This window comes from Carlito syrichta, unplaced genomic scaffold (assembly GCF_000164805.1).
Source record: "Carlito syrichta isolate Samal-C Ts95f unplaced genomic scaffold, Tarsius_syrichta-2.0.1 Scaffold304542, whole genome shotgun sequence".
NCBI classification, from domain to species: domain Eukaryota; kingdom Metazoa; phylum Chordata; class Mammalia; order Primates; family Tarsiidae; genus Carlito; species Carlito syrichta.
In genome coordinates this window covers 317,761-388,159 of record NW_007248638.1, presented here as the reverse complement: position 1 = coordinate 388,159, position 70,399 = coordinate 317,761, and the positions used below count along the sequence as shown (strand labels likewise).

Below are 70,399 nucleotides of genomic sequence, written 5' to 3'. Positions count from 1 at the left end.
TCCCGGTCACCGCAGCCTCGACATACTGGGCTCCAGCAATCTTTCCGCCTCAGCCTTCCAAGTAGCCGGAATTACAGGCGCGCGCTACCACGCCCGGCTAATTTTTTTGATTTATTGTAGAAATGAGGTCTCGCCTGCCCAGGCGGATCTCGAACCCACGGGCTCAGGCAATCCACTCACCTCAGCCTCCCAAAGGCGCGGGATTACAGGCTGAGCCACCGAGCCTGGCCAGAGGTTGTTGAAAGAGGTGTTCTCCCAGCAGCAGCCTACACAGGCTGCCTTCAGTGGTGTCTGCTGGTCCAGCGTTAAAGCCCTCAGCTCCCTGGAGTCAGCCACACTTCACACCCCTGGCAAACCCCTATTGGGCCCTTTATCAGCAAGACGACTCAGTATTCTAAACCTCTGTTTTCCCATCTATACAATGGAGTGGTGATAATTGTACCCATTTGGTAAAGAGCCTCGCAAAGCAATTGGTTGAAATGATGCATGAAAACTGTTTGGGCAAGGCTGGCACAGAGAAGACATTTGAAAAAGGTAGAGAAGGTGGAGGCAAGGTTGTTACCAGGGAAGACAGGAGCCGGACCTGAGGGGAAAACACTGAACAGGAAATATAACAAGGTAAGAGTAGGTGCTAGGAACAGCTAACAAGAGAAGGGAAGAAGAAAGGGGAGAAAAGTGTACCACAGAAATGCTACCCGTTTTACAGGTGGGAAAACTGAGCCACAGGGAAATAATATGCCCAGTTTAAAGCCAATTTATTCCCTGCTTCTTTATTGTTCGGAAATAAAATAACAGTAACAGAGGCATTTGGGTTTTTTAAGAAGTATCTATGAGTTTGCCAATTGCCATTTCTCTCTGATTCACTTTCTTTGTGTGTGTGTGTTTGGTGGTTATATAAGTTACATACATACACAGGGGAACACAAATCATATGTGCACAGCTCAGCGAATTTTCACAACGTGAACACACCTGTATAACCAGCTCCCTGATAAAAAACCAGAACAAGGTTGCACCTGAGAACCCCCCAAAGGGCTTCCTTCTAGCCACTGGTATCCCAGGGAACCACTGTCCTGACTTCTAACACCATTGGTTTAGTTTTGTCTCTATTTGTCTTTATAATAATAGAATCATGTCATATGTTCTTTTGTATTTGGCTTCCTTTGCTCAACATTATGTTGGTGAAATTCATCAGTGTTTTCGGGTGGAGTTGTAATTTGTTCATTCTCGTTTCTGTATAATATTTCATTCCATAAATATATATTTACATGTGTATTTTACTTATACATTCTACTGTAAATAATTTCCAGTGTGTTTGGGTCCCCCCTCATATATAGACAGTTTTCTTGACCAGACCTAATTAACCCAATGAAGTCATTAATGGCTATTTTGGCCTCGTCTCTTTTAAAGTTCACCCCATATATTTAGCAGGTCTGAAGAAGAATGAGAGAAACCAATTTCTAACATCCAAAGCAATCTGTGTTTGGGACCTGACTCTCGGAGATCTGTTTCTCTGTCCTCTCGGCCTTATCTGGTCCACCGAATAACTTTCGTCATGTTTGCATGACGTGCTATGTGCCATTTCATTCCTGCCTTCTCTCACCAGTTAGTCATCATCTGTCTTATTTCACCCTCATTAGGAGGGGAGGACCAAAAGAAAAAAAACAGTTATCTTTTGGAGAGCAGACCCCTTGTAGTACAAGGCTTCGTCCACTAGGTAAGTGTTCTAGGAACCCATCGGCATCAGTGTACCAGCTAGCATTGTTGTGAGGGCTGCATTCAGCTTCAGTGATTTTTTTTTGGGGGGGGGAGAGGGGTGTAAGTGGAATTCTTTGACCATTTCATGACAGGTAACTTACAAGTGCACTTGCCCACGCTGAGCTGAGTGTTCAGCAGTTTTGGACCCAAAACTGCATGACCCATGTGCCCCACCCTCCCTATTCACCCAGTCTTGCCCCTTTTTTGTTTGTTTTCGTGAATGAAAAAAGACCTCAAAGGGAAACGTTTTGCTGATGTGGAAGAGGTGACAAAAAGTGGCAGAAAGCGTTTAAGGCATCAAAATTGATGAGTTCAAAAACTGTTTGGGGCAGTGAAAAAATGTCTCAACAGATGTATCGCATCAACCAGGGAGTATTTTAAAGGTGACTGAAGTTTAAACACGAAAGAATAAATACACAGTCTTTTAATAAATACATTATGGGTTTTTGGGGGTCCCCCTCATAATTCAACAATTTTGTTGACCAGACCTAATTAATCCTATGAAGTCATCAGTCTGCACAAGTCAAGCAGTATTGGATTAGACTGCTATCTCGATGTAAGTTTTCTAAGAAAATCAGGCCAGGACTCCCCCTAACACACTAAGCGGGGGAGCAGAGTTGAGGATTCAGTCAACAGTGTGCTGTGGGTCAGTGTTCTTGAGCCAGTCCTGTGAGAACTGTTATGCTGAATGGAAGCGCATTTGAGGGAGGATGGGGAATTCAAAGTGGCTGCAGATTCTTGTTCTAGACAACACTCCCAGGGGAGAAATTAGGAGGCATGATGCAATGAAAGGACTAAGGGCTTTGGTCTTTACCATCTAGGGGCCTCTCAACCTTAGCTTCCTCACCTGTGGAATAGGGGTACTCATGTCTATCTCATATGGATGTCGTGAAGATCAGATTTAACATATAGAGCCTGGCATGGGTGGTAGCTGTTATTCTTCTCAAACATGTCCTATGTGCTTCAAATTTTCTGTTTACCTCTCTAAATCCATTTTCCACACTTCTTAATCTTATTGTATTTCTTGGGCACCTGCTCAGCATGTGCTCCATCAACAGACTCCCTTGTTCTCTGTCTTCTGACTGGGTTTGGCCAATGTTAACCATGGCAGGAGATGAAAGGAAGAGGAGAAGAAGGTTGCAATATTTGGTAAGCCTCCAATATCCCACCTCACTTCCAACCCCACAACTCTGTCTTTCCCTTTGAGTAATCTTAACCTCTCCCTTTCCGTGCATCTTCAAGCCTGGGAGCTTGAGATTTCCCTGTCTTTACTGGCCCTGGATGCTGGAGCATCCTTGGTGGTTTCTGGGCACTTGGCCCAGACACATGTAAATTATTCCTTTATTAAGCTCAGTTACTCAGTCTGAAAGTGCCATCCATTTCCCGCTCAGCCTCAGACTGATGCATCCTCATATCATGATGTTTATACTGGGAAGAATAGTAAATGTGTTCTTTGTTTATCCTATCCCTTATGACCTCCTCCCAAAAGCAAGCCTCTGAGAAACTTGTGGTCTCTTTTCTTAAACCTCGTCTATGAATGAGTTCTCATGGTAGAACTTTCTTCAGTAAGATCAAAATGGAGAGTTGCTTTGTCCTCTAGGATCTGAGTAGAAAATCATATGGGGGCAGAGGGGAAGTAAAATTGTTTGAAAGTAGGTTGGGTGCCATCTGTCAAGTATTTGCCCTTCTGTTCTTCCTCTAGGGTCCCTCATAAGAGGAGAAGCCCAAGGGAAGTCCAGCTCCCAAGTCATGATTCTCCATGACTGTTTCAGCTTGTTAGTGTATTAGATCAATATCCGGCTAGGAGTCTTTCAAAGAAGATAAAAAAAGCATAATATGGTGATGTTGAGAGTCTATAAATCATGAGTTTTGGTGTCATTAGTAGAAATCTGGATAATTTTATTTCTTTACATTGAAAGCTCTCACTCTTTTAGAAATTTCCACTTTCTACTTTGCATGTTATATGGGTTTAAGCATTTCTTAACTTCCCCTCTGGAATCTAAAACTGAAGACAAAAAGCTATTCAAATATAATTTTCATAATATTAAAAACATAAGTCTCATGCAAATTAACACAAACACGTGTCAAAGATTTGCTTAGCTCATTAATGAGGCAACAAGGAAAATGATAATGCTGTTTCAGAGCATTTGAGGAACAGACTCTTATGAAGTTAGTTGAGAAAATCATGTTGAAGTAAATATGTAACATAAACAAAACTGGTCAATGTACTATATAGGGCCATACAACAGTCAGCTTTGAATTATTGTTTCTACTGGACAAAAAAGATTTGCATTTCTACCATATGAAAAACTACAAGTTAGCATGTAATTTTAGTCTGGGCTCTAATCAATAGTAAATAATAGGCTCAGTAGATGCATGTTCCTAGATAATTAAATAATTTGGTGCACATCTGTCATACTGTGCCCCAGTATAAATTTACAGTCATTCTTTTGCTTCAATTTCAAGTTTTGAATAAATTGTCTCAACAAGCCATGAGCTGTTGGAATTATGTTACCCCAGCAGTACCTGGCAATAATATATACCCGGGAAGTGTTTGTTGAATGAATCAATGAATAGAGGAAATATCTCAGTTGTTTATAGAGAAAAATTTAGCCAACTAACTTGAGGGCCCACAATGGCATGAGCTGCCAGTTTTCTAAGCAAGGATGAAACCATTTCCCTAAAAGAGAACAGAAAATTAGTTCAAATAAGAACAATCTGTATAGGCAGGTGGGAGAGGGAATAGGTCATGGTGGCATACAGCTTTCTCTTCACCTCCGGCCATATTTGGTCTGATAGCTCTTTAACTGTTTTATAGTGTCAGTAGGGGTTCCCTAATAAATGAGCATTACTAGTTTCTGGCAGCTGTGCAAGTGCATCATGAAAGAGCAAGGGAGAATTGTTAAGTCTCAGCTCGGAATCTTTGAAAAACTGGCAATGGAGCTGTTAACAAAAAAGTCACATGTAAACGAAGAAAACAGTACGTAGGGGGTTGGAATTTTCCCAAAGATTTTATCCAGCTTTGAACTAGCAGGTAGAAGGATAGGGAGAAAGGAAGGGTTCTCATTGAAGATAGAATCACATTTTATGCATTTATAACCACTGAATTTTTGTTTAATCTCCCTACCTATAATTTAATGTGTTCAGCATTTGGAATATTTTTTTTTAATAATTTTGAAATAATTTCTCCAGAACAAGTGTCTCTTGAGGATTCCATTATGAGGAGGTCAGAACTGAATAGACAGAGGTTTTCTGGAGTTCTCATCCTACCTCATCATGGTCATTTTATAGAATAAATAATCAAGGTTACCTTTTGCTGTATCAGTTAGCTTTTGCTGTGTAACAAACTACTCTGAATCCACTCACTTAAAAACACAAACATCTGCTATTTCTCATGACTCTCTGGGTCAGCTGGATGACTCTCCTTGTCTAGTAGGCTCAGCCAGGGTTGGAAGGTCTAGGGTGGTCTCCATCTGAATGACTGGTCATTGGCAGGCTAGTGGGTCTGAAACAGAGTGTCTCTGATTTGAGTGTCTCTCACCATGTAATAGACTAGCTCAGCCATATTCACAGAGTGGTCTCAGATTTCCAAAGAGCAACAAAAATAGAGACCTAATGCACAGGTACTTTTCAAGTCTCTGCTAACGGTTGTCCCTTGGGCCACAGTAAGCAGCATGGCCATGATGAAAGATAGTGTGGTCAGGCACAGTGGCTCAAGCCTGTCATCTCAGCACTTTGGGAGTCCAAGGCTAGAAAATTGCCTGAGCCCAAGAGTTCAAGATCATCCTGGGCAACTTGGCAAGACCTTGTCTCTACAATAAATAAAAAATTTAGCCAAGCATGGTAGCATACCCCTGTAGTTCCAAACACTTGGAAGGCTGAGGCAGAAGGATCGCCTGAGCCCAGCAGGTCAAGGATGTGGTGACCATGAGCGTGCCACTGCACTCCAACTTGGGCGACAGAGTGAGACTCCAACTCAAAAAAAGAGAAAGACAGTGTGGAAAGCAAGGATATTTAGAGAAAGGACAAACTTGTGGACATTTTTTAAACCAATCTACTATAGATAAAAAGGTGAAATAACTTACCAAATCTCAAAAAACTAGGTGCTGTTACCCAGACTTAGGCCTCATAACTCCTGGCCTAGATCGTTTCCACATCATGAGCCTTTTCCCCAGATTCTAAGGTTAAGGTCTAGTTTCCTTTAAAACCTATTTTAGAGATACTTGGAGTAAAGAGATTTGTGGTAGATTTTTAATGAGAGGTCTTCGCTTTGGATGTTGAGAAGAATCCTTCTCCTTAATTAGAATAATAACTTAACAAGTTTCCCCAGGCCACCCCCACTCAGGCCTTAGTCTCTGAACTCTGCCATTCCATTCTCTAAAGCTTACCTTCCAGGTCCTCCCTCCCATCAGCAGAACACCAGCCTTGGCCTGGGCCTTGGGTTGCTGAAAGGGTCACCTGAGGCAAGGTGGGTGGGAGCCAGTGCCAGACCCCACTGTGGCAATAGTGCAAGATTGCAACCAAGTAAGAAAGTAGAAAGAAGTAAAGTTTATTATTCACCTTTCACAGATTGGAAAAGGGCTGTCATTCAAAGGCAAGTGTGGCCTTGAAGGGCTTTTGGATAGGGGGATCTTGGCCTGAAGGAGTGTCCAGGGCTGTTGGGTCTTTGATGTTGATTGTAATCACAAGAGTCTTAGGTCTTCAGGTCCCTGGATATTATCAACTCCTGCCCTCAGGTGGTGGGTTAGATGGGAGGAGACAAAGGGAGGAGGTTTTCCTGCAAGAGACTTGTTAGACATTTACAGTCCACAAACTCCTTGACCAAAAGGTGGTGGTCTTATCATTTCCATGGCTTCAGCAAGCCAAGGGGTTATCTTTGATCTTCCTTCTTGACAAGGAACCTGAAAGTTTACTAGAGGTTATTATGCCAAACCATGAATTGTAAGGTTGGATTGTCCTGGTCTTGCATCTGATGGAGATTTGCTGAGAGGGTGGGGTAGGCTGCCTCTTGGCCTGCAGTAGAATGTCTGAATGCTTCCTATAACCTGCCTGTCTAACCTTGATTCAAAGCATGTCAGGGATAAAGTCTAAGCAAAAATGGCAATGCTGAGGCAAAGAGACTACACTAAACTATTTATTATTTATTCTAGGTTTCTGTAGGTACCTCCTTTCAGTCCCCTCATTCCATGTGGTGAGACACAAAATCACTCTATGGGATGTTTACCTTTTGAGTCTCTTTGTCCGTCTGACACCCTCTCCCTCTGGTCAAAAGAACTTAGATAGTTGGGCCTGTAGGACACATTAACAATTTGGTGTCCTTCAAATTGGATTCTGGAAAACGGGTCCTAGACAATTACCACTCTGTTTTTGTTTGTTCGTTTGTGTTTTGCTTTTGTTTTTTGCCAGCAATGGAGAAAGCACAACTTGGAAAATCACCAATAATTCACAAGGCTGAGCTCACATTTGCGGCTGAAGAGCAGAAACTGAAGCCCCCTGGTGGCCATCTTTGGCCTATACTTTACAGTCAGGAGCGTGTTAACTGGTGGCCTTAAAATTCAACACTCAGGATAAAGCTACAGGCAAAGCCCTACCCTTAGCTTAATCCTGCTGAGGGCTTGCCTCACACCCTAAGGGATTTATCAGTGTTCCTTCTAGACAAGTCCACCATTCCTCCTGAGAAGGGTTCTGGAAAATGCAATTTCTCCATCTCCTTACATTTGCAGGGATGTTTTTAGATGATGGGTGAAGTCTCTTTGGTCAAATTGGCTTTCCACTCTTGTACTCTACTTCTTACACATTTTCTTGGACTTGAAAGAATAATTCCTGCTTCATTGCAGTTCATTCTTTAGCCTAACAGGACATAAAGGAAATGGGACCTGGAAAGTTACCACTCTGTTTTCTTTGCCAACAATGGAGAAAGCACAACTTGAAAAATCACCAATAATCCACACATTTTAAAGATCAAAGCAGTTTACAGAACTATTCGCAAGGAACCAGTGAAGTGTTGACTTCCATTTTGTCAGCCGGCACTGAGCGCTTCAATTAAGATGCATGGGAGTGGGTGGCCCTTTCCTCGGCCAAGCCAGTTCTCTCGGCCCAAGTGCAACGAGTTGGCCATTCTCTAGTTCTTCTAAAGCCTGGTCACTCCCAAACACTAAAGCCCCCCTTCTAAAGCGAGGTCACTCCCAAACACTAAAATAAACATCTTTATGGTACATTCTTCCACCAAAACTAGAGATTCCTCAGCTATTAGTCAGACTTCCAGCAATGGGCTCCATTCCCAACCAGGCCTGAGATGCTCCTGCATTCTTGAAACATGATGTGCCTGTGTTACTAGCTCCCAGGGCTGTCTTCAGGGTCCTCCAGCAAAGACCAAAGCACAATGTCTGACTGTCTCCCTTCTGCTGGGAATGCTTCCTAAAGGGACATTGCATTTTCACATTTACTGTAAAATAGGGCCACGGGCATTTGCTCTGCTCCTGGGGGCTGAAGGGAAATGATTGCCATCACCCACGTGGAGAGAGAGCAGAAACTGACCAACTTCGCCTTCTGTGTATTCACAGTGCATGGATTCTCCTTGATGGACACTGCTTGCTTCTTTTCAATACTGCAGAGCAAGCGTTCATCACCGCCTGCTTCTATTGCTAGGTTGATGGTCTCCATCCATCTTCCTGTGCACCAGGGATGAGTGTGCCCCCTCAAGAAATCACACTTTATGGACTAAAACTCATTGTATTTATTCTCCTGGTTTTCTCTTCTTGGGAGCACGTTCTCTTCAATCATGTGTAAAGATAATCAGCATGCCCTTTTATTATTTTATCTCCCCAAGCAGGAAGACTTTTGCTCCTCCTTTTGAAATACCACCAGTGGCATTCTTGAACTTATTTTTAGAAACCTGGAAGTATTCCAGACAAAATCGATGCCTGGCACAGATAAAGCCCCCCAAGTGTGTTTATCGTGGGTAGAAGAAAATGGAGTGTTTTTAATGTGGAAGGCTCACAGCCACATGCCTGGGTGCAGTATAGCTTCCTTTAATCTGGAAAAAGGAAACAAGCATTGTCGATAATAATATGCAGATGTCCAACCCCAAATAAGGACATATTGCTAATTAGCTATATTGTTAGTGTGTTTTAAGGAGACAGGCTGCAGTGACGTTAATTATAATCTCTGTTGTTTGTTGTTCAAAGTCTATGAGACCAAACGCATTGCTAATAATATCTTCTTTAATATCCTCAATAGAAGATTCCTGGATTTTTTTTTTAAGAATCCCACATAAAAGCCGCATTAGGGGTAATGAGGCCTGTAGACTGAGCCTAATTAAAACAAAATCCAACTAGGCCCTAGTTAGCCAATGATAACTATAGCCATCATTATCCTCAACTAGTACTTATTGGGTGCCTCCTGAGCCTGTGGAATTGGAGGGGAGGTGGGTTTTGGATATTACAAAAATGGCCTGTTCTTTGCCCTCCAGAAATTTACCGTCCAGTCTGCCTCCAGGAAGTCAGCCTGGTTGTGTTAATCTGGGAGGAGTTACCAGTTTTTGCCCTAAAAAGAATTAGCATTAACTGCTCTAGACAGCTATAACTTGTTACTAGTTTGTGACACTTCTAGAGGTCCTGCAAGTGGTCAGATCAGCCCTGTTTTTCAGATGCCAGTCTTTGGTTGGTGTTTGTAGTATAGGGCAGGTGGCTATTTACAGACTAGGACAAGGATGTTTTGCACATTTTTTCCAAAAGTAGACCTATTGCCCATTTCCGCAACTTGATCTACCCCCTCAAAGTGATCATCCTAATTTGCCCTGTGGCTTGGCTGTCCAAAGGACCTTATTCCCTCTCTCTTGAATTCATGTGCCTGTGCCAAACAACCAGCTGAGGGACTCTGGCTTTTCTGACCACTCTGACCCTTGATGTGGTCATGGCAATCCACCTTGGTCACGAGCACAGCCAAAATGAGCAGCTCCAGCCATGCAGTTGTTGGAGCAGTGGCTGAACATCCTTGGTCTTGGAGCAGTGATGTGCTCTGCCTAAAGGATACAAACGATTAAAGTGCGTGGGTTTGTCATCTTAGAAACTACACCCAGTCAACAGATGAGAGATTTGCTTTTCTCAATTCATCTCAGCAGATCTTTCCCAGGGACATTCTGATGAGAGCAAGGGGAAAGGAAGGAGGGTTCAGCAACAAACAGCTTCAGCAAACCACCAAATGTTCCAGAGAATGCCATCAGGGAAGTGGCAGCCTAGTGGAGACATCACAACATGGTATGATAGAAGGCTCTCGGACCAAAGGCTGGTGGGCCGAGACCTCTGTGTATTGGACCTGACGTGTTATAGTGTTTGATTCAATTGCCTCATATGAAGACAGCCAGATAGCTCTGATGGTACCACCCACTCCATTCCAGCTCTGGCATCCTTTGGATCTATAAACCAAGCTCTGTCTGGCCTCAGAGAGTCGTTTACAGGATTGCAGTGTTTTCAGAGCCCTCCCCAGCTCCCCTGCTCCCTCTACCTGCCTCACTGCTTACCTTTTACTTGCCTTTTCGATCTCAGCTCAAACATCGCTTCCTCAGAAAAACCGCTCTTTCATTTTAATACCAATTTTCAAAGTAAGGAGTTTTATAGTACCTACCTCAAGTGGTGACAAGTAGTTTTTCTGGCTTTCTCTTTTTTATGAGTGTCATCATAGGCTCATGGGTTTTCATAGATTCAATGTGCATCAGTCAAGTACTATCACTGTGAAGTTCGCTATTATGTTTCATTAAATGCCCTGTCATTACTTCTGTCAGTTTGGGATTGTGCCCAATTGCAAAGAACAGAAAGCCCAACATAGGATCACTTAGCTAAACAGGACTTTTCACGGTTTTTCCTGGTCGAAATGATAATGGTAAAAGATGTTCGGTCACCATTCCAGGACTGGCACATTAGCTCTACAATGTTGTCAGGGACCCACTATCCAGTCATCCATGCTTGGATCCCTGAAGAGCCCAGCCTCTTCATCCTGATGTCTGCCCAATCCCTCATTTGACTTCAAGCCTTATGTCTCATTTCAGGCAGGAGAAAGTGGAAGAGAGAAAGGCTAAACTGAATCTGACACCTTTTCAGCAGTTCTGTCCTGAACCTTCTTCCATTTACTCCTCATTGGGCAAGACTGTGTCACATGGTCATACCTGGCTGGGAAATGCTGTTTTAGCCAGGCATGGTGTCACCTGAAACAAACACTGAGTAAGAAAGAGGGAAATAGACATGAGGTCAGCAATTGCAATATCTGCCAAAAACTGCCAACTAAGATAAAATACTAGACTGCAAGCATATGATGTTTTTTATTACTGTTTCCATTTCAAAAAAGAATACGTTCTACAATAATGGGGGAACAAGAGCCGTGCACAAAGATGGGGAACAATAGCTAGACAATTTGGACCACAGAGATCACCTGCTTCAACAGCTAAGCAGTGTATGTGCAAAAGTCCTATAACAGCTTTAGTTCTGTTTTCCTTTCCATTGGTTATCACAGCTCTAAAATTACAGTCACACTGGGTGCATTGGATCATGCTTGTAATCCCAATATTTTGGGAGGCCAAAGCAGGAAGATTGCTTGAGCCAGGAGTTTGAGATTAGCCTGGGCAACACAGTGAGACCTCATCTCTACAAAAAATTAAAATTAAAAAATTAGCCAGGCATGATGGCACACACCTGAGGTCCCAGTGACTTAGGAGCCTGAGGCAGAAAGATCGCCTGAGCCCAGGAGGTGGATGCTGCAGTGAGCCCTGATCATGCCACTGCACTCCAGCCTGAGTGACAGAGTGAGACTCCAACTCAAAAATAAATAAATAAATAAAATTACAGTCACAAGAGGAAACATCACCATTAGTGCTACAGCATTGCCAAGGTTAACTCACAGATTGAAGATCAACTCGAAGACATATTGAGGGCAGAAAAAAATATTTTCCCAAACCGACCAGGCCCCCTTATGTCACTTTAATTCAGGAGAAATGAATCCTACAGCAGCTTGGAAAAAATGGTGATGTTTCTTTGTTATCAACTTCAGAGAAGAGTGTTTGCTTGTCTGAATAAAACACAAACGATTTAAATCTTCCCTCTGAGGGCCACCCCTTCTGGGAAACTTCACTCTGCGGAATACTCAGTGACTGAACTGAATGAGAGCTGGACTGATGTCCCCACACAAGGCCTCTGAGAGGGACTCAGCAAGGAAGATGGGCAATGTATCCCTGTGAAAAAAGTTAACAATAGGCCTTTTCTTGCATTTTTAGCAGATCTCATCCTGTCATCTCCTGCCCCAGATTTAAAATCTAGATGATGAAAACAATGGCTGCTCCCAAATCTTGTTATTGATTGAATAAGATGGAGTTTCCTTTCATATGGGCCATTCTTAGACATGCTTCTTCTCTCCTAGGCTCCCAGTTTCTGGACGGTTTGGGAAGGGGTGTTGTTGCAGGGAGCCAAGGCTTCCAGTGAAATATGTTTGGGAAGAGGAGCAAGAGTAACTCAGATATCCAGAGACTGTGATTAATGTTTCTTTATTACTTGTCATCTTTCAAATACTTTACAAACATTAAGCCTGTGTCTGGGGGGGGCAGGGCAGTTGAGGGAGATGGAAAAATGTCACAATTGTGTACATAGCTAAAACCAAAACATGCTTTCATCCCAGCAGTCTGACTATTCCCGGCAGAGGCACTTGTGACCTGAATTACCCAGCCAATAGTCCTCACTCGACGCTTCTCTCTCCATTTGTAGACAACCCAACCTGAGTTATCTCAGCCATCCTGCTGGGAAGGTACAAGGCTCTCCTTAGCACCTGCTCTGCTTTACATTCAGGGTCATTGAGCCATAGAGCATTTTAGGGATTTGCTTGGTCTGAGGCTAAGCCAGAATCATTCTGTGGTGGTAGATTTGCTACCAGTAGAAATTCAAGAGTCACATCAAGAAATCAGTCAGATTTGGTGTCTGTTTTTTCAGCTATCTAAGCACAATGTTAAATAGTAGCAAAAATAGTTGTCCTAGTTCTTCTTCTAAAATATTAAGTTTTAGTAGTAGAAAGAGTACTTTATCCCAAGGGAAAGGAAAGAGAACTCCATTTTAAACCCAGTGAAAATGTGTCTCAGTTGCTGCAATGAAGTTAGGGCTTGATTTACAGGGATCCCTAATGCAATTGAGAAGCATATTTTGAGCCCCTGCTGAGACATATATTTCTAAATCTTGTATAAGAAATTATCCATAAGAAGCCAGTTGTCCTCCCTAACACTATTGGAGAAGTTTTAGTGTTGGGGATTCAGGGAGAAAAGCAAGGAAACAATTGTGTTCAGTTGTCTCCACTTTGGGATGTGGTAGAAAAGTATTGTTTTGAGGAAAGACTTAGCATGCTCTCTCTCTCTCTCTCTCTCTCTCTCTCTGTCTCCTATCTCTCTTTCTCTCTTTCTCTCTCTCTCTCTCTCTGTGTGTGTGTGTGTGTGTGTGTGTGTGTGTGTATTGAACTCAATAATGCATTTGGCTTCTGTTGCATTGTGTAATGCCTCAAAATGTCAGGGCAACTCCCTCCACCAGGATGTGCCAGGAGACAAAAATCATGGAAGAGAGATGAACAGAGACACTGCCCCTGGCCACATCTCCTGAGCAAAAAGGAAGGGCAAGCAAATACATGCTGTGGAGCAGCCAGCTTTCCCTGTTTTAAAGAGAAAGCCGATGAGGTCCCTCTATCTCCACCGTCCCCTTGGCTTCTTTGAACATTTACAAAAGTGATCTCTGTACCAGTGAGTTTATTTCTCAGGTCTATTTCTGTTTAAAGAGATATATAAAAATCCATTCCCTCGGGTTAGCTTTCTAAGAAGATAAGTATCTGCTGCTGTGTGTGTTTCATCCTCGGGCCACTCTTGACCTTGGGTGCTCAGAGTCATGAATGTTTTGATACCAGATGTAACCCTCTGGCTGGGTCAGAGGCACTGCGGTGGGGGGTAGGGAGTGTGTGTGGAGACAATGTGCTGTAATATACACTCCCAAACCCCAAAACATGCCCAAGAATAACAAAAACATTAACCACTGACCCTAACGCTGCAGAAATTCTATCTCCTCCTCTCCCTTCACCAGTAAACATAAAAACACCATCCCTGAAGGCTGTAGAAACCTCCAATGAGAGGTCCAGAGAGCAGGAGAGGAGGAGAAAATGGGCTGGTTTGGGAAAGGAGTCCAGTAGCTTCCACATCACTAGAAAAACTTTCCCCCAGTGACAGTTAAATAGAGACGTTTTTCACTAGCTAGAAAAACAGTGTCCTTGCACTTTTCGGAATCAAGGCAAGTTTCAGAATGCCTTTTTGACACCTTTTCTTTGGCTCCCCATCTTTTCCTCATCTCATGCAGTTCTTCCCTTCTTTGCTCTACACCAGCTTCGCTGGCCATTCTGTTTCTCTAGTTAGCCAAATCTATTCCCTCCCTAGGACTTGGGTGTTTCCTTTGCTGTTCCTTTTGCTAGAATGTCCCTCCCTAGACCATTGCAGGGGGGCCTCCTTCTTTTATTCACATCTTGCCTCATATGTCACCCTCTCAGAGATGTTATTCCTGGTCACATATCTAAGGCCCTCCCTAGCCACTCTCTACCATCTTCTTTCCTTCTTCATGGTCACTACTTTCTGATCTGACCTTATTTATTTACCTCTGTATTTATTGTCTATCCCCTCCCACCTAGATGTATACTCCAAAATAATAGGTCCCATGTCTGTCTTGTTTGCTGTTGTATCTCCTGTGCTGAGCATGTGGCTGTTATTTGTTGATTGGATGAATAGATGGGTGGGTGGATAGAGGGATGGATGGATGAATGAACAGAAGGATGGATGAACGGATAGTTGAACTGACAGACGTGGGCGGGTAGGTAGATAGATGAATAGATAGATGGATTGGTGGATGTATAGACAGAAGGATGGATGGATGGATGCATGGATGGATGGACGGATGGATGGACGGATGGAGGGATATATGAATGAATGGATGAATTGGTGGACAAATGGACAGACAAATGGATGTATAAATATAATCAATGATCTGACTCAAGTATTTTATCCAGCTTGGTCAGATATTTTGCTCCATTAACCACTGACCCAAACACTGCAGAAATCAACTCTGTATATTAAGGATGTAACTAAAGCTAGGGTAGCACTTGAATCTGTGAGAAGGAAAACATAATTTTTACCTTTTCTTCTTCAAAATGGCATCTTCATTTCAATGTGCTTTGCTCCTTAATAAATAGTGCATATCTCATTAACCCTCAGAAAATTCCCAAGTTGCAGGATAAGAGAAGTTTTCTGATAAGTTGACTTTTAAAAGAGGGAGAAACTAAACCATGGGTAACAAAGTGAGTTGGGAATACCATGCTGGCTTAATTCCAGTCACTGGAATTGTCCTCACTCCTGAATTTAATGGACTGTGAAGGATAGCATTCTTAAATCATATCTTTCCTTAACATGTGTTTGTTGGATTGTCTGTTGTTTTAGAATAACCTCAACATGGAAAGTGACTCCATATCAGAAACCAGCTTTTCTCTCTCCAAAGAAGCACCAGGGGAGCATCTGGACCACCAGGCTGCACATCAACCCTTCCCCAGACAGCGATTCCGACAAGAGACTGGACACCCTTCATTGCAAAGAGATGGCCCCAGATCCTTTCTCCTTGATCTACCAAACTTCCCAGATCTTTCCAAAGCTGATATCAATGGGCAGAATCCAAATATACAGGTAATTCTTAGAAGCTGGATAGTGGAAGATAATGAAACAGTCCATCTTTTGTTTCCTGATCTGATTCCAGTGAAAACTACTGCTTTACCTCACTTTTCTTCCTAATCCCTTAATGATTCCTGCTTATGATCATGTGCTCTCCATTAGAACAATGTTGCATTTCATCTATGCAACACCCTTGATTGTGAGAGGTCCCATGATATTATGAACCACTCAAAATAAAAAAGCACTGCTAAAGTATGGCACACCAAGGATGATAAGATACCTCTGATTTCAGAGGAAATGGAATATAAAAACAAAACAGTAAGCCTGATAATTGATGAAAGGACCAATCTGACATGTGAATAGACTAGACAAACCTTAATATGATTTCAAAGCACTTGAAAGTTACTTTTTCTTAATGACTCTCTAACTTGCCTTGGACACCAGAAACTTCTTCAGGAAGTGACAAGTTCCACTTACTCTAAGGTGCAAATGTGTGATAAACAAAAAAAGTGATAAGTAGAAAGGTAAAACAGAATTTCCTAGGGGAGAGATGAGCTCTAGGATGGGAATGTGTGATGCAGAGTGAGATGGAGTTTAGGGAAAGGGTACCTTGGATTGAAAATAATAACTATCATCCATTGTACAATAGCTCAGTATACTTTACAAAGCAAACGTTCGTCTGATTTGACCCTCCCAACACTCTCAGGAGGGAGACAAAGCACATGTCATTTTCCCAATACTATAAATAATGGAATGTACTTTGAACGTTACTTTTTGGTTTATCTAAGATCACATGACTAGTAAACAGTAGCTGCGGGGCTCAAAGCCAGTCTCCCCAAAATACTCACCCCACCAACCTGTGTTTCAGAGACACACTCCTAATTTTGAATGTTGCTTATACCTCCCTCACTTCTTCCCAAATTGTCCCCATGATGCCTAAGAGAAGCTTGCCCCCTGGGCAATCTAGTCCCTACCCAGTTCCTGTCCTCATATGCCTGCTTTCGTACTTTAAAGCTTTGTTCTCAATTCTTTTCATTTGTATAGGGGCAGCTGTTCCTTATTCTTTCTTCTCTGTACCAAATGTCAGTTAGTTCACATAGCAGAAATTCATTGAACTTGGCCTCAAAGCAATTGATCCTTAATTAAGTTCACTGTCTCCCTCTACCCAGACAGACACCCTCTGCATTATACAATTTTAGGTCAGGCTCCCTTGTCTAGAATTGGTTTGCTCATAACACCAGTGACATGGTAGCTGACAACTGTCCCTGAGAACACAGCTTAATTAGAATACATTGACTAAGGCCAAGGTGGGTGGATTGCTTGAGCCCAGGAGTTCAAGACCAGCCTGCACAACATAGTGAAACCATGTCTCTACGAGAGAGAGAGAAATTAGCCAGACGTGGTGGCACATACCTATAGTCCCAGCTACTGGGGAGACTGATGTGGAAGGATCACCTGAGCCCTGGAGGTCAAGATTGCTGTGAACCATGATTATCATGATTGTGCCATTACATTCCAGCCTGAGCAACAGAGTAAGACTCCAACTCAACAGCAATGCCAAAAAAGAATGCATCAGCCAGCCACTGCTGTGTATAAAACCCTGCGTTAGGTTATGGGGAATTGAGAAATGAAAGGCCTGGAAAAGACACTTGTGCCATGTGAAGATCCTAGCTATCACTTAAGGCAGTGCAGGAGAGATCATGAAGACAGGAAGAAAAGCACCATGTGGTCTGTTCTCAGTAGGTGGGGAAGTCAGCTGGGCTCTGTGGATGGTCCAGAAATGAGAAGTGTTGTGGAAGTCACTCTTTGAAAGCCCATGTGCAGAAATCACTGCATGCCCCAGTTAACATTTTCTGGTGAGTCTTGTATTGTTCTAATCGATTAATTAGAAAAGCAGAGCTTTGGCGCCAATGACCCCTCTCTAGGAGCTAGCCACATGGCTCTGATGGAGTACAGTGGATCCACTTGAGAGAGGTGAAGATTGTCCAAAATAGGCAGAGACATCTCCACACCATTGCTGTACATTGTCCCTTATCATGACTTCTACATGTTTATAGATTTTATGGTTTCAGGACCAGACAGCCATCATCCCAAGGTGTGTAGGCCGTGTCCAAAACCATCTTAAGCTTACTGTGGCTAGTATATTTTTTTCCCAGAGGAGGGAATTCATGCTGAGGACTGAGCTATGATTAGTCTAATAGATTTAGGAATTACTAATGTAAAGTCACAGGAAGATGCCCTGATGTAGAGGAATGGGAGGCTGCCCGGGGAGTATTCTCTAGATAGAAAGTTACTTGGTGCCTCATGATTGACCTAAGAATGCAGTTTCAGTCAGAATTTCTTGAGACCCACTTTCTCTCTCCCAGAGAAAGGGGATCAGTCTAGAAAGGCCCATTCCCTACCCTGAACCCACTTGAGTCTTTCAAAAATATAGCTTAAATGTTAGAGAAGAACAGTGCTACAAAGGCATTTGAGATTCACCTAGCTTTCCCAAAATAAAAGAGAGAGGACCATCAAGTGCTGACCCCTCTACAGCCCACATGACGGATTTGTGCATGAGCTCAGTAGAGCAGCCAGAATTACAACTTAATTTCCATCATAATATACTGTGTTGATTAGGAATTGGGAAGCAAGGAACTCTTCAGAACAGTTCCACTCAGCTTCCTGAAGAGGGAGGGGGCTGTTGGAGTTGCCAGGTATGGAAGGAATTAGGGTGAGATGAGGAAGCAGAGAATAAACGTGAATTTTGAGAAGGCCACACTGGGCCATGGATACTCAGAGCATGAAATTCTCTTAGGCAAAGCCTTGTGGACCTTTACAAGATGCAGCTTTCTGGTGGGTATGGTGGCCCATGCCTGTCATCCTGGCACTTTGGGAGGCTGAGGCAAGAGGACTGCTTGAGCCCAGCAGTTCAAGACCAGCCTGGATATTATAACAAAACCTCATCTCTACAAAAAATCAAAAAATTAGCCAAGCATGGTGGCACATGCCTATAATCCCAGCTACTCAGGACTCTGAGGTGGAAGGATCGCCTGAGCTCAGGAGGTCAAGGCTGCAGTGAGTTGTGATTGTGCCACTGTACTCCAGCCTGACTGAGTAAGACCCTGACTCAACTCCAACAACGAAAACGATGCAACTTCCCACAAGCTATTACAAAAGTACGGTAGCAGAGAAGGTGGGAATGGAAATGACTTGCCCTCATCTTCTCACAGCCCCCAAGCCACCTGCTCATACAGACTTATAGCAGGTAAAAAGTTACAACCGGTGCTTTGTTTTCACTTTGGCTTAACACTACCCAAGCGTTAAGCATAACCAAGAAGTTTACCTCCAGGTTAGGCTTCTGAAAGGGATGCTTGGGAGGATAAAGTAGGAAGAGGGATAGGCTGCTCCTATGAGGTCCCCATATTTTTCCTGAGTTATCTTTTGGACAGCAAAGATCGCCAAGACTCCCAAGAATATAGGTTTCTCACAGCTCCAAATATCAGGAAAACTGGCAGAATGGATTTGAAACCAGTGAAGCTCCAACCAAGATACAGTTGCAGTTGAAAACTCAAAAATGACTAGGCCAATACTACCATTTTTGCTCACTGTCCAGTCGGGTTATTCCATGGCTGCTTTATACAAGGCCTATGACTTAATTTTCCACAGCCAGTACAGAGGGGTGGGGGTTGCCCACGTTTTATTGATCGAATGACTTGTTGACCCTAAGGAAAAGAAAAGTGGGCTGCGTTTCTAAGCTTCTATTTCTGGAAGTCCACAAAAGATTAGTGTTGGTCACTCAGAAAGATGTTCAAAGAAAGAACAAGGCAGCTGATACCCACTGGGAGCTCTATCCTTATATTGGTGTGTACGTGCACACGAGCACACACATGTGCGTGCGCGCGCGCACACACACACACCCGAGAGCCAGCTGCTGCAGCCCACGCACCACTGCACTTGAGTAAGCCAGTTCCCTGGTGGTCTTTTAAAACATGAGGTGCTTTCTAAAAGGGGGTGATGATTTCTGTGCTGGCAGCCCTCACCCTTCCTCCAAGCACTCTTCTTTTGTTGAAATCCACTGGTTTGACACAGGGCTGATTCAGTCAAGCAGATAGACCACTGGTCACTGTGGGCCATGTCAAAAGCATTCTCTCTCCCTGGGTAGCAGAGTGAAGACAGGTGAAGGGCCCATCAGTGGGATGGCTTCCGCTGCCAGGGCCTCTGGCCTCATCTACCCCTTCCCCTGGCAAACTGCCCTTGCCCACACCTAGTTCTCCCTAGCTGGAGCCAGGAGCTGAACAGGAATTCAATACTCCCTCTCTGAACCCCACCAACCCCACCTCTCTCCAGGATCTGGAAGTGTTTCCCACGCTCCAAGGCTACAGAAACAGTCCACACCTTCCCAAAGTGGCATTGTAAAGCCTGTGCAAGGTACCAAGTCCCTCTTGGGTGTCTTGACTTTTACGGTGGAAAATCCTTTCAAAAACCTTAACATCTGCTTCTGTAGAGCATTTTAACTCCCATAAGTCAAGCAGCCTCTGTCTCAAGTGAATCGGACTCTCTCTGTATTTGAAGACTGGCTTCAGGCTATGGAAGTGAGTGGGGGGGCAAGCAATGTGCAAAATAGAAAGAAATGGCCTCAGACTCCTGAACTGAATCTCCGTATGAAATTTAAAACAATGCAAGAAGTTGGGCCTTGTTGGGGGAAAAAAATATTCAGGAAAGAAAGCAAATCCCCCAGGACAAGTTAGACTTGAACTTTAGTATCTTTGGCTGGGTTTTCAGTCTGCTGCTGATGATCAGATAGCAAAGACAAAAATCTCTAAAATAAACTCATTATTAGGCTCACTGCATCAATTCATTACTACAGTAGCTATTCATGACCAAATCTTTCTCTTTTCTGGATCAAGCTGAGATTAGTGCTCATTTCTTTTTATTTTTTTATTTTAAAGGGGTGGGGTACAATTCAGGATTAGGTATACAAGTGGTCTTCATACAGGTAAAGTTTGGGCCTATCTTTGGTCCCCATTTTGCCTATTTTGAAATCAAGTACCCTTATTAATGTTATGTGCTCCCCCCTTCCCCTGGCAGTTTTCAGCTATTGCCAATCAGTGTTCATTTCAACCAATATACTTATTTCTTTTCTTTCATTGAGAGGGACTTAGAAACAGTCATGTAAAGCCCTTTTTTTCCTTGCAGACTTATTTACATGGCCATAGGCCTCTTGAGTGCCACAGGATATAATTAAATTAGTTGGCTAGGTCTCATGTTGCACATGATTTTACTTTTCATTTCTCCTCTTTTTCTCTAAAATGCATTTGAATGGCAGGTCTAGGTGGGTAAAAACCGAGAAACTTCTGTGCCCAAGACATGGACCTTGACCTCTCTGGGGACAGTCCTGTGCTGTTCAGATTCTCATGGGGTGCTGCTATTGATATGTAGAGTCAGACTGACTTATGTTCGAGATTGGGGACTGCCGTTTCATCAGCCAGACTTGATCTCTATAACTTCATGCAGGTTACTGGGACTGGCTATGCCTGTTTTCTTGTCTATAAAATTGCAGTGATAAGCCGGGCTCAGTGGCTCAGCCTGTAATCCCATGCCTTTGGGAGGCTGAGGTGAGTGGATTGCCTGAGCCCGCGGGTCTGAGACCCACCTGGGCAGGCGAGACCTCATCTCTACAATAAAAAATCAAAAAATTAGCCAGGCATGGTAGTGCATGCCTGTAATTCCAGCTACTCGGAAGGCTGAGGCAGAAGGATCGCCGGAGCCCAGCAGGTCGAGGCTGCGGTGGCCGGGAGCGGCCACTGCACTCCAGTCTGGGCGACAGAGTGAGACTCCAACTCAAAAAAAAAAAAAAATTGCAATGATAATACTATCTGTGAGTAGCTATGTAGTAAAATACTACATATAAGTATGGCTATCTGTGAAGATCAAACGAGATCATCCATTTGAAGGGCTTAACACAGGGTCCTGTATAGGGCAAGCTTCCCAGAACTGGTAGATGCTGGTTTTTGATGCTATTGAGAATGAAGAAGAAAGAAGAAATGTGTCTATAAATCACTGGGAATCAGAAGAGCAAGTTTTGAGACCGACTCTACACCTTCCTTGCTATTTACCTTGGGAACTTGAATTATCCAAGTCAGTTCCTCTGCCTAAAAATTGGGTCTGAGTTGCATAGAACAGACAACAATGTCGGGGCAAGTTTGTGGCAAGTCTCAAACATTAACTGCAGTGAGCTGGGGTTGCCACAGTGGTTTTTAGAGCATCAGTCAGGCTGAGAGGAGGAGATTGGGTATCTTCCTAGTTCATTTTGTGTACTTTCTGTGGCAGTTGTCAAGGAAGGAAGCGTGGAATGATCTGGATCCAAAACCTTTGCTGGAGACATATCCTTGGACATTCTGTGCTCCTGAAAAATCAATCCTTTTCCTCTCTGAGAAATACATATCCACTCCCATAGCTCCCATGGCTCACAATGCTTGGAGGACCAACAAACGAGGAAGTACTCCTGGGTTGAAGGGCATGACCTCTAGTGTTCTCAGTGGCTTTGGTTTATTACCAGTTAGACTGATAATAACTGGGGGTGGTTCTCCTATGGAAAGTGCATTTTAGAGCAAGAGTAAAGAGTTACTTTCTAGAGAAGGAAACCAGATCAAGGTTCATTGGATATTATCTTCATTTCCCAATTTTGGATGTAATTCTCCAAATAGGAACCTATTCTTGAAGCTGTGGAGATTCTGCCAGAAGTTGGACTTAGGACTTTTATTTATGTATGTATTTTTTTTGGAGACAGAGTCTTGCTCTGTTACCCAGGTTGGAGTGCAGTGGTTTGTTCATAGTTCACTGTAACCTTGAACTCCTGGGCTCAAAGGACATTCCCAACTCAGCCTCCCAAGTATCCAGCACTACAGGCACACACCACCATGCCCAGCTAATTTGTTTGCTTTTAATTTTTTTTTTATTTTTTAGAGACGTGGTCTCACTATGGTGACCAGGCTAGTCTTGAACTCTTGGCCTCAAGTGATCCTTCTGCCTCAACCTCCCAAATTGCTGGGATTATACCCATAAGCCTCTGTGCCAGGCAACTTGAGGCTTTTAAAAGAGTTCCCTTTCTTTTACCATCTTGACTTGGGGTGTGGAAAAGTCCAGAGGAAAGAAGTACACTAAGACACTTCAATTATGTGTGCTAAGGATGAGAAGTGATGGTAAGTCTTTGTTTTCTTGGAAATGTACAGTACTCACTCCCACACCTACAGTTCATCATACCAATTATTGTTCAAGACATCTTTATCAAGAGATTCTTTGATGCTAAAAAAAAAACGTAATTGGAGTGAGAACAGGAAATATAAAACTAATCCCCACCATCAGAGAAGTCGCTGATTGTGCTCATTAAGTCTTTTTTAATTGGATGCCTATGAAACTTCAGGCTCAAGATTTGATTTCTTCTTTTGATACCAGTATGAGGTTTCCACTTTGTTAACTGTAGGGAAGGGTGGATCCTAAGATTTGTTTGTTTTTTGTTTTGTTTTGTTTTGCTTTAATTCAGTTGGAGCAGTGGCTAGCAATTAAAGGGAAAAAAGAAACCTCTAAGTGTTGAGATTTAGTCATTGATATCGGTTTTGGAGTAAATTTATATTTTGCTACTCATTGCCTGGCCAGGCAACAAATCTATTTTGGTTGGATCTGAACAGCAGTTTGGGGGGGAAAAAAATCGTATTGACGGTAATAGCTTGAAACATGAAATTGTTTTTATTCCCAGCTTGGAGAAATTGCAGGGCACGTTTTATTTAAGCAATCCCTTTGACTACAGTCTGAATGCAGTAGAATACCAAAACTGTTGGGCACATTCCCCCTTATCTCCTACCCAGAGACTGATTTCATTACCATAATTGCAGGCTTGCCTAGTTCTTGGCAGCCTTTTCCTCCAAGACCCTTAATAGCCTCGCAGACAATTGTTGTAGCTCAGTTGTTCCATCTACAGGCCAAGGGAGATTGGGCTGTGGAGGAAAAGGATCATGTCTTCCAAGGCTTGGCATCACCCGGCCACTGCCCAGGGCAACTCTGCCCTGCCCAGCTATATCCGCCTTCCTCACTTGCTTTTCCAGGGTTCTGCGTGGGTCCCAGTTACCATGACTCTCCAGCGACCATTCATTCCAATAAACAGCAATGATGTGAAATGGATGATGTATTCCTTTTCTCTCCTTCCCTTTTTTATTTTTGGGAACTACTAAAAAGCTTCATGATTATTTATAAAAGTGCAAGGTATGTCTATAAGACTGGGGTCAGAACTATTGGTGCCCTTCTGGGCATTCATCACAGAGTAGAAGGATGTACTTGGCTTGCTGCCGCCTGATTAGACTGTGTGGTTGAAAGTCACCCTCTTGACCATGTGTCTGGACCGCACAAAACCACAGCCCAGGCCCACCATCAGCTGGGCAATGTCCTTTCAATGTCAAAGTGAGCAAGATTCGAACCTCCCCATTCCTAACACAAAAGGAAGGGACTATTTGTCTCCAGGCTGGGCACACCCCAGTCCAACTTGGCAGAGCCTCCCAGCAACTCTCTCAGATGTCGGGTTAGGGCAAAACTGGAAATGCATCTGCCCAGGACATCTTGCGCTGATTACTTGGAGTGCGTGTTTCTGATTCATTTGCACATAACTCATCCAGGGGGTGTTTTGCAAGAGCTATGTGATGGCCAAAGGAACCCAATGAGTCTTTTATTATGTTTTTTTAAACAAGTTTCTCTACGTTGATTGTCTCTTGGAGCCAAGAAGCCGCGTTCTTCCAGCCCCGTGACAGACTTTAAAACTAGGCTTTGTAAATCCTAGAGCAAGTTCTAACCTTGGCTCCAGGACCATATGCTGTGACCCTGAGGGTAGGGTTGGTTGAGGAGTGTGCAGGCTGGGACTGGACTATAGGATAGTGCAAATCATAGCTGAGACTTTGTGTTCATGTCTCTGCGTACCTGTGACGACCAGACCTACCAGTGCCTGTGGCCTCTTTGTCCCTTTGGTCTCATGAGAGGACAGCACCTCTGATACTTACTTTTTGAGAGGCAGTGTGGCAAAGTTGTAAGAGCATGAGCTCTGGAACAGACTCTCCAAGTCTGCCACTTACAAGCTCTGTGACCTTAAGCAAGTTGTTAATGTCTGTGTGTGCCTGTTTCCCCTGGCTGTAAAAAGCTATCCGTTGTGATGTAGCAACCACTCCAAAACACAATAGCTTAAAACAATGAGCATTAGGTTGCTGTGGGTCAGGAAAGCAAGCAGAGCTCAGCTTGGAGAACTTGTCTCTGCTCCATGTAATATCGACCCAACTGGGGCTGCAAAATCCAAGATGGCCCCACTCACATGACTGAAGCCTCAGAGCTGGATGCTGGCTGAGGTACGTTAGCTCTCATGCACACAGCCTCTCTCTTTTCATGGTCTCTACATGCGCAGTGGTCAGGCTGGGCTTCCTTACATTGAGTTAGAAGCTGCAAGACCCCTTTCACTCCTACCCATTCCACTAGGCAAAGTAAGTGCTATGACCAGCCCAGGTTTCCAGTGAGGGGAAGCAAACTTCACCTCTTGATGGAAGATGTGGCACCCACATACAGAGATGGGAGGTTGTAATGAGGGTTAAATAAAGTAATATAGTTGGAGCACTTAGAACAGTGCCTGACACAGAGCTTGCATTCACTAAGTGTTATGTCTTAATATGATTATCCTAGTTATCACTTTAAGAACACATATGGAACATATTTACCTCCTGAATGACAGACTTCTCAACAAGTTAGACATCAATAAATCAGGGTCCTGTCTCTCCCAACTCTTCCCAACCCAAGACCACCCCTGGGGGTTTTCTGTTCTGTGTCACCCTGCGATCTCAGCTTTTCTTCATGAGGGATACATCCATCATGTCCCTCTGCTCTCTCAGACTTTCTTCCAAGGGTCACCTAGCTTGGAGGCTGTTGACTCCACATTGACCCTGGCCTGTTCTGAATTCTTCAGGTCACCATAGAGGTGGTCGACGGTCCTGACTCTGAAGCAGATAAAGATCAGCATCCGGAGAATAAGCCCAGCTGGTCAGTCCCATCCCCTGACTGGCGGGCCTGGTGGCAGAGGTCCCTGTCCTTGGCCAGGGCAAACAGCGGGGACCAGGACTACAAGTACGACAGTACCTCAGACGACAGCAACTTCCTCAACCCTCCCAGAGGGTGGGACCGTCCGGCCCCAGGCCACCGGACTTTTGAAACCAAAGAGCAGCCAGAATATGGTGAGTTTACCACCCAGTAATATGAAATTGGTGGGAAGAATAAAGAGGATGATGAGGCCTAACGGACATGGAGCCAAGCAAAACTCAGTTTATTGTATGTGGCTTTTGGTCTTCTGTGAGGCATATCTCATAACGGCTCCATTCCACAAAAGCCCCAAGAAGGCACCAGCAGCCACATTTTTCTGGAAAGACTGTAATTTTAAAATCATACCAATTATCCTAAGAGAGAATATCTTTTAGGGTCTTTGGGGTTCTTTTGGCCTTTTTTTCTCCCAAAATTTTAGTTTTACTTCAGAAAATGAAGTCCTCAAATTCACTTTCTTGTATTTTTATTGTAAAAATTCATATTGAAAATTAATTTAGTTAAAGAGAAGTATACAGCTGGCTTCCTTGGATCAAGAAACTGCATTATGTTTGATATTGCCCATAGAATAGCCCTCACAAATCCACATGAACTTATATGTCACAGGTCATCCAAGTAAGCCCCTCCACAATAAATTTCAAAACCCAAAGTTGGGACTTCTAGTTTCCTGTGTTTTTCAAGTAGGATAGATGAGGTAACACTTTCCAAATTCAGTGACTTAAAAATAGCAAAAGTTCATTTCTCAGTTGAGTTGAGATGGGAGACAGGATGCAGAAGAAACTCAACTCCACTCAGTCATTCAGAGATCCAACCTCCTCCCATCTTGGAGCTCTACTAGTGATAAGACCTGAGAGCTATCCTTTGAATACTTTTCTTCCAGCTGGTATCCAAGGAAAGAGAGGATCTTAGAGAAGGCACACTCACTCTTAACCCCCTCAGAATGGTGATGATACATATCGGATCTACTCAAATCCTACTGACAATACCTGGTTACACGGCCCCATCTAGATGCAAGGGAGGCTGGGAAATATATTCTGTGTGTCCAAGAAAAAAAGGAAACAAGTTTGGCAAGCATCTGGCCAGTTTTGATGAGTAATCAAATAGTGTTATAAGAATTTTTGATGTCTTACAAATGCACCCATCATCAGGATGTTCTTGTGGCTTCATCATCAGCAGAATTAGGAGTTACTGTATATGATGAGGATGACTTGTCTTGTGCACTCTAACATTTACCCCTATTTTTCAACAGAAAGACAAGTGACATATTGGAGAATAATCTCTGCTAATTAATATGTGATTCTAGGCAACTTCCAAAGCAGCAAGACAATTTTTTTTTCCACATCAGTTGTTTAACCAGCATCTATTAAGAACATGTCTTGTGCACAGTGCTATGCTAGGTTCTGGGAATCTAGAAATGAACAAGACACAGTCCCCAAAGAGGAGCTCACCCATCTGTGGACAAAGGGAGAAAATGAACTGATAGAGCAAAATAGTGTCAAGATAGAGATACACATCAAATGCTAAGGAGCAGAAAGATAATTCCATACCCTTTCCAGCCAGGGGGCTTATGAAACCTTCACCTTTCTTAGAATATGTCCAGTTTATCTATTTTCCAAGAGGAATGACTGGGGATAATAGCCAACATTTATATAGTATTTACCATGCAAGTTCCTCTTCACAGCAGTTTGCATATATTATCTTATTTAATCAACTCTCTGAGGCAGAAACCTCATTTTACAGATGGGAAAACTAAAAAACCAGAGAAATTAGGCAACTTGACTTGGAGAGTCAAGACCTAGGACTCACCCCAGGCAGTCTGGGTCCAGAGTCTGTCCTCTTGATCACTATTCTATTCTCTCTTGAGGAAAAATAGCACTTTCCTCAGGACTAGAGTGAATCTAGAAATGAATGCTTGAATTATCAAGTAGGAATGAGAGGAAAAGACAAGTGCTATTGAAAGAGAGAGAAACAGGATCCCTGGATACCAGCATGAGGTCTTAATCTGTTTGCTCAGCCCACACAAAACACTGTTTCTAAAAGTGGGATTTAGACACGTGACATCAGAATTCCTCAACTGCACATTAAAAAATGCCAGTCTGGGCCCCAACGCCTCCTCTGTATCTCACCGGTCCTCAAAATAAGGCCTCCAACCCTAAACACAAGCATCTCCTAAAAATGATAGAAATGCATATTTTCAGACCTCACTCCAGAACTACCAGATCAGACACTCTGGGGCAAAACCCAGAAATCTATGTTGAACAAGCCCCAACACCAGGGAACCCTGCTGTGTTGAGCACTAATGGTTCTCAACCTTGGTTACGCATTATACCCACCTGGGGCATGTTTTTAAATCCCAAAGCTTAGACCTCTCTCCAGACCAATTGTATTGGGATCTCTGGGGCTGGGTCCCAGGCATCAGTGTCTTTTAAAGCCCCAAGGGCAACTCCAATGTTCAGCCCAGGTTGAAAACCACTGCTCTTGTCTTCTGAGTGAGAAGGTTGAGAGCTGAGACCTGGAATCTGTTATTGTTTGCTTCTTTGATTCTTTTTTCAGCCAATGTCACCAGGTGAATTCTCACACTCACTGACTTTGAAGACCACCACTAGAAACAACTTTTTCATCTAAAACTTTTGCAGGGTACACATTGCTGGATTCATGAACATTGGGACCACCTACTCTATTTCAATCTTGAGGCTTGAACTTGCTTCTACTGGGGCTGTTACTGTTACTATGGCTTCCTCAGCCATCCTTACCCCCAGCTTCCTAAGGGGGTAGCTCTCCCTGCCTCAAGATCTCACAGCACGCCATGAAGAAGTTTCCATCTTCTCTGATTTTCAATTACCTCTTAGGACCTTTCCCATAATCAGACTGGGTATCAAGATCACTACTTTATAAAGAAAACCTCTAAAGCAGTACATCTCAGACTTTCGTGTGAGGGGTCCTGTTAAAATGCAACTTCTGTAGGTGTAGGAAATGGGTAGATGCCCAGGTGAAGCTGTGACTCCAGCCATCCAACCACACTTTGAGTAGGGAGGCACTAGACCCACTGTAGTTTCTCAGGAGCATTTGCAGAACGAATGGATGATCATTACTTCTCAGAAGAGTTCTCAAGGAACATGTGATTTCCAGAATTCCACTCAGCAGCTCTTTTATTTCAATCAACAAGGAATTCTTGAGCAATTTCTAACTATGTATCCCTATGTCGGGTATGGTTGTGGGGGACACAGGAGAGAGCACAACACACAGGAAGGAGAGGTTTGTGCAGTAGCAAAGTGGGCAGGTCACCGTGTCTAGGGGCTTGCTGCCTCATCTGAGCCAGGCTAAGTCAACCCAGGAGCTGGCCTTTGTGGAGAAGGTAGTTCTCAGAGTTCTGAAGGTAGGAATTTCAGTAAGAATTTAAATGTTTGTTGACAGAGAGTATTTCAAAAAATGCTAGGTGTAATCATAGAATATAATGGCACCTGTAGAATGAATTACAAAATATGCAACAGAAGACAGACCTAATTTGTGATGAGAGAAATAAATGTGATAATGTCATGACTCAGCTCAGCTGTGGCAAGTATTTGTTTGAGATACTGCATTTTAAATCTCTTCTGTGAAGGTACTTCAGGGATCCAGGGCAAAGAGAGAGTCCAAACAAATACTTTTGTATCTAACAGTGGTATACCATTCCCAAAATTGTTTAGAATAGCCCGCATAATGAAAGTAGGTAGGCGCTGGTTATTGTCACCTGGGTTAGGACTTAGTTCTTTGAAATTCTTTACCTGGTTATGGTTCTATTTCAATAGTTGTTATTTTCACAGTGGTTTTTTGTCTGGGTTTTTTCTTCATAGTGTTGAATTATGGCTACATAAGTGAGTATCTTTAAAAAGGGAGGCCAACTTGGGCTAGAATCAAGCTGATAGTACACCAAGCCATAAAACAGGACATGGTAGGAGCAGACAGACCTCAGATCTGATCCCAACTCTGCTGAGTTTGGGCTGTGAGACCTTAGGCAGTACCTTAACTTTTCTAAGCTTCAGTTTCCTTGTCCCTAAAAGGAGGATGTTTCTACCAACCTCACAAGGTTATTACAGGAGTTCAATCATTGTGGGTAGACAGAGCAGCTGGTTAAAGCTGGCCCTCAGTAATAGGTAGCCACTGTCATCTAGGATTCCTGGTACAGGTTTGCCAGTGACCAAGTCAAGACCCAAATCACTTCCCGATACTACAACTGGCCTATAGCACACTAGGCCCCTAAGACTATAAAAAGATTACCTTAAAATTTCGCAGGACATTCTTGAACCCAGCTTTCAGTCCACCTCAGTGGGGATCATTTTCTTCCCTCCTTGAGTTCTTTGATATCACAGCTAGAGGCTGTCAAAGCACCATGTAATGCTCCCAGGAACCTTTTTTTTTTCCTTCATTGTTGTGATCTTTGTGATTATTGATACTCACATTCATTCTCCACTCTGGGCAATGCTCCCTAGAAGTTGAGCAAATAAGAACAGACTTGTTTTATTATAGCAAAAGGAATACTATCTCAATCTGAAACTCTGTTTTTTGAACATATTAAACGAATAGAAATCCCCAAGAGGAGAGTCTTCGCTGGGATGTTGATCTAGGCCAGTGTGCTGTGAAACCTTCAGGATAGTGCACACAGACTCACTTTTTTCCTAGAAAGTTGTTTCATTTCATTGCCGGTCACAATAGAAATGATTACCCACACAGTGTGTTCTGTGCCTAACTTTGGGGGACCCATATAAAAAAAAAAGTGTTTCGAAATGAAATGGGTTTGTGAGCATTTAAGATAAAGATATAGAGAAAACCACTTACTTCAATAATAAGTCCTTGATGGTTCCAGAGTCTGGCAGTTGTCTAGAGAGCATATTTTAAGGAGGAAAGGATTTTACAGAGTATTTGTAACAGTTAGCTTTTACTGCTTAAGAAGTCACCCCTAAAATTTAGTGACTTTAAAGAACAAAAGGTTCCTCTCTCATGAGTCTGTAGTTCCATTATCATTCATGAGTCTTGCCTGAACTGTTCTAGGCTGGCATGGCTAGGGCTGGATGTTCTATTCTGGCCTTACTTACAATGATGGGTACCCAGTTGTCTAGATGCTGTGCTGAGATGGCCGGGGCTTCTCCCCACCATCTGGTCCCTCACCCTCCAGGAGGCTGGTTTGGGATCCTTACATGGTGGTGGATGAGATATTTGCTGTTATCCCATTGGCCAAAACAAGTTATGTGACTTAGCTAGGAATCAGCATGAGAAAGGAGTAACCAAGAGGGTGGTTTTGGGAAGAGGAATTATGGGAGTCATTTTTCACATAATCTAGCACAGTAATAATGCTCAATAAATAGATCCAAGAAACCAAAACAAGGAATTACCTCATGCAGACATTCCAATGTAAATCTCATAGTGAGTTTAATGCTAACATCTCAGAACTCAGGGATGATACTTCCCAAATTTTGCTTTCTGCATTGCTATAATAGAGAGGCAAGACTGTAAGATATTTCTATATGGTTGAAGCCCCTTTGCTTCTTCTAAACCAAGGACACCACTTGGCGTCATTCTGTTCTGTGCTGGTACACACCCACAGGTGATGTGAACTCAACCTATATGATTTAATAAGCGTTTTCCGACTTACCTACTTCCCCTTTTTATGAGCATAAAAACATTATATTGTTTACTTGCAACCATGTTTTCCACCATTAACAAAATCTTGCCTGGTGGTGTGTGCAGGATGTGAGTGTGTGCACATTTGCATATAGCCCACTGCACCTGGATGCTTCTTCCTGCTGACAAGCGTGCAATTATGTAATTGGTCCAAGTGCATCTCTGGTGTTCTCCGGGAGATTACCAAGAGATACCAGATTTCAAAGGTCTCAGAGGGAACAACAACTGCCCCTACTTCGGTGGTTTCTCCCTTGGGAAGCAACTTGCCTCTCCAGTCCAACCATGTTGATGCCCAGTAAGAGATGGTGGAGAGGAAGGAAACTAATGCTGGGGAAGGTAGCCCAACTCTCTAACACAGAGCATCTGCTTTCAACATCGCTTGACCTCATGGTTGGAAAACCACTTTTTTTAGTTGAGGGCCTCACTTTGTCACCCCGGCGGGGGTGCAGTGGCACAATCATGGCTCACCACAGCCCCAACCTCCTGGTCTGAAGCAATCCTTCCACCTCAGCCTCCTAAAGTGCTGGGATTACAGGCTTGAGCCACCGTGCCAAGGCTTTAAAAAAACAATATCTTAGAAGAGAATCAAAGTTCAGAACAATTCTTTTTAGGGGAAGGGAGAGACATTGGATGGGGTCCTTGAAGGCAGGTGAAGTGTGAGGGGAGATGAATTAGGGAAGAAGACGCAATCATGGGGTTTCCCCGCTTCTCTGAGTCCACTTAGTAGGCTGAGGAGGCTTGGCGGCCCAGCATTTGCCTGAGGAGTGTTCAGAGTGAATGCTGTGTAAACAACAGCCCGGAGGGCTGGCACAGGCCCACAATTCAGGTAGAAACATGTGTGGACTACATTCTTGCCAGGCCTATGTAATAACAATCGCCACGACCTGTTATGAACAGAGGGTACTCCTCCCTGGAAGGTGCATGTCTGTAGCTCCATGCTTGGCACCAGCAGAGGCCCCGAGGCTATAGAAAGATCTGGGTAAACCAGGGGAAATTATTACATGCGGAAGGTGCTCCAGAAAGAGTCATGCTTTACAGAGCAGGGCTTCATGCTAGAACCCAAGCTTTCCCTTCTGTTAGTCAGTCAACCTTGGACAAGTAGCCCATCCACTCCAGGACTTTACTTTTCATAAGAGAAAGTCAGTCTTGATAAAGTACCAACCTCTCCCACCTCTCACTTCCACGCCCCGCTAGCCTGGTCTACTTACTGTTCCTTTTTGCACACCATTCATCAACTTCTAGCATACTATATAATTTTCTCATTTTTTGTGTTTATTGATGATTGTTTCTTCTCACTAAAGTATTAGTTCCACCAGGACAGGGATCTTTGAAAGTTTTATTTAATGGTATATCCCACATACCTAGAATTGTGCCCAATGTATGATAAGGGTGCTATAAATATTCATTGGGTGAATGTTGAGTAATGACCTCAAGGGATCATTTCTAGCTTTACTATTATGTATTGGTTATCATCTATTGCTGTGTAACAAACCATCTAAAAGTGGTGGCTTAAACAATTACAGTTTATTATTTCCCATGATTTTGTGGCTCATTAGTTCAGGCAGAGACACTGGGCAGTTCCTTTATTCCTGATGGCACCAGCTGCATTCAGCTCTCCACTGAGAAGAGCCATAAGGTTCGAGAAGGCTTTGCTCGCCTGTCTGCTATCTTAGTGGTCCTTCTTGTGTCTCTTCTCTTTTCATGTGACGTCCCATAATTCAGAGATTTAGCCTCTGGATTATACAGAGCAAGAACTGGAAGCTTCCAGGCTAGCCCAGATCCTAGAGAAAAGAAAATATATTCACCTTTCCTCCCTTCCTCCTTTCTTCTCTCCCTTTCTTCTCCTCCTCTACCTTCTTCTTTCCCCTCCTCCTCTTCCCTCTTCTTCTTCCTCTCCCTCTCCCTCTCTCTCAATGACTAGATGTATACACAAGGAGGGAAGGAACTAATGGTAGTCATCTTTGGAAACTGCCTAGCATATTTCCATGATCACTTTCTCTATAAATGTTGTGTTCTCAACAAGAAATTACTGGACACCTTCTAGAGATGCACAGATCACCACAGTGCCCAACACCTCCCTGCCTTCACAAAGCTGCCCCCTAACATGAACCCTGGAACCATAGCCTTTTAGCTCCAACTGGCATCTGGTTCCCTCCAACAGTGAGGACAGCAGAAGTGAACACTAACTGGAAAGCTGTTGGACGGGGAGACTGGATACTTTCTGGGTGAGGTTGATGATCATCTCCCGGTCCCTTCCAGATTCCACAGACGGTGAGGGTGACTGGAGTCTCTGGTCTGTCTGCAGCGTCACCTGCGGGAATGGCAACCAGAAACGGACCCGGTCTTGTGGCTATGCATGCACTGCCACAGAATCGAGGACCTGTGACCGTCCAAACTGCCCAGGTGAGTTTGCCCAGGGGTATGGCTCCACGTTCAAGAGGAAGCTTTTAAATTTATATTTTTAAATGTATAGAAACTGTCTTTTTAAAATATTACTGTTTTCCTAATAAGAATTCTGTCCAGAATGAGACAAGAGATAATGAATGAGATGAATGGATGAAATGATGGATTTCCTTGAGTCTTATGCCGGTTGTAGTGACTGTGACCTAAAGGATGGTGACATGGTTTACTTATTTAATTTCAAGGAGGGATGCTGGTGAGTTTGGGTCTTTGATGTGGGATTTGTTGTGCCTTGAAGAGACAGACGTTCATGATGTGACAAGGAAGCCAGGAATAGAAGGCTTGACAGCCATTGGCAGGAAACCCACATAGTCAGCCCCACCAGTGACAACTGGGAGTTGACAGAGGGTCCCAAGGAAGCGAACGGGGGCAACTTGGCCATTAAACATCACTTAATACTGCATTGCCAGTGCTTTCAAAGCTAAACTGATTACAAACTGGATGAGAGGTCATATTGAGAGTGACAAATACTTGTGACTGATTATAGCAGTGGTGATCAAACCATGACCAATGGACTGAGTCCAGCTCACAACCTGTTTTTGTATGTCCCGTACATTTTTAAAGGATTGTGGAAAGGAGGAGGCAGAAAAAGGGAGGGGAGGAAGAGGAAGAGGTAGCAGCAACCAAGGCCACATGTGACCTAAAATATTCACTCTTTGACCCTTCACAAAAAAAGCTTCCCAACTCCTGGTCTATAGTTTTACTATGCATTTCCCACTGCCAAGGTAGAATACCAGCCTAAAATAATATCTTAGACCCTTTTAAGAAACCACACATATCAAATGGCTTCAGCTGAAAGAAATTTCAGAAACAGAAAATCTGATCCCCGCACACTAGACATCCTTTTTCTACCCCAGACACTCTGTTCTCAAACCAGAGATATCTGGAACAAAAGAGAAGTGAAAGCACAAAGGGGTTTCTGAGGAGAGCAAGGAAGAATCAGACTGGAATGAATGTGTGTGTGTGTGTGTGAGCAGAAGCGCATGCGTAGAAAATGGGACTGAAAGGTGAGAAGGGGTGGTTCTGCCTCCACGGGTGCCCTGCTGAAGGGCTTCAGACAGCAAAGCAGCCACCAGGATGCTTTTCCTGGTCTCTCCCACGCTCGGCGTCATAAGCTGAGTTGGAAGTCTGGTGGGTGGGACTTGGAATGGTAGAAGTAATGGCAATAGGAGGAGAAAGAGGAGGAAGATGAGAACAGGAAGAAAATGAAGAAGGAAGAGAAGGAACATAAGAAGAAAAAGTAAAGAAGGTGATGGTGAAAGTGAGGAGACGAGGCAAAGAAAATTAAGATGAAAAAGAAAATGAAAAAGATGATCACGAAGAACGAGACTTTTTGTAGACTTACGTTTCAAGCAGATTTTTAGTCTTTATTAAAATGTATTGTTTTCTTTACTCCTCACAATAGTCTCATGAAATAAGTATTTATCACAGTACTTATTTGACAGCTGTGCAAACTGGGGCATAAGGGGTTAACTTGCCCAGAGTCACACAGGCAGCAAGTAATCAACGTGGAATTTGAATCCAGGCAGTCTGAATACAGAATTCATACTGTTAATTATTAACCTCATTGGCCTGCACCAGATATTGGGATGAGTCACACATGGGTACAGGCAGAATTTAATGTCAGGGTTTGGGGACTTGCCTGTCATTTTCTCTTCCAGAGCTGGCATCCAGGCCTAAGGCAGCAGCTTTAGGTATCTTTTCAGAAAAGGTTCCTCTCTGCCACCATTTTGAATGTTTCCTTCTTATTTTCTGTCACTGCTGAGAGCCGTGTGGCCAGCAACCCCCTTCGTACATTTTCCTCCCATCTCTCTTTGTCCTCTTACCATCTTTTCTGCCTCTCTGTTCCTGGCTATGCCAGCTTTTCACAGCTCCCTCAGAGAATGAGGGGTTTCTTTTGTCAGGATCTCTTTCCTTATTTGATGTGTTGATTCTCAGTCTTACTGGAAGGCATCCTGGGGCAGACAAGGTCTCCCTCTCCTGGCAGGGATTACACGGTAAAAGTTTGTCCCCAAGGTCAGCCCTAAAAATAAGTTTGGGGGACCTCACATAAAAGCAGAGAGAGCCCCTTAAAGGAAAGGGAGTTATCCCCACCAAGGAAGCCGAATGTCGCCAGCAAATGTTCCATTTCTTCCTCTCCTTATTGCTTTAGCTTGTACAGGAGTCCTGTTTGTAAAGAAGACTGGGTTGGGGTGGTAGTCTGGGGAGTGATGGGGGTAGTTTGGTGAGCTTGTGAGGGCCAGGAAGTTTGAGGAAAGCTGGGGTTTGTTCCTCTGAACAAGTAATGACAAGCCCTACTTATTTTTTTCTGAAGCATCAATGACAATGCTGTGTTCTGTAATATGAGATATCTGGTCTGACTACGGGCCACTGCGTCTTTAATGAGCTATATAAACATTCAAGGGAAAAAACATCACCTAACACTTACCCCTTACTGTTCTAAGTACTTTCTTTACCTGTAACTCATGTAATTCTTTCAGCCCTACGAGGTGGGGCATTTAGCTCTCCCCATTTTACAGATGTGAAAACTGAGGCACACAAAAGTTAAGTGGCTCACCCAAGGTCACCTGGCTAGTAATGATTAGAACCCAGGCAGTCAGTCACCAAAAAAAAAAGTATTAACCACTACACCCTACTGCCTGTGGTTTAGTTTGTCACCGTGATACTTCTAGACAACAATTCTGACATGTGTCTCCCCTGCCCAAAACCCCATTCCAGGCAGGGGGCTGCTTAGGACTCATTCAACCACATTTGGATCCGATTTCATGCTGCAAACGGTATCTGGTGTTTTAATATATTTTATGCGCTACTGCCCCCTTTTTACTGTTTCCTCTGTTGGCAGGTTTCTGCCCGTGAGTAGTAATGAATACAAAAAAGACTTTGTTCAGGTGTATTTGGTTTTTTTTGGGGGGGAGGGGTAAATTTTTCCATATAACTAGGGGAAAATGTGTCTGTGTTTAGGAATTGAAGACACTTTCAGGACAGCTGCCACCGAAGTGAGTCTGCTTGCGGGAAGCGAGGAGTTTAATGCCACCAAACTGTTTGAAGTTGGTAAGAAGATTTTATTTCTTTTTTTTTAATCCAAATATTGACTTGGTGCTTTGGAGATTCCTTTTGCCTTTGCAATGCCATCCTTGGATGCATGTAAATGTTTCATTTCCCTCTCCTGGGGTCCAATGCGTCTAGCTACTTCTTGCTCACTGAATATACTCGAAGCAAGAGAGAGCAACCCCATGCCTCCTCCATCAGCCTGAGCCATAAGGTATTTCCACGTGTTCCTGCTTTCCATGTAGCCCCTACTGCAAAAAGCAGAAAGATCACTCTCTCCCCTTATTACAAAGTCTGCCCATAGTAGGAACTTAAACTACCTGGTCTCTCATCTTACTCAGCCTTCACTGAGTGTCCTCAATAAAATCAAGAAATACTGCCTTCAGTTCTCTAGCAGAGAAAGAGAAAAGGAGTGATTTCTCGATAACCTATACCCCCGATCCCTGCAGTAATGTTTCATAAATCCTTGGTATACTCTGTTACCTGTCTGCTAGAAAGTGTTAAAACATTATAGACTCTAAATCTGTCCAAGTTGCTGTGAAGCCCATAATTTTGTCCTTCTTTATGGCTGCATAATATTCCATTGTGTATATGTACTACACTTTTTTATCCAGTTGCAGAACCGAGTCCCATACGTTCTCACTCATAAGCACACCCTGAACATTTACCATAATACTATAAGAAAGGAGTTGGCAGCAGCCATAAACTGCCAGGGGAAAGAGGGAGGACACATAATATCAATAAGGGTACCTGATCTCAAACCAGGTGAAGTGGGGGCCAAAGGGGGGCCCAAATTTTACCTGTATGTTGACCACTTGTATACGTAATCCTGAAGTGTACCACATATCTTTAAAATAAAAATTTTAAAAAAGAAAAGAAAGTGTAAGAGTAAATAAAATAGCCACAGACCGAACAAAAATGAAAGTGACTATTAAGGTGCAAGTTTGTTTTTTAAAAATAACTTCATGAGCTTCTAGGTATGGTTATATATTTAGAAGGGCAAGGGTAAAATTCCTTCTGCCCCATTTCTTTTTGCCACCCCCAAATCCTTACTTAGCCTCTTCACTTCTGCCCTGCCTCATCAGCCAAAATTTAGCAATTCTAAGTTCCTCTTTTGGGGGAGCTAATTTGGTGAACAAAGATGTTCTTCAAATGCCAATAGGGGTCAGGTAAGGCTCCAAGTAGAACAAGTCTAGAGTAAAAGGAAAGACAAATTAGAAAGTATGGAGGAAAAAATGGTGCCGGCACTATGATGCAAAGCAACAGAAACAGCTACGGCATCAGGGGGCAGCAGAGAGCAGTAAGGACTCTGACAAAACGAAGAGTTTTATCTAAAGAGGTCAGCCCCAACTTGGCCATCATGGAATGAATATCAAGCCAATATTGTCAGATGTTCTGACTTCACAAGAGAGGTCTGAAATCTGAACTTTGCTAGAATATATCTTAATTTTTAAAATACTTGATAATAATTTATTTTAAAAGTTCAATCAAACATGTCTATGAGCCAATTGAAGGTAGTTTGGAAATTCAGTGTTACGTAGGCCTCCACCTTACCCCCAGTCCCTTCACATACACAATCAAATTCCATTTAACAGAAGTCTTCTGCAAACACAACGCATTTTATTTTTTTTAATGACTTTAAAGGTAAGAATTTTGCATGGCATGGTAGAGCCTTACAGGCTGTCTTTTGGGGCAGAGAGCTCCCCTCAGACCTCCTCATCAAGAGAACCCCCCAAGCAGGCAGTACCTTACTCTTCTGCCGAGCACAGCCCAGACGCACAAGGTCACACTCAGTGTGTGGCCAGGGACACAAGAACTGAGTAGACATGGCATTTCAGTCAGGGTCCTGGCAAGAAAGAACATGGCACATGCACATTAGGTCATTGAGGAGCCTTTGGTGAGAGGCTGTTTGCAAAGGTCTGAGCAGAGTGGATGGAAACCAAGAAGGAGTTGTCGACAACAACTGGTGACAGTGGGGCACTCTTACCATGTCCTGGTCTGAAGGGACCAGAGGAAGGAGTGGTTTCCAGAGCCCACAGAGTGGCTGTGTGGAAAAGGCCACCTGACAGTGCTCTCAACCAGCAACTTTGAGGAAGGAATCAAAGGAAAGAAATACCCTGATGTCACTCTCCTCCCTCTGTCTGGCCTCTTACTGGGTCCTCCCATTGGCTTAAACTAAAAATCAGGGATCAAGGATCATCCACACAGGTCAACCTTCCAGGGCAAGGAGGAGCATGGCATGAGAGTAGACAGACAAGGACAGACGGGAGGTGGGGAAAGTGTGCCCCACACAAGGTCAAGTACTGAACCTAGTACTGCCTTGGTTTTCTGGTCTGTAAAATGGTATGAGGTCATAGCGCCCACCTCATAGAATTATTGCAGAATTCAATGAGTTAATATTTGTTAAGCATTTAGAACATGCCCATCACACTGAACACTGTGTAAATTATTTGATAAAATAAGTCAGTGGATGTCCTGAAGTTACGCCCACCATAGAGGGAAAATACAGAGCCATTTTCTGGGGCCTCACTGAATTTTGTCTCTAAGGACTCTGCCCTCTGACAGAAATCCCACAAGCTTTACAGACACTTCCTGGATTGAACTAATATTCTCTCAGCGACTGCTCAGTCAGGAGATCCCAGCCATGGAATCGTAGACCAGAGACCCGAAAGGAGTCACAGCGCATCCCAGCTGGCAGCACCTGGACCCTGTTGAGCTTGTCTGCCTCATTCCCTCCTACTTAATCCTCACCGAAAGTTTGAGAGGTGCTATTTTTATGTCCAGTTTAGAGATAAGAAAACCAAAGCAAGGCAAGGTAAAATACCTTGCTCAACAGGTCACAGAGTTACTAAATAGTTGAGTTGAGATTCAATCCTGAGTAGTGTAGCCTGAGATCCACACACCTGGACTTAGGTAAGGCCTTTCTGAGCTCATGAGAGATGCCCTCTCTTTTCCCCATTCTACTGATGAGAGCCTGGAGCCCTCTTCCAAACTACCCCTGGTCCTGATCACGTGATTTCCACTCATGACACCAGTAGCCTCCCAAACTCCTGGGTCAGAGCTGGAGTCACTTCTGAAGACTTCCTCTCTGTACTTCAAAACCCATCGGCCACCAAGCCTGGCAGCTCTAACTCTGACTGATCTTGATCCCATATGCTGTTCCCTCCCAGAGTATCTCACCCATTCCCTTCCCATCAATACCAAGGCTGAATTCATTTTCTTACTGCATGGCTCAGTTAATAGCTCACTATCACAAATCTTCGGGGCTTCCTAGTACCCCCTGAACAAGCCTAAACTGAACAAAACTTCCATGATCTGATGGCAACCATCTCATTTTTCTATACCTTCCGCTCCCTTGAAACTGAGCATGCTGTGTCCCCAGTCCCAGACATCCCAGCAGATGTTTTTCTGCTCAGCCCTACTTTGCTCAATTAGCACTTACCTGGAGTGCCCTTCCGCATCCCTGTTATTGCAGTCTGTGTCATTAGGGTCCTCCAAGATTCAGATAACAAGATGGGCGTAGACTTGCACAAGATATATTAAGGAAACACCCAAAAAGGATAAAGGAAAAGGCAATAGGACTAGGCAGGGAGAGATTTCAGACCAAGGTGCAGGCCTGACTCCTGCAAAGGGGGAGAGAGAGGGAAGGAGGACAGGAAGGAAGAACTTCAGGCAGTTCTGAGAATGTTCAGCCATGCTGACCAGGAATCTCAGTCAAGGTTTCCTGTTGGAGTGGCCCCTCACCAGGCAGTTCCCCTACCACGGTCAGTCATTGGCCAGGACCAGCTGGAGGGTGGATATGGCCACAATAGATCCAAAGTTGGTCCTCTTGTAGGTGCTCTGAGCAAGATACCTATGGCCCTGCCGTGTCTCAGACTGCCACTGTCACATGCTCCTTGAAGCGCCCCCCCAACTCGCCCTGCTAGATTTGCCCTCAAGGAGATCTTGTTCAGTTTAGGCTTGTTCAGCGGGCACTAGGGAGCCAATGAAGACTCGTGAATGACAGTGAGCTATTAAATGAAGCTTGCATTTTTGAATACCCAAGGGACTTGGTATCTTTGCCTCCCTTAACACACCTCCACATTCCACCATGGCTGGTTTTCTTAGATATGCCTCATCTGCAGCTCACTGAAGCAGGTGCTGTTGGTGACCTGCTCTCGTCCCCTTCACCCACACCATGTCTCCACGCCCCCACCTGACCTGCAACTGGCAACCCCTGTGTGTCTTTGCCTGAGGTCTTTCTTTGGCCCCCAAGCCCACCTGTCCATGGATGCACAGTGGACTGGAAGTCCAGGAGCAGCCCCTTGTCAGTGATTGATGGGAGCTGGTGGATAAATAAATACCCAGACACCCATCAAATAAAAAACAAATCCAAACTTAGTAAGTTCCTCTTGAGACACTTGAGATGCTCATGGTCTCAGCATTCATCCTATTTCAATAATGGACAGGAATTATTCAAAGGATTATTGCAGGGGAAGGGGGATGTTATCTCCCTATTATTGCAATAGGGTGAGTACTATGACCATAAGGTCTGCAAGCATCTCAAGGATTAGGCAAAGAGGGCTTCCTTTTATAAATCAGAGGAAGGTGGGAAGGGTGGGATGGTCGGGTAGTAGATTCAAGAATGCTCTACCCTGAGACCAACCTCTTTCCAGGAGGGACTCTTGAGGAGAGACTGTCCTGACTCAGGGTGAGTTGGGCCAAAGCTTAGGTCGTAGAAGGAAAGAGAGAAGCTTAAGTTTGGATAAGATGCATTTTGTTCTGATCAATCAGTGAGGACAGGCAGTTCAGCTAAAAATGTTGAGACAAATAAAGGGAATTTATGTGCCTGGCCTTGTCACAGGTAAACAAAGAGGGCATCCCTGAATCTTATCTGAGTTCTATGAGGAAAGGAGGTCCTTTGCAGTAAGCTGTTTTCCACAATGCAAAAGGGTGGAGGAGGAGGGATCTAACCCTTTGCTGTTTTCCGAGATCAAGGACTTAGGTAAAGTTTGTCATTGTCATCAGATGGGAAAACGTGGAGGTGTGTTCTCTGCATGGTTTCCCAGGTCGCAGTGGGATTAACCAGTTCCTTGCTGTGGCTGCTTTGATCCACATCCTGTGTTGGCTGCCCTCTCCCTTCCCTGTCCCACTTACTCACTTCCCTGCTGGTTTCTTGGAATCATTTCCCAAGGAACCATTTTCACTGGAATCTCTCTTAGAATATGAGGGACCTCAAGCAGAGACACTCACTAAACCTGAGGTCCTAGATGACTCAGATGACTGAAGACCAAGAGACCACCCATGATTGAAGGGTGTGCTGACCTGGGGACTTCCTGCTCTGTCCTAGGAGGGGGTCACTGCTCACAGACCAGTGGTTCCCATGGGGGAACTATGCTCAGGACCAGCATAGATCCATCTTTGGGTTTTTCAAAGGAAGCCAAGAATCCACGTTTATAATTGGAATCACCTAATTCTTAAGTATTGGCAGCTAATCAATATTTTTTGAATACTGAAATTACCAAACACAATACAACTAGGGGAGTGTTCTGACCCAAGCCTATAAGTCACTGGTCTCTGGCCCAAATGTTAAGCTCCCTAAAAGCAGATATCTCAGGCCCCTTCCTCTTTAAGACATCTTAACGTGTGAATTTGAGGACCTGCCTAAGATTAAGAGGTTGAGAAACTAGTTCAATTTTAAACCAGTGAGTGGCATAAACAAAACGGTCCTCCAAATGTTCCTTTGAGGCCTTTCCCATCATTTATTTCAAGAGGTGATTTAAAATGGCTCTGTGAATTATGGTTCATTTTGCTAGGGGTGATAATGCAGTTATGATTATCTAGGAAAATATCCTTTTTTGTAGACAACTACTAAAATTTTGGGGTAATGATGTATATTTTTACAAAATCTTTAAAAGGTAGCACAAATATAATGATAATGGTTAAATCTGGGTGATGGAAAATGAGTCGTTATTGTACATTCTCTTTAATTTTCTATGTCTCTGAAAATACTGTGTAATATAAAGTGGGAGAAAGTCTTGTGAACAAAGAAGTTCCCAAGTTCAAGGAAGGTGAGAACAGCTACCCACGCCTGGCGGTTTCTGGTGTAGGGCAACTCTAGGAGGGGAGTTGGCGACCTCAGTGTCATTCTGTGGGGCCAACTGTACATGTGGTGAGAAGGTTTCTCTGTGACCCTTTTCAGACACAGACAGCTGTGAGCGCTGGATGAGTTGCAAGAGCGAGTTCTTAAAGAAGTACATGCACAAGGTAATCAACGACCTGCCCAGCTGCCCCTGTTCCTATCCGACAGAGGTGGCCTACAGCACGGCCGACATCTTTGACCGCATCAAGCGCAAGGACTTCCGCTGGAAGGACGCCAGCGGGCCCAAGGAGAAGCTGGAGATTTACAAGCCCACAGCCCGGTACTGCATCCGCTCCATGCTGTCCCTGGAGAGCACCACGCTGGCTGCCCAGCACTGTTGCTATGGCGACAACATGCAGCTCATCACCAGGGGCAAAGGCGCGGGGACGCCCAACCTCATCAGCACCGAATTCTCAGCCGAGCTCCACTACAAGGTGGACGTCCTGCCCTGGATTATCTGCAAGGGCGACTGGAGCAGGTACAATGAGGCCCGGCCTCCCAACAACGGACAGAAGTGCACAGAGAGCCCTTCAGACGAGGACTACATCAAGCAGTTCCAGGAGGCCAGGGAGTATTAAAGAGGCTGGGATGAGGTGGAGATGCCACCTCTGGTTTGGGGATACACACACACACACGCACGCACGCACACACACACGGATCTGCTGACTGGTGGCGAGGCCTTCTTACCCGCAGATGTGTTTATTCGTATATACCACGTGAGTATTTTTCACGAATTACATTAGGAGTGTGCGCCAGACCAGTGACTGTCATGAGAAGCTGCCCCGCCTTCTACAATGCCTGCAGAGCTCCTTGGAAGTCCTCCTGGAGGCAGCGTGGGCAGGAGGATGGGGACAAAGAAGCAGAAGAAGAATCTGGAAGTCATAGTGGGCGTCTTTCAATTCACAACTGGATCCAGTGTTTCCAAGAGAAACAAAAGGGGAAAGAGACTGAGGTTGTAAACCTTATAAGCAGTTTTTATATATAACTTATTTAATGCAAATGTGACTTAAGCATAACCTTTTCTCTGGAGTCGTCATTGTAGAACTATTTAATCACTTCTGTGAGAGTTCAGAAAGAAAGGGAAGTGGAAGAGAAAGGGAATTTTGCAATGATTTCTTTAAAAACAAAGAAAGAAATGGAAATATATCAAAATAAGAAAATGCCCACCTTAAACCAAATATTATTTAGTCATAAGGCACCTTGCTAGAGTCTCAGATTGCAGAATTCTCTTGCCTCAGCCTGGGTAGGGTGTGGGATATTTTAGGGACAAGTCTGAGACCTGGTTTTAAATAGGCTTTAAAATAAAAGACCAATATTGGCATGATGCTATGAGTCTACTAAAAGGACCCAAACAGAGTTTCTGCTTGTATCTTAGTAGATTCAGGCGGCTACAGGAAGTTCAGACATAAAACAGGAAGTAGCACTTTTCCAAAGGCAAATAACCAAACAAATGGGAAGAAAATGGACCTCATTTTGTCTATTTTAATACCATTTTATCCATTTTTTTTCCTCCACCAATATATCCCAGTAAATAAATATAAGAAGGGGAGAGGGGTTCAAGTCTGGGAAATTCTAATTTTTTATGTTTTTAAAAAGGAAAAAACTGCATTATTTTTGTAAAGTATTTATTGAATCATTGGATATTGTGCATCAAACAGTTGTAATATAACCTGGTTCTGTAGGGTGGAACTTAGGAGAAATAAAGAGTTGGTTCTTATGCAATCTTTTACTTGCAAAACTCCAGGAAAAGAGAATATATAATAAAATCATAATAAATGTGTTACCTGAATTCCTTGATTTATGATATAAATGCCATAAATAGCCCTATTGAAGCAAAGCTCTGAGACGGGGAGAAGAAAGTTCAATCCAGGTGGGAATAAAAGGCTCATTGAGTGACATGATTGTGGGTGTGTAAGTCATACATCTCTGACACCAAGAGCATCTACCCAACCCCCAGAAGGCTGAGGCTCATTCATACATGAGCAACTTTTTTGCCCACTCAGACCTAAGAAAGCCAAACCAGAGCAAAGGCTTAAGATAACCCAGGTGAGCATGGCCATTTCCAGCCCAAAATTCTGCAGTTACTGTAATAAGCAGAATTACTCATGCGCAGTATTCCTTTTCCAAATGAGAAAAAAAAAGCAAATCTCAGAAAACATAAATCACATTTAGCCCACCTTTCATTTTCTAGCCCAGTGCTCCTACTTTGCCACACTTTTGGATATGTTTATATCCCTGGTATCTTTAATATTCCCGACTTCACCCTTAAGTTCTCCTGAGAAAATCCTATTCTTATGGAAAACTTTTACAAGTATTTACACATTAGAATGAATTAGCTACACTTCGGAAGATATTGTCCACTCTCAGGATATTTATATTTAAGATCTATGTCTAATTATGGAATGAGAAACCTTATTCTCATCTGAATGCATTTCATGTAACTGAACTAGTAGGAAGAGAATAAATGGGTTCAGATACCATGCAAGTGGATTTTGTTTCTAATAATGGGGGAAAGATTTTAAGAGAGGGTTGGCTGGCAATGAAATGCATTGCCGTTGAGGTGGTAAGTTCCCTGTCAGGACAGGTATTCAAGTAGACAGGAGATTATGCACATGAAAAGCTTAATTGAGCGATAAACAGAGACCAAAATGTACAGAACAAGCCCCTCTGATGAGTGTTCTATTAAGGGTTAAGTGCAAAGTACTATGGGGAGATAGAGGTGGAATCTGGGAAGTATCTGTCAGTTCAAGTGAAGGAGTGGGATTTTATAAGGTAGAAAAGAGGGAGGGGACAGTGGATGCATTTGTAGTAAGAAAATAGTATGGACAAAGACAAGGAACTAGGAAAGTGCTTGGTGTTTTCTGAAAACTGGGAGTTTAGAGTGATGCACAGAGGGACTGGACGGGAGCAGTGCATTGGCACTACAGCTAAGGTGTTTCTGTTAAGGATTTAGCACGCAGTCTCAAAGAGAACAGAGAGTTTTCATACTACAGTGAGAATGACTGATGAGAGCAATATTTCCCTTGGGCTCTTTGCCTTTTAATATCAGACTTTGCTGACTGAATGAATTGATAGTTGGAAGGGGGATGAACTGGTAGCAAGGAGGGGCTCCTGGGTTCTTTCGTCTACTGAGAACACCCTGGCCTCCCACACATCATCAGGGTGGTTCACACCTCTGGAAATTTGCTAAACTAGAATCTCCCTCTGTCAGGATGAGTTAATTTTCGTCCTAAAGCTCTTGGAGGCCAATGAGTGATCCTTAGAAATCAAGACCTCACTGCCCAGGTTCCCAGTAAGACAAGGAGATCCTTATCTCATTCAACACAGGGTTCTAAGTAGCCCTACGGCAACCCTAGGTAAGTCCCTCGGGGAGTGGTGGATCATTTTCTCAAGGGGCGACTTTGCCCGAAGCAATATGACTCCTCAATAGCTGCTCAAATGTTTCTGAGTGCACAGCTCTTTTGCTTCCCCCTGGAAAGAAAGCCCTAGCTATCCACTAGGGCTCTTGGGTGCCCCATCTGAATAAGCAAGCAGTAGCAGAGATGCCCAAGACCCTCTAGTGGCAGCACATGGGGACGGTAAAGGAAAGGCCGGGAAAGTGCATAGCATTCTCTTCAGCCCCCTGCAAGGGTAAGCCATGATCATAGTCTCTCAAGCGCCTCAGTCTTTGTATCTCAGTGGCCAAGAGCGTAGAGTTCCCCATCCTAACAGCAGGGACCAAAGATTAGTACTACACCAGCAGCCATTTTCTGAGCACACACTTGGTGCCTCTGTGCTTATCATTTTACCACAGAGGTAGGAATTATTACATCTAGTTTACAGATGAGAAAAAGAAACCAGGCAAGGTTAGCTAACTCGCCCAAAGTGATACCTCTTGGTAAATGACAGAGTTAGTTTAAGTCAGCTGTGTCTGATCGCCAAAGCCCGTCTTGAAACCTAAGCCCTGTGCACTACTCTCCTCCTAACTCTTCCTTAAGATCACTGAATCCGTTCTTTTCTGTGACTTACTGTCTTTGCTAAATTGTTCAAAAAGGATCTGGCTTTTTGTCTTTGTATTCTTCTCAGTCTCATAGTCCTTAAGAGGATTTTCTGGTTCTATAGCTAAGCCCTTGCTCAGCTTGGGAAGTAGCAGAACTCAACATTTCGTGAGGACAGCCTGCTTCCATGGACAAGAGCACTGACCTGCTTTTCCCACTGTGGTAAGCCCTATGCTGTTGCCTGCTGAGTGGACCTCAGGGTCAAGCTGTGTCTCATGCCTTCCTACACCCCCAGCTTCCAGTACTGTACCTGGCATACATCATCAGGTAATGTACAGAGGATGTTTGAGGACTTGAGGGTTCAGTCAGACTACCAGGACTCCAATCCTGACTCCCTTGCTTGCCTGCTGGGAGCCACTGGACAAGTTAATAAACCTCTCTAAGTTTCAGTTTACTCATATGGTTGTTGCAGGAATATAATGAGATAAGGTCCATAAAGTTCCTAGCACAGGGCCCATCACAAACCATGTACCATGAAGGTTGGGTACTTAGTATTTTGTCATTTGCCACATATTTACTGATCATCTACATTTGCAAGATGCCAGAGACACAGAGGCATACAAATCGAAGTCCCTCCTCTTGGAAGGTAGACAGCTGATAAACAAGTGCATAATCTGAGATTATGTAAGTGATAAAGACAAACACATTTTTTGATCACATATGTATGACATTGTATTATTTAAGATGATGTTAGTTGCTGTAATGCATAATTCTAAAAATCACAGTGACTAAATCAATAAAAGTCTAAGGGTATGTTTCCAGCTAAGTGGCCATTCCAGGAGCTCCCAGTGGGATTGAGCATCAGTCACCCATGGCAGTAACCTCCTTGGTAACACACACTTTAGTGGCTTCCTTCCCTTCCCCATCTCTTTTTCCCCTTTCCTACTGGTACTTTCTAGAATCATCTCCCAAATAAGCTACTTGCTTAGATCTTCTCTTAGAATGTACTTTTGGGGATCCCAACCCAAGACATCACTTCACACTTCAATACTCATTAAGTTCTATTCAAGCATAAACTTATCATTGTCATCATGTACATCTGAAGATGAGGTCTTGCTGTAGGTGACAGATCTACCAAAAAAGAAAAGTCAACTTCATTCTGACCATAGATAGACACTCTACTGGATTTTAATGCCATTCATTGAGTTTTTATGAAACAAAAATAAACCCCAGTTTTTATTATTTGATTAAATGGGCAGACAATTACCCCAACAAATACCTCTAAAAGTTTTTAACACTTGTTCTTAATTTTAGAAGTAATTTTCCTGCCGACTATAGACTAACACTGCTCAAACCAACTGAGCAACAGTGATCAGAACCACCACATGTACCAATTCTGTCCTGAAATACAAAGACATAAATATATAGAGCTTCCCAGGAAGTGTGTGTGGGGAGGGGATTAGGGTGGAGTTCTCTCTTTGTTATCCATTTACAATTTCCAATGGAAAAATGTGTGGGTCGTCACCATTATGCCTGCACAATTTCAGACAAATTAAAGGCTTGCCTCAGTAATTACTGGGTGGGTATATACAGAAACATACATCCATGTGTCCAGGTCCTGCATACAGTAGTGTAAATTAAGGCAGAAAATTTACAGCCAGTTGCTTTTCTGAAGTTTAGTATTGGTTTACAGTATGAGATTAGAAGAACAGGGACATTTTCTAGGATCAGAAGGTAAGATTTTTAAGGAACAAATTGATGAGACCAGCAGTTTCTTGTTGAATATCACCAGCAAAACAAAGCTTAGATACAGATTTTTTTTTAGAACCCTGTGTGTAGAGATTTGGAAAGTCAATATACAAAGACCAGCATCTTGCCTATAATGACCAAAAAAAAAAAATTATCGTTAAATCACTTTAGCAGCAAGGGAATGGGCAAGAGACTGAGTTGAGACACAGCTGCAATAGCAAAGCTGGGTAAGAATTTTATGACTTTGCTAATTTTCTATCTGTTCTGGGAGTAATAAATATGCCCTTATAGATATTCATGATTGCCCTTAAAATGAAGAAAAAAAAAATTTTAAATGGCAAAGAAAACGCCTTTCATTCTTGAAGCATGTAATTCATGGGTGATTTTCAAAATGTCATGTTTGAATTGGGAAAGTAACATTTTTTGAATTAATCAGCCAATTGCTTCAAGAATATGACTCAAAGGATATAAAAATGTTAAGCCTGGCTTTGAAAAAATAAAAAGGAATTTTTTTCTATGCTGTTTAAGTTTATTTTTCACAAAGGTCATGGTTACATCTTAGGTTTATTTGCCATGGACAGGAACAGTCTAAATGAAGTGTGCTTTTAATTCCTTAGTGAAAGGGAATGTTAGCAGATTTTAACAAGCACCGTTTTAAATTTTTACACCACGAGGCATGCAGTTTCACTTGTCTAATTGAACCTTCCTTTATTCTCCTCTGTACCTGGTTTTGGTGTTGGTTTGTTTTGTTTTGTTTTGTTTTTGTTTTTGTTTGTTTTTGTGCTTGTTTTTCACCATTAGAGAGTTCAGCAAACGGAGAAGAAGAAAGCCCCAAAATCAAAAATAAGCAAAGAAAAGCAACACAAAACAAGGACTTCCAGGAAAAATTGTCTTTGGGGTTTCTCGAGTGACCCACTACTCATACTGTCGACATAAGCAAAGTGAGGTCTTTGCAAAGGGAAGACAAGAGTGACTCACACCATTGACTCACCAATCCCCAAGAAGCCTTCAATTCCCCCTCAAAGCAGGTCAGGTCCTGCCCAGCAAATAACCAGAAGGGATTTCCAAAGGTCAGAAGTCTCAGAACCAGGTGGCTGGGATTCCTCCAGTCAAAAGACAGGTGTTCTGTGCTGGTGGCTATGGAGGACAGAACTTCCTATCAAGAAGATTTCAGGGTTCTCTCCTGGGGATCCAGTAAGTGAAGGCCAAGGCCATCTGCTTCATGTTTCAGGAAAAAGCTCACCTCTAAGCCCCTCTTGAGTGCTCCCTCTGCTTTTACAGAATATTGTAACGAAAGAGAAAAGAAAGAAAGCAAGTATCCAGTGCAGGGAAAATAAAGGTTATACAACTCACCTGCAGCAAAGGTAGAAAACTGAAGCTTGACATCAACTTGGCAGAGTCTTCCACTCTTCACTACTTCCACTCTTCACTACTTTTACACCACACCACTTCAGTCACCTTCCCCACAGCTGGCCTCCCACCCCCTTGGCCACACAGTTGGCCAACTTGTAGCCAATTGGCCAACCTTTGGGCCACTCTTTTTTTGCAATATTCGTGGGACCTTTTGTTGAAGTGTAACATACATTCAGAAAAGTACACACATCTTAAGTGCAAGGCTCAGTGAATTATCACCAAGTAAACAAACCCATGTAACTAACATCCATGACCAATGTCAATAAATAGAACATAAAACTCATGAAGGAGTTCTCTGGGGTGACAAAACGTTCTATATTCTTTTTTAGCATGATTGTCAAAATTCATTGAAGTGTACATTTCTTTAAAGTAAATTTTTCATATGTAACTTGTATCTCAATACAGAATAAATAAATCAGGCATTATAGCCCTCCTGTGCTCCTGTCCAGTGAGGGGTTCCCACTCCTCACCAACAATAATCAGCATTATGACTTGTATGCCAGATTTGTTTATGCCTGATTTTGAACTTCAGGTAAATAGAATCATACAGCACATGCTATTTTTGCTTAACATTGTAGTGTGAAATTCTTTCATCTTGTTGCTTGCAGCTATAGATCATTCTTCCTCATCACATCTAGTATTCCAGTGTGTGAACATACCACATTTTTTAACAGTTCTACCATGGATGAGCATTTGATTTATTTCTAGTTTGTGGCTTCTACAAAGAGTGCTGCCATGAACATTCCAGAGTGTGTCTTTGGGTGCCCAAATACACATGTTTTTATGGGGAGTGAAATTAGTAGGTCATAAGGCATGCATGCACAGACTTAGTAAATACTGCCCAGTAAGCCTCTAGCCAGGATAACTATGAAAAAAAAAGACAGGATATAAAATACTAATATCAGAAATGAAAGCGGGGACATTACATAAAGGTCCCATGGACATAAAAAGAATAATAAAAGGATAACTATTAATGACTCTATGTCCACAAATTGATAACCTAGATGAAATAGACCAATTCTTTGAAAAACACAATCTGCCAAAACTCACAGAAGAGGAAATAGATCATCTGAATAGGCCTATATCTATTAAAGAAATTGTATTAATAATCTTCCAAAACAGAAAGCACTAGCCCAAGTGGTTTCATTGGTGAATTCTGCCAAACATTTAAGAAAGAAATTATACCAACTCTCTATACTCGCTTTCAGAATACAGGAGCAGAGGTAATTATTCCTAATTAGGCCAACATTACTTTACTACCAAAATCAAGCAAAGATATTACAATAAAAGAAAAGTATGAATAAGTATCACTCATGAACATGCAAAAATCCTCAACAAAATATTAGCAAATCAAATTCAATAATGTATAAAAATAATTATACACCAAAACCAAGTGGGATTATCTCACATATGCAAAGTTGGTTTAACATTTGAAAATCATTAAATCCATCACATCAACAAGCTAAAGAAAGATCACATGATTATATCAACAGATACAGAAAAAGTATTTGACAAAACTCAACACCCATTCACGTTAAAAAACAGAACAAAATACAAACAAACAAAACCTCTCAATAAGCCAAGAATAGAAGGGAACTTCCTCAACTTGATAAAAAATATCTGCAAAAAATCTACAGCTAGCATCATATTTAATGGTGAGAAATTCACATTTTTCCCACTAAGATCGGTACAAAGCAAGGATTCCCCTCTCACCACTCCTTTCCAACATCATACTAGAAGTCCTAATGAATACAGAAGAACAAGAAAAGGTAATAAAATATCTATAGACTGAGAAGGAACAAATAAAGCTGTCTTTGTTCATAGATGACACAATTGTCTTTTAGAAAATCCAAAACAATCAACAACAAAAATTCCTAGAACTAATAAGCAAGTATAGCAGAGTTTCAGGACATATGGTTTAATACATCAAATTCAACCACTTTGCTACATACCAGAAATAAACAAGTGGAATTTGAATTTAAAATACAATACAATTTATATTAACACCGCCAAAATTGAGATACTTTAGCATAGAACTTACAAAATAAGTATACAAACTATACGAATAAAACTATAGAACTCTGATGAAAATATTCAAACTACTAAATTAATGGAGAGATATTCCATACCAGGAGGCTCAATTTTATCAAGATATCAGTTATTCCCAACTTCACCTATAGACTCAATTCAATCCTAATCAAAATTCCTACAAGGTATTTTGAGGCCATCAACAAATTCTTAAGTTTATTTGGAAAAGACAAAGACTCCAAAGAGCCAACACAATATGGAAGGAGAAGAACAAGGGCAGAGGACTCATACTACCTGACTACAGGACATAGTCTAGTGTTGGCAAAATAATAGACAGATCATTGGAATAGAACAGAGAGCACAAGAATAGACCCCTCACGAATATAGTTAACAGATCTTTGACAAAGGAATGAGAACAACACAATGGAGAAAAGATGTTCTTTTTAATAAATGGAATTGGAATAAATGAACCTCCACATGCAAAAAATTAAAAAATGTATCTAGACAGACTTTCTTCACAAAAATTAATTCAAAATAAATCATAGACCTAAATGTGAAACACAAAACTACAAAACTCCTTAAAATAACATAGGAAAAAATTCTATGATTTTTCCACCTCAGCCTCCCAAGTAACTGGGACTGCAGGCATGCACCACCAAACCCAACTAATTTTTTTTTTTAATGTTTGTGTAGCGACAAAGTCTCTGTATGTTGTCCAGGCTGGTCTCAAACTCCTGGACTCAAGCGATCCTCCCACCTCAGCCTCTCAAAGAGCTGGGATTATAGGCGTGAGCTACTGTACTCAGTCATAGAGTCCCTTTCTCTACAACTCCATCTGCTGTCTCCCAACTTCTAACTTTGGGGTCTGGGGGTCACCTTCTAAAAACAGGCTGGGCAGACTCTCCAACCCCGAAACTTTAATGGGGTTTTCAGGACTCCTGTGCTTTCTTCTTTCTGTATGATGCCAGTGGTACTGCCCCCTCCCCATTTACCAGAAGAGGCTTTCATAGTCTCTGCAGGACACCAGTCATTCAGAGATACTCCTTCCTTTAACCAGACTCCAGCCACAGCCCTGGGTCAAGTGCCCTGCTGCTGCTGCAGGCCCAGAGAAGAGAACATCGCCTGGATATCCTTGGTCTCTCTCGCTGTCTGAAGTGTGTGCGTATATGGTAGGAAGGGGAGAGCCATGATTGTGCCACTGCACTCCACCCTGGGCAACAGAGTGAGTCTCCAAGAAGAGAGAGAGGAAGAGAGAGAGGGAGAGAGAGAGAGAGAGGGAAAGAGAGTCCCTTCCTGTGGGAAGTGACCAATAACCCAATTTACTGACCCTATGAACCATGCCCTGCAGCCAGAGGCCCCACCCCTACTCACAGCACTATTGAGGGGCTCTTGGGCCCTGGAAGGGCACAGGATATTCTTTTTCCCCTAGAATTAAGACTTGAATCCATGGAAAAAGTGATACAGTACGAGTTGAGCAAAAATACTTCCTTAATTCCCCAAAGAGTTCAGACCTCATTAGCAGAGTTCTGTGTGGTATATTACCTTTGTGTCTGAGGAGGTCTGTTAACCCTAAAAGGGTTTGTGTTTGCAAACCCAAGGGCAGAATTTAGAGATGAACTGTACAGCAGGGCTCAAGGCTGAACACAAGAGAGCTAAGCTCTAATTAAAGAGACAGGAAGTGTATTAGCTGACTTTAGAAAAATCCAAATTAATAAAATCACATCAAATATTATTAAAGAGGGATGCTATACAAATTAGAATTAGGTTGGGCTACAGGAGGTGAGAGAAAAACAAGATAGCGGTGACTTAATAAGATGGTTTACTGCTCTCCCATGAAAAATAAGTCTAGGGTTGATAGTCAGAGTTACATACAGGGTCCAAGTTCCTTTTATCTCACTGCTCCATATTTCTCTTCAAGCAATTTCTGCCTCCTGGTCTAAGACAACTGCCCAAGTTCCAGCCATCATATTCATATTCTAGCCTGCAAAAAAAGATGGAGTGGAAAAGTACTTCCCAGAAGTTAAAGACACCACTTCTCTTTGTATCCCATTGACCAAAGTACAGTCATATGGCCACAACTAGTTGCAAGAGATAATGGGAGGAGTTAACTGTATCTGGGGTATTATCTACCTGATTCTTATCGAATCTGAATCTGACTCTGCTGGAGTCTGGAGTGACTGGAGTCTAATTAAATGAAGGAGGATCTAAATGGCTCAGGTCCTGCAGATATTACGCAGGACTCTTCTGGTAAGCAGGATAAAAACAATAAGGATTTTATGACAAATAAAGAAGATACTAGGAAGAAAGTTTGCAATTTCCTCCACAAGGGCCTACATCATGGGAATACTAACAGTCAAAATTCTTATATCAAGTGTGGTAGACCAGAAGCCTGCTGTAGCCTGCTATCTTTCTTGGTAAGAAGTGATTGCTGCTTAGGCCCAAAGAGAAACACTCTAGGAAGTTTTAACATTCTGGCCCCACAAACATCTAAAACCAACATTAGCAGTATAGTATATGAGGGGAGACCTCCCCCAAAACGAATTTATTTATATAAAATTATGTATCTATTCTTACATGTTTAAACTTCAGTCACCTTCACAGTACTCTCCATTTGATGCAATACACTTATGAAGATGCTTTCTCCACTGTTCAAAACAGTTTGAACTTGTCAACTTTGATGTCTTCTAGTGCTTCTGCTGTTTTTTGTTTCACCTCTTTCACATCAAGCAAAATGTTTGAGGGCTTTTTTCATTCAGGGAAACAAAGAAAAAGTCACTCAGGGAGAGATCAGGTGCGTAGGATGGGTGAGACAGGGAGGTCATGCTGTTTGGGATCAAAAACTGCTGAACACTCAGCGCAGTGTATGTCGGTGCACTCATAAATTAGACATCATGAAATGGGCAAACACATTGAAAGAATGTTAAAAAAAAAATTCAGGGAAGCCAACTCAGCTTCTCACAACAACACTAACTGGCACACGAATGCGAATGAGTTTCTGGAACATTAACCTAGTGGGGGAAGCCTGTACTGCAAGGGGACCACCCTAAAAAAAAAATTTGTTTCTTGGGGGTGTCCCTCATGAACATGATCCTTCATCTCTCGGCCCAGGCCTGTCACTTTGAAGCCTCAGCCTGAGCACGGGGACTTGGTGTGTTTTCTTCACCAACCAATGCCCAGGACATAGCCCAGGGCCCCACTCACATAGTGGGCTCTCAAAGAAATGTTTGTGAAGCTGATGAATGAACTGCTATTAATGCATTCAACTGCCTCCCACATAAATAAATGCATGACTATTTTTCATGTGTACGTGTAAATATTTAGAAATATTACTGAATTCACATCTTTTCGTGTGTATTTTCCTAGTGAATTTCTAAGTGTGTGTGGAGGGGGAAGAGGCAGCAGAGTCAGATTTTTGGGCTAGACTGCCTGGGTTTGAATTCCTAATCAGCCATATGCTAGCTGTGTGACCTTGAGCAGGGTCTAACTTCTCTGTGCCTTAGTTTCCTCACTTGTAAAATATGGTTAGTAGTGGTGCTTATGGCGTTGTCATGAAAAATTAATGAGTCAACATTCATATTATGTTAAATTGGGTGTGTATCACTTAGAATAGTGATTGGCGCAGAGTGTTAATAAAATAAAGTATTAAAAAGTACAAGTACCATGTTGCAAAGTCATTTTTTTTAAGTCATAAAGAGATGGCCCTTCTGAACAGAACTGAAAAGTTGCAACCCAGCTTAGATGATTTCCCATTTGGCAGCTTTTTAAGAGTCGAACATTTCTTAAAATTGCCCCGCTCCTCAGAGTGAGTCGGTTCATTATCCTCAAAGATAGTTGGGGTGCATCTCCTAGGTGTCCAGACCTAGTTTTAAAGGCTACAGATCACTCCAAGAGAAGAGGCACACACCCCACCCTGTTTTCTGGGCAGACAGACCCACTGCAGGCACAGACTATCCTTCTCCCTCCAGCCCCTCCACCTGCCAACCTGCTTGCTGCATAGTATCTCAGCAGCTGACCATGTTGCCAACAGAGATCAGTTCCGTTTGATGCCCAGGACCAGACAAGATCCATATGAGGCTCTCCAACAAAGCTTTTGTTTTGTTTCTAAACAACATAAAAAGAATTCAAAGAGGAAGATGTGCCCTGCTGTCTCAGGTTCTCTTTTCCTGCTCAAACAGAAAGAAAAACCCAAGACCCAGAAAGGGACAGCATGTGCCAAAGAGACAGATTTTGAGAAGGAGACACAGAAATTTAGGACAAAGAATAGCTACAAAGCTTAGACTACTTCCGAAAGGATGGGGTAGAGGGGGCAGGGAGAGTATGTGATCTTTATCTAATCAGACATTCTACCCAGGAAGTCCTTGAGATCAAAGCAAAGGGCTTTTTATTTAGCACTGTGTCAACTTAAAAACAGTCCTGGCAAAACCACAGACCTGGACAAGCTCACACCTCTCCCTACTCCACCATCCTGACCTGTCTCACAGCATCTGAACCCTCTTAACATACCATTTGGAATAAAACTCTGTGATGAAAAGAGTCCCCAGAGTTACTGTAGGAATAGACATTTGACAAAGCAAATCAGAAAACACCAGTCCCTCCTGCCCTCCCAGAACAACTACGTGTCTGCCCTGAGGGAAGGCACCACCATTTTCACTTCTCTGCATAAACTCCCCACCACCCAGCATTCCCCTGAGAACAAAGGAGTATCCAGGAGGAAGGGTCAGACCCTTGTCACAAGCGTTTTCCCCAACCTCTCAGGCATTGTGTCATGGCATCTCAGAGGAAGTGCAGGCATTGAGGGAGAGCAACTGGACCACAATGTAGGATGAGCCATAGTCCCCAAATATTCCTTGGTCCAGAGGATGAGACAATAGGTAGAGTTGGGCAGGGGGGTTTTGTGTAAAGCAGGAAAGAGGCACCAAAGAAAAGACAGGGGCTGAGGAAACTAGGGACCGGTCCAAAGGGAGGGAGTTGACGTCTTGGAAATAAAATGACTCAAGCAGAAAAAGGACCAAAAGTTAGAATTGCAATACAGCATCTGTTATTTTTTGAGTGATTGATGATGGTCAGCCTGACTGGAGTTAGGTGTTATCTCAGTTAGTTTTAATTTGCATTGCTTTGATGATTAGTGAGGCTAAACATTTTTTCATGAATCTGTTGGCTGTTCGTATGTCTTGAGAACTGTCTGTTCATATCTTTTGCCCACTTTGTAATGGGGCTGTTTGTTTGTTTGTTTTTTGGCACGTTTGAGTTCCTTGTAGACCCAAGATGTTAGGCCTTTGTCAGACATAGAGTCAGCAAATATGTTTTCCCAGTCTGTGGGCTGTCTCCCTGCTCTCTTGATGGCTTCTTTGGCTTTGCAGAAGCTTGTCAGTTTGATGAGGTCCCACTTGACTATCTTCTCTCTTATGGCATGGACACTTGGGGTTTTGATCAGGAATTGGCTGCCAGTTCCAATTTCTATAAGAGTGTCTCCTACATTTTCTAAGTTTGAGGTTTAAGTCTCTGATTCATTTAGAGTCGATTTTTGTGTATTGGGATAGGTAGAAGTCCTGTTTCAATCTTCTGCATGAGGTCAGCCAGTTTTCCCAGCACCATTTACTGAATAGGTTCTCTTCTCCCCAGTGTTGGTGGTGGAGGCTTTCTCCAACATGAGTTGGTTGAAAAATTGAGGTTTTGCTTCTGGAATCTCAATTCTATTCCATTGGTCTATATGCCTGTTCTTGTACCAATACCAGGCTGTTTTGATTATTGTAGCTTTAACTCCAGTCAGAATGGCCATCATCAATAACTCAAAAAATAACAGATGCTGGAGAGGATGTGGTAAAAAGGGAATACTTCTTCACTGTTGGTGGGAGTGTAAAGTAGTACAGCCTCTGTGGAAAACAGGGTGGTGATTCCTAAAAGTTCTAAAAGTTGACCTTCCATATGACCCCACAATCCTCCTACTGGGAATGTGCCTGAAGAACACAAATCACCCTATAAAAAACATACCTGCACATGTATGTTTATTGCAGCATTGTTCACAATAGCAAGAACATGGAACCAACCGTGCTGCCCATCAAAAGGGGACTGGATTTTTAAAAAACGTGGTACATATACACAACAGAATATTGTGCAGTCATAAAGAACAAAATCATGAACTTCGCAGCTACCTGGATGGGCTGAGAGTCTATAATACTGAGTGATCTTTCACTGAAACAAAGAACTGAGTATCACATATTCTTACTCATAAGTGGACCTTGAACAACTATCATAATACTATAAGGATTGACAGTAGTAGGAAACCATGGGGATGTGGGCGGGGGGGAGGCGGGGAGGTGGGATCAGCAGTAGTGGGAAATTGCCTGGGGAAAGGGAGGGCACACCTCATCAACAAGGGTACCTGCACAATTAATATTTGTATACCTAACCTCAAATTGTACCCCACAACTTTAAAATTTAAAAATTAAATTAAAAAAAAAGAATTGCGATACAAAGGTAGAAAAAGCTCATCTTCCTGAATCAATGACTATTGAACCAGGGTTGCCCCACCCATGTTATGGTTTGAGTAATGCTCAGCTGCTCTCCTTGATACCAATAAATCAAAGGGTGTTGCCATAAAGAAAGAGCTTGGCACTGATTCTTACCCCATGTAGCAGGTATCCTACCAAAGCCAGTGTAGACCAAAACACAGGCAAATGCCTCAAAATGGTACTACTCATAAGAACTCAAGTCTTCTTAGTGATTTACTTTTTTAGGCAACATGTATCATCTCATTTAATCTGTATAGCTTCTTATGATTACAATTCTTGTTTGATAAACTGTATTCATTCATTTGGACCTGGTTTTCTTATTTGTGCCATGAACTACTCTCAGAGTTGATTAATAAAATAAAATTTTAAAAGTAGGGTATTTAGCATTCACCTTTAAAAAAGCAAACAAACTTGTTATTCAACCTCAGCAATTTGAAATGAAGGCATCCTAATGGGAGAATGGACCAATCTGTTTCTGTCCTCTCCTCTAAGCAAAAAAAAATTTATTAGCCAAACCAACAGGAAATGGATCTTTCCTTGTAAATCATTCTGGGTTTCTATTTAGTCAGTCACATTTAGGATATGTGTTTCTCTAAGAAATGTCATCTATCTTCCTTCTAATAAGAAAAACTTGCACTGGAGAAGATAGTAAACCAAGAAATATTTGAAGCAATTGCTTGACGTTCTGTAGGAAAACATTGTAATTTTCAGGTACTATCTCTGGAACCTAGCTGTGAAATCAACTTTAGCAACACTCATTAATGCCTGTGTGGCTGTTTACAAAGCAAGTCCCTGTGGGTTGTCTCTGACTTTCACAGCTCCACCACACAGATAAAGAAATAAAATAGGCCAGGAGTGGTAGCTCATGCCTGTAATGCCAACACTTTGGGAGGCCGAGGCAGGAGGATCACTTGAGGCCAGGAGTTTAAGACCAGCCTAGGCAACCTAGCAAGACCCTGTCTCTATGATTTTTTTTTTTTTAATTAGCTAGGCTCATTGGCTCACTCCTGTAATCCTAGCTATTCAGGAGGCTGAGGCAGGAGGATCTGTTGAGCCCAGGATTGGAGGCTGCATTGAGCCATGATAGCATTACTGCATCCAGCCTGGGTGACAGAGCAAGACTCCCCCCCACCAACTCCAAAAAAAGAAAAAGAAAAAAGAAAGAAATGGAAGACGCAAGGAAAAAAATCAACTTGCTTAAAAGTACACAAGAGCTTCTAGGAATCGATTGCTTTGCTAGCTGCAAGATACAACTAAATGGGAAGTTTATTTCTAAAATACAACTTCTAGTTCCAAAATTGTGAAGCTTTAAAATGATAAGCAGGACCCAAGGTGCAGAAAGGAGGGTCTGGTCCACCTTTTTGGCAGGGGTGTAGGATTTAAATTGACATCCTTACTTCTCACTGAAAGCCAATAGGTCTTAATCGTGATTGTATGACAGCCTTTTGGAAGGAACTAAACTAAGCTTCAATGGACTTGAATCATGGCCTAATCATGTGCATCTATTTCAAATATTAAGGAAGCTTGCACTGGTCTGGGTAGAAAGGACTGGAAAATGGACAGCAAGGTGATACCTATAAGGCGTCTTCACATTGTCTTCAATATTCCAGGCACAATCTCTTCTCCAGGTTGGTGTCAAGCCAGGTGGCAGAAATGGCATCAAGCACCACTGCAGTGAGCACCTACTAAACATGATTAGATATTGGATACGTTTAAACCTGGAAGCACCCTTAGAAATCAGCTAGTTTATGTTTCTTATTTTTCACATGAGAAAAATGTTGAAGCACAGGGAGGCAAAAAGACTTGCTCATGTAGCTAAAGAAAAATACCTGAATTCCTCGCTCCCGTGACCACATTTTAACATCATTTGATCAGAAAAAAATTTGTTTTCTGCTCCTTCTCCTCTTGGTGCAGCTATTTATTTATTGCTGTTTCAGAGGAACACATCAGAATGTTTCTGTTTGCTTTATACCTAGTGTTCAAGTCATGAATTCCACTCCTGGAGGCAGAGAACAGAGTCACTCGACCTAACTGACCACCAGGGGGTGTTCAGAGGACAGCCCAACAAACAGGGTGGGGACTTGTGACCCTGGAGAGCTTCCTTCCTCATGGGAAACGTGTGTGATATCACAACTGAGACTATCATCTTTTGTTCTCACACAAGAGGTTAGAGGTCTCAGGTCCCTTCTGGAAAGTGAGGCTGTGCATCTGTATTAGGCAAGAAAATCTGCAACACATGCTGACCTCGTGCTTAAGATGCATTTGTTCAGCACTCCAGTGTGCTTGCTCTTCTTCATAAGTGAAATGGGAAAAAACATGTCGCTCTGATTTCCAAACAAGGCAGAAGAAGGTCGTGATGGGATGTCATGAAAGGGCCCACAATCTCTGCTACAGGAAAGATAATAAAAGGGATTATAATATTCACCTTTCCCCAACCTGCTTCCTGGAACAGTTATCTGGTAGTCCCCAGAGATTTGACCATGACTTTGGACAAAACCCCTGTGCTCCCTTTAGAAAACAAAACTCCTTTCAGAAGAAAGCTAGATCCAGAATGATGAGCTCTTCAATGAATCCCATCTGTCTCCAAACTGTAAAATGTGGGTAATATCATTTTTTACAAACTAGGTTCATCAGTTTGAACCTGATTTTCCTTCTACATGCCATTAACTACTCTGAGAGCCATTAACAGAAATATGTAAAGGAGTATTTAGCTACTCATCTTGAAAGAAAACATCGTTCTTTAATCCCAGCAGTTCAAAATAGAGATTTTTTTATGGATACAGAATAGTTTCATTGACCACCAAAAAAAGAGGTATTTACAAAGAGGTACCTACAAACAGGCGATCCTATCTTTGTAGTCACATCCTTCACACCCACTCTCCCAACTACTGGTAACCACTGATCTGTTTTCCACCACTACAGTTTTGTCTTTCTGAAATGTTATGTAACTAGAAACATACAACATATTGCCTCCTGTGACTGGTTTCTTCCACAGAACATAATGCCTTTTGGTTTCATACAAGTTATTTTATGTGTAAGTAGTATGTTTCTTTTTCATTGCTGAGTACTATTCTGATATATGGATATACTACAGTCTGTTTATCCATTCACTCAGTAAAAGACATGTAAGTTGTTTGTAAGTTTTGGGAAATGATGGAAAGTGCTGCTATGGACATTTATATAAAGGTTTTGTGTGCACACAGGATTTAATTTCTCTAAGGCAAGTACCTAGGAATGGGTTAGCTGGGTCATATGGTAAGTACATGTTTCACTTCTTAAGTAAATACCAAATGGTTTTACAGAGGGGCTGTACTGTTTTTGCATTCCCACCAGCAGTGCATGAATGTTACAGTTGCTATACATTCTCACCAGCTCTTGGTATGCCAAGATTTATTTTAGCCATTCTCATAGTTATATGGTGGTATCTCATCATGTTGTTAGTTTGAATTTCCTTAATAGTTAGTGATGTTGACCATCTTTCATGGATTTGCTTGCCCTCCATATATCCTCTTTGATGGAATGTTTGTTCAAGTCTTTTACACATTTTTAAAATTGTTTTATTACTGTTGAATTTTAAGAGTTCTTTATATACTCTGTAGGTTATCAGATATGTGATTTTCAAATATTTTCTCTCAGAAAGTAGCTTTCTTTCATCTTCTTAAGAGTCTCTCAAAGTAAAAGTTATTGATTTGGATGAATTTTAATTTATCAATATTTTCTTTTATTTATTGTGCTTTCGGTGTCATGTCTAAAAACTCCTCATCGAACCTCAAGACAGAAAGATTTTCTCCTTTTTTAAAGGTTCTACAGTTTTACATTTTATATTTAGAGCTATGATTCATCTGGAGTTAATTTTTGTACAAAGTGTGAGATTTAGGTCCAGGATTCACTCTTTTGCAAAAAAAAGTCTAATTATTCCAACACTATTTGTTGGAGGAACTATCCTTTCTCCTTTGAGTTGTCGTTGCAACTTTGTCAAAATCAGTTGACAATATTTGTGTGGGCCCATTTCTGGATGCTCTATTCTGTTTTTATGGTCTACAAGTCTATTCTTTCTCCAACACCACATTGCCTGGATTACTGAAGTTTTAGGGTAAGTCTTTAAATCGGGATGGATCCACCAAATTTATTATTATTCAGAATTGCTTGTATATTCTAGCTCCTTTTAATTTTTTATATTTTAGAATTAGCATGTTCATATCCACACAAAAAATCCTGTGGTATATTGATTGGTATTGCATTAAATATATAAGTTGATTTGGGTAAAATGGACATTTTACTATGCTGGGTCTTAGAATCCATGAACAGGGTATGTTTCTTCATTTATTTAAGACTTTCATTTCTTTCATCAACACTTGTAGCCTTCAGCATAAAAATCCTACACATTTCGTTAGATTTGTAACCTAATTATTTCATCTTTAGACCTATTATTAATTGCCAGGGGCTGAATTGTGTTCCACTCCCCGCAAGATTTATGTTGAAGTACTATCCTCGGTACCTCAGAATGCAACTGTATTTGGTGATAGGGCCTTTAAAGAGGTAATTAAGGTAAAAAAGGAAGTTATTCGCGTGAGCCCTAATCCAGTGTGACTTGTGAAGAAGAGATCAAGACACAAACACACACAGAGAGAAGACCAAGTGATGATGCAGGGAGATGTCGGCCATCTACAAGCCAAGGACAGGGCCCTCAGAAGAAGTCAACCTTGCTAAAACCTTGATCTGAGACTTCAAGCCTTCAGAACTGTGAGCAAATAGATTTATATTGTTTAAGCTACCCAGTCTGTGGTACTTTGTTATGACAGCCCTAACTAACTAATACAATAATTATACTTTTGGTTTTTTAATTTCAGTTTCAAATGTTCATTGCTTATAAATTTTTTTAACTGGTTTCCATGTGTTAACCTCGTATTCTGTAATCTTGTTAAACTCAGTAATTAGTCCTAGGAGATATTTCTTAAAGATTCCTTGGGATTTTCTTCATAGACAATCATGTCATCTGCAAATAGAAACAGTTTGCTTTTTTTTCTTTCCAATTGACATGACTTTTATGTGTTGTTCTTACCAGTGCAATGGCTAGGATTTCTAGTATAATAAAGAATAGAAATGATAAAAGTAGACGTCCTTGCCTTGTTTCCAATCTTAAAAAGAAAGCATTCAGTCTTTCATCATTAAGCATAATGTTAGCTATAGGGATTTTTGTAACAAATCATTCTCAAGTTGAGGATGTTCATTTTATTCCTTTTTTGTTTAGAGTTTTTTTTATTTTGAATGGAAGTTAAATTTTGTCAAATGCTTTTTCTGTATCTATCGATATGATCATGTGTCTTCTTCTTTCAACTCTTACTGCACTAAATTCCAATGTGCTGACTTAGATCAATTGACTTTTTAATACTGAACCAACTTGCAATCAGTTGGTTTTATACATTTCTATATTTGATTTTCTAGTATAATGTTGTGGATTTTTGTATCTCTATTCATTGCCGGGGACCAGCTCCAGCCGGGTTCAGGGTACCCCAAAGGTGGAGACAGCATCGGCGATTGGGGGGAAGAAGAGAGAGAAAGAAAGAGACTGGATTCCAGTCTAGTGCAGAAGCTAATAAGTGTTATTGGGAATTACAATGGGTCTTTTATACACAAAGTCAGATGTGGGAAGGGCGTCCCCCACCCACCAGAAACCTTAATCCATGAAAACTTAATCAATGATTGCCTTTAAACCCTTTTCATATGATAATCTTAAAATCCCATAACAAAGGATAACCTAATCCGTGACTGACATATTCTATAAACCTTTTTCATCCTAAACTGATTGATTTATGCCAAGTTAAACAATTCTATAGAAGTTTAAGTATTTACTTTACAAACGAAAGTGGCCCATCCCAGAATGTTTGGAATGTGGCCCAGTCCAAAGTTCACAGTGGGCTACCTGCAAGTAATCCAGCCGCATTCTTTCAACAAAATGGCTGTCTTCTAAAACTATATTCTACAATTTACACCTTCAATACATCCTGAGATCATGACCCAGAAGCCTGTGACCAATACTAAGGCTCTTAGATGTGTCACGAGTTTAAATTATAAGTTGTGTGAAAGCCAAAACTGCAGTTTGTGGAAGAATGGGAGCAATGAGCTTCTTAAGTTAGCTTGTGTTCATCCTGATCTCAGAGTTTCTATGTTTTGAGCTCACAGGAGCTTAATCCGGTTAGTGCTGAGTACAAAAGGGGGAGGAAATGGGGTCAATAGCTCCCGAACGCATCCTAGTGGTCTCGGGGTCAATGGCCCTCCCTGATCCCTAATGCTCAGTGGGCCTCCGTGGCCGGCTCCCAATAATTCATGAGGGATATTAATCTATAGTTTCCATTTCAGGTAGTGTCGTTTATTTATTTTTTATTTTAGAATTGTGGGGTACAAGTGGTGATTTACTACATAAGTAGGTTACATGCAGTTGAAGTTTAAGCTTCTAATTGACCCTCTCTCCCCCAATAGTGTACCAGATACCCAGTGTGTTTTCAGATGCTCCTCTGCTTCTTCCCTCCCTCCCTCCCCTAGCAGTGCCCAGCATCTGACAATCTCACCCTTGTACTAGTGTGACTAGTGTTCAGGACCTGCTTGTGAGTGAGAATTCAGTTCTTTGTGGTATTCAGCTCTTTGTTTCTGTGACAGTTCAGTTAGTATTATGATCTCCAGCTACATCCATGTTGCTGCGAAGGCCATGATTTTGTTCCTCTTTATGGCTGCATAATATTCCATCGTATATATGTACCTCATTTTATTTATCCAGTCCACTTTAAAGGGGCATCTAGATTGGTTCCATGTTTTTGCTATTGTGAATAGTGCTGTAATAAACATGTGTGTGCAGGTGTCTTTTTGGTAGAGTGATTGATGTTTCTCTGGGTAAATTCCCAGGAGTGGGATTGCTGGATCACATGGAAGCTAATTTTTTAGTACTTTGAGGAATTGCCACACTGCTTAGCTTCATTAAAAGAATTGAAAAGTGTTGGCTCTTTATTTCCTGGAGGAGGTCATGTAGAATTGGTATTATGTCTTCTTTAAATGTTTAGTAGAATATGCCAGTGAAACTATCTGAGCTTGGAATTCCCTTTTGTGGAATCTTTAAAACTACAAATTCAATTTCTTTCATATCTATAGGACACTTAGTTATCTATCTTATCTGAGTGAGTTTGGATAGTCTGTGATTTTTGAGGAATTACTTTATTTCATCTAGTTTGTATAATTTGTATGCATTGAGTTGTTCATAGTACTCCTTTATTACTTTTCTAATATTTTCAGGTTTTGTAAATTTTATTCCTGACACTGGTCATTTTTGTCTTCTCTCTCTTTTTTTCTTTGTCAGTCTTTCTAGAGTTTATCAATTTTATTGCTCCTTTCAAAGAACCAACTTTTGGTTTTATGGATTTGCTCTATTGTTTTTCTGTTTTCAGTTGTATCAATTTTTAATTATTCCTATATGGTTTTCTTCCTTCTGGTTGCTTTAATATTCTTTTGTTTCTCTTTTTTCTAATTTCTTAAGATTTAAGCTTATACTGATTTGAGTCTTTTTAATTTTCTTATATAAGCATTTAATGCTTTAAATTTCCTTCTAAGCTCTATTTTATCTGCATCCCTCAACCTTGATATGTTGTATTTTCATTTTTGATCATCTTAGAATATTTTCTAACTTCCAGTATCAGCTCCCTCTGTTTTCTCATTCCTCTGTTTTCACTTTCCTTCTTTTGAGTTATTAAACATTTTTTCATATTCCAGTACATTTCGCCCATCTCAGATAGACATTCCTAACAAACCAAAGATGATGTCCTCCAGATTCAAAACACAGCTCAAATTAACAAGACCATTTAGGAATTTCCTGTCTTAAGAAGAGTCATCATAGCAACAATTTTCAGCACATGCTTTGCCGGGTGTGATGGCTCATGCCTGTAATTGTAGCACTTTGGAAAGCAGAGGCAAGAGGATAGCTTGTGTCCAGGGGTTTGAGACCAGCCTGAGCAATTTGGCAAGACCTTGTTTCTACAGTAAATCAAAAAATGAGTCAGGCATGGTGGTGCGCACCTGTAGTTCCAGCTACTTGGTAGGCTAAGGTGGAAAGATCACCTGAGCCCAGCAGATCCAGGTTGCAGTGGTCAGGAGTGTGCCACTGCACTCCAGCCTGGGCAAAAGAGTGAGACTCTACTCCAAAAAAAAAGGGACTGAAATATAAAGGTTTTTTCTTTCTTCCACCTTCTCCCTCATGACTTACAATGATTTTTTAACTTGCTATTTAATGTTGTTCTAAGTAAAGTTAAATCATAATTTCAAGTAGCATGAGTTTTTATCACTCATCTTTGTTTTGTACAGTATCCGTTTTTAATGCACACACAAGAGCATTTAACTTGTGTGAGAAATCACCAAAATCACACGATTTGTAATTATAGCTTGTACATGTAAACATATTTCATTCTTACCAATATGATGCAAACACTACCCAAAACTAATTTGAATGTCTTCATTATACCTCTTCATACACTCACATCTACCAACATTCTCCATTTCGGGATTAGTAATGAACAAGGAAGGAGTGAAAAGAAAAAGAACTATAGATTGTCCCACCTTTCCTCCTATGTCATTTTCAGCACACATGGTTTGCTGATATATGATAAGATAAAGATTCTGGATCATTCATGACTCATCCAATGACATTTTCTTCTTTCTGCAGTCAAAGCAAGTTCTAGTTTGAATGGAAAATATGGCTTCTCAGCTATCTGGGCTGTAGGTTGCTTTGTATGTGGCAGAATTCTGTGCACATGGGCCATCATCTGCAGATGTGAAGATGTACAGCAAAAAACAGCAGACACACAAATTCACATATTGTACACAACTCTTCAGCTCATGTACATTCAGTTCCATTCAGCTCCACTGCCCCATCAAAGTTCACTTACACAACCCAGCCTAGAAGACAGAATAATTAAAACGTCACAATAGCAAGAGCAGAGCATTAGACCAAGCCTGGGGCCCTTCTGAGCATCGGCCCTGTACCACTGCCCAAAGGACACATGCCCAGGGCAGCCGGCCTGGCTTGTGTGTGTAGAAATTACCAAGAAAATGATTCTTCATCTTTTATTTGTTTTGTTGTGCTACCCACACTTGACTTCCTGGGAAATCTGCAGAATCAAGTGTGACATTCTGAGATCATTAACTGCTTGACAGGGGAGGAGAGAGAAATTTAAAGCAAATGTGTCAGAAGTCACACCTGATTAAAGATCAATCCAGAGCAAAGATAAAAGCACCTTGGAAATTGCAACATGAATCAATAGCAAGATAGGATTTGAGCCCAAACATTTGGGAACAGGTCAGTTATGTCAAGGAACACAGAGCTGCTCTCCCCAAAACACACTGAAATAAAAATATTCACATTTGTTCCACCTGTCACAAACTCTTTACACTGCCTCCTCTTAAAAAGCCATAGTTGATGTTTCATAGTTGATGTTTCATACCTAAGCTATGATGTTCAAACTTAAACAGTTTGGTGGTACAATAGAATTTTTGTTCATGAGAAAAATAATACTTCACTGTTCTATTGACAAAAAATATATATTTTATGATAAACTAAAGGGAATATGCCCTTAATACATTATAAAAGTGTATTTCTTATTTCATTTGTACTATTTTTATTATGTTTACATCTTTTTAAAATGCATCACAGATTGCCTTCTTCTTTGCCAGAGCGTCCAGTTTCTGATCTAACTTTTCCTTGAGGACTATGGACTGTCAGACTGAACATCAATTATGATACTTTCAATAGGATTCAACAAGCATTTACTCAGGAGCACTCATAGGCAAGGCATTATGCCAAGGGGAACAGCGCTTGCTATTCAGTGTTTATGGTCCAATTGAAGAGGAAAGGCAGATGCATAATTTCAACATTCCTGGCACAACACAACAAATTCCATTACATAAATCTAAACAAGTACCATGGGAACATAATACAGGAGAGAGGAGAGCACATCATGGGGCTTCAAATGGGTCTTGAAGGATGGCTTGTGATGGTAAGAAAGGGTGTGCCATGCTAGGGAATTCACGGGTCTGAAACAGAAGTCCTTGGGTGTGAAATAGACCAGGGTGTTTCGTTGAAACCACAGGCCACATGTTTGGCAATAGACATAACAGTGAGAACACATGGTATTAAAATCTACAAGCAAAGGGGATCCATGGAATGCTTGGTAATAGGGGCTGCCATCTGAATTATGCCTGAATGCAGCAACGCATTTTGAAATGTGTAGACCTGTTTGTACATAAGGAAACTGTTGCCCTATTATGTGTTCTTTTAACTGGCTATAAGTTTCTGACACCTTTCTTTTTGGTCTGTCAACTATCTCTTCTTGATGCTATCAGAATATATGTCTCTAGCCACATTTACATTTAACTCTACTAAAATTATACTTCTAGACTGCTGAAAGTTTGGAAACTAAATAACCAAGATTATTAGAAGTGTATTTCAATAAGTATAAACAGGGCTATGAGAAATAGACTGAAGTTCACGATTTTTCTAGATTGCTCACTATTTCATTTAGTAAAAAAGCAAGGAACTGCTTAAGAATAAAGTGCATGGGTCTAGAATCCAACAAAGATTAAGATTTTAAAAGGAAAATTCTGGTTAAAAATAGTAGAATTGCCATGACTATTTTTTTCTTCCTACCCAAATCTCATTAAAATGACAGTCAAGGAATTTTAGAAACAAATTAATAGACAAGGTCGAAGAGAATGAGAGACCATTTGCTATAAATGTTTTCAACAAAAATTTTAGGAGGTGAGAAATGGATGCAAGAATGATAATTACCTTGGCAGTATATAGAAAAGGGAAAGCCAAATGCTTTCAGACAAGTAGGAACAGAGCTGCTTCACTCTGCAGAAGTTCTGAGTTGCTTGGTGCTTATAAGCCATGAGCGAGGATTCCAAGAGGAAGGTAAGAGCAAGGCCTATGGTAGGAAAGGGCATTTGTTGAAAGTGTGCACATAGCATGGCTGAGCCCATCATGTCTCCTCTCACTGTGTGCATCTATACAACTCCTTTCCTACTAATCATCAGAGAACTGCAAATCAAAACTACAATGAGATACCACCTCACACTGGTCAGGAAGGTTATTATTAAAAAGTTAAAAAAAAAAAAAAACAGGTGTTGGCAAGGCTGTAGAGAAAAGGGAACACTTCTACATTGTTAGTGGGAATATAAGCTTGTTCAACCTCTATGGAAAGCAGTGTGGTGTTTTCTCAAAGAACTAAAAATTGAGCTTTCGTATGATCCAGTGATCCTAATTCTAGGAATATACCCAGAAGGACAAAAATCACTCTACCAAAAAGACACCTGCATACATATATTCATTGTACACTATTCACAATAGCAAAAATATGGAACCAATCCAAATGCCCAATGAAAGTGGACTGGATAAAGAAAGTGTGACACATATACACAACAGAATATTGCATAGCCATAAAGGAGAACAAAATCATGTTTTTGCAGCAACATGGATGCCACCGGAGGCCATCATACAAAGTGAACTATCACAGAAACCAAAAACTGAATACTGCATGTTCTCACTCATAAACAGTCCTTGATTATTGGTCACGTGAGTATAAAGATGGCAACAACAGACGTTGGACACTGCTAAAGGAGGGAGGGAGCAGGGATAAGGGGCACACAACCACACAGTGGGTACCAGATCCACTATCGGAGGGAAAGAGGAAGCCCAAACCTCACGCAATTATGTATGTAGTAAATCCTCACATGCATCCCTCAACTCTAATATAAAATAAAATATTCCCACGCCTTTGGGAGGCTGAGGTGAGTGGATTGCCTGAGCCTGCGGGTTCGAGAC

At 42.1% G+C, this 70,399-nt stretch overlaps 1 protein-coding gene across 1 annotated transcript; it reads left to right on the top strand.

Annotated features, from left to right (window-relative positions):
- Positions 1–15,251: 15,251 nt before the first annotated feature.
- On the top strand, positions 15,252–43,955 carry ISM1 (isthmin 1). The gene is made up of 5 exons (XM_021713424.1): positions 15,252–15,487; positions 25,446–25,710; positions 33,491–33,634; positions 36,653–36,742; positions 42,921–43,955. Exons 1-5 carry the CDS (start codon positions 15,260–15,262, stop codon positions 43,436–43,438), a joined length of 1,245 nt encoding a protein of 414 aa, XP_021569099.1. The 5' UTR covers positions 15,252–15,259; the 3' UTR covers positions 43,439–43,955.
- The last annotated feature ends 26,444 nt before the right edge of the window (positions 43,956–70,399 follow it).

What these genes read in the sequence shown, in the direction of transcription:
- ISM1 (XM_021713424.1), top strand. Translation starts at nt 15,260, where the DNA reads ATGGAAAGTGACTCCATATCAGAAACCAGCTTTTCTCTCTCCAAAGAA. An exon ending in CAAAGAGCAGCCAGAATATG is followed by an intron (nt 25,711 to 33,490) that starts GTGAGTTTACCA and finishes GGTCCCTTCCAG; the next exon opens with ATTCCACAGACGGTGAGGGT. An exon ending in TGACCGTCCAAACTGCCCAG is followed by an intron (nt 33,635 to 36,652) that starts GTGAGTTTGCCC and finishes GTCTGTGTTTAG; the next exon opens with GAATTGAAGACACTTTCAGG.